The 72,089-nt window shown below is 39.1% G+C and overlaps 3 protein-coding genes across 3 annotated transcripts; 1 reads left to right on the forward strand and 2 right to left on the reverse strand.

Moving 5' to 3' along the window:
- Window positions 1-15,275: 15,275 nt before the first annotated feature.
- kcnk10a (potassium channel, subfamily K, member 10a) lies at window positions 15,276-57,211 on the reverse strand. Its single transcript, XM_065263784.2, has 7 exons — window positions 56,365-57,211; window positions 54,152-54,534; window positions 34,184-34,301; window positions 19,689-19,849; window positions 18,697-18,889; window positions 17,606-17,748; window positions 15,276-17,491 (listed from the first exon to the last, which is right to left on the reverse strand). The coding sequence occupies exons 1-7, from the start codon at window positions 56,417-56,419 to the stop codon at window positions 16,838-16,840; spliced, it is 1,707 nt and encodes a 568-aa protein (XP_065119856.1). The 5' UTR covers window positions 56,420-57,211; the 3' UTR covers window positions 15,276-16,837.
- On the forward strand, window positions 25,099-26,579 carry LOC135745438 (uncharacterized). Its single transcript, XM_065263743.2, has 2 exons — window positions 25,099-25,210; window positions 25,535-26,579. The coding sequence occupies exons 1-2, from the start codon at window positions 25,173-25,175 to the stop codon at window positions 26,577-26,579; spliced, it is 1,083 nt and encodes a 360-aa protein (XP_065119815.2). The 5' UTR covers window positions 25,099-25,172.
- On the reverse strand, window positions 27,445-29,365 carry LOC135745439 (uncharacterized). The gene is made up of 2 exons (XM_065263744.2): window positions 28,597-29,365; window positions 27,445-28,151 (listed from the first exon to the last, which is right to left on the reverse strand). The coding sequence occupies exons 1-2, from the start codon at window positions 29,060-29,062 to the stop codon at window positions 27,445-27,447; spliced, it is 1,173 nt and encodes a 390-aa protein (XP_065119816.1). The 5' UTR covers window positions 29,063-29,365.
- Window positions 57,212-72,089: the final 14,878 nt, after the last annotated feature.

Raw genomic sequence — 72,089 nt, forward strand, 5'->3', positions numbered from 1 at the left:
CCCATCCCACTTGCAAGTTACGCCTACAGTTTGCACCCCAGTATCTTTGTAGATTAACAGAATGCATTAATAACAGAGTGTAAATCATTACAGTATATTTTACAATTCTTTATAAACACTCTTTAGGCACCTTATTTCCTAGGTAGCAAGATATGCAAAAGGCATTGTTTAAGCAGCGAGTTTGTGTCAAAAGCTAGCTCCACAAGCCATACACTCTACTAGAGTTCTCAACGGGTCAAAAATATAAGCAAATGAGTCGGGTCGGGTCGGACCTCGGGCTTAATCTTTTACGCTTCGTGAAAAAAATTATTAATCATCACTGCTGTTCACCGTAAAGAAAGTCTGGTCTGGCTGCTGCATGCATCACAGAGAGGGGCGGGGGATAGCAATAAGCTCCGGCGCGGATCAGCAACGGATCCAGACCGGAGCTGCCGGCTTCAGAGCAGATCCGTTGTGGATCCGCCCCGGAGCTTATTGCTATTACTGCGTGCACGCCTGTTGTCTGGAGAAGAAGAGATGGAGAAAAGTAAACTTGCCGCAGGTGAATTCACCGCTGCTTGCTACTACAGGAGGAAAAGTCGCTGGCTGGGTACATGTTTGAGTTCTTTTTATTTATTATTGTGTCATTTTTATTTAAGGCATATTTATATAGCCTATATTTAAAGTTTATTGTTTCAGTTGTTTGTATTGTTAAAAGGCGTGAACATTAAAGCTTGATTTGAATTGCCGTCTGCTGGTCATGATAATAGCCTACGTGTATAAGAAAAAAAAGGCAGGAGGGGGATCGGCGGGGTCGGGCCGCGGGTCGGGTTCGGACAGATAATTCACGTTGATGTGTCGGGTTACATCGGGTCCGGGCTTTAAAAGCCACGGGCCGGGTCGAGTTGTAATTTTCAGGCTCGTTGAGAACTCTACACTCTACTGCCTGCACCTCTGCAGTTGTTGATTTTAGCGGATCTTTTTGTACATTCTTCTGATGACATGATCCACCTAACACTAAATGTTGGGAACCAAGGTTTCTTCCATGTAGACACAGAACCAAGGCATTTGCACGTAGCCCTGGTTAATCAGAAAAACATTACCCTTGGGAAGAACCCCTTGGTCCTGATCCATCACTGCAGGTTTCCACTGTGCAGCAGGTCCAAAACGTTGGTCAATACAAAGTATTTTTAAATAGTTATTGTAAGAACAATTTTTTGTCGAGCTAGTGTAAACAACATTTGTCAACAAGGGATGCTTTTTACACTTATTTAAATGTAGTGTCTATTTACACAACATTTAAATAATTTGCTTCACACAAAATTATAACAAATAATTATTGGAGTTTAATGTCTTTATAGTATGATTGTTTGTTTTAGTAATAAACAAATATTTGCAGACCTATTGTAACATGGACAAAGGCAGGCAGAGACGGCGGATACAAGTGCAAGTGACTTTAATGTGAACATAAACAAAGTAATATAAAACATTGAATGGTTAAAACAGAAAAACAAGACATGGAACCAAACCCGGTAATCCACATACAACAACTGACACAAGACAACGGAAACACTGGGGTTATATACACATGGGTGAACAGGATAACAAGACACACCTGGGAAACAATCAGCTTAAGAGCACGAGACAGGGGAACACAAAACATGACCGTAACATAGCCCCCCCTCAAAGGAGTGGCTTCCAGATGCTCCACATGAAAAACAACAAAAGAGTCCTGGGCTGCGTTCCACTCCAGTTTTATACATGCACTCGCGGACTTCCCTAAACACTTCCCCTCGGGGGAATCCCTGTCGCCTTTTTGAAGTGCATTCCACTTCGTCAAGTTTATATGGACAGCCCCCTTGCTCCCTCGATTTTGACAGATTACCGATTACTTCATATGTACACTTCAGGCAGCTCCATGTACCACAATGCAACATAATTGTGACGTCACTTCAGCAGCACGCGCTTTGCACAGTTCAAATGATTGAGGGGGAGGTCTCCACTTTTCATGTGATCAAGGGCTTAGGGTGATCCATTTGAACCCACTTCAAGTAGTGAGCAGTTGTACATGGTAAGCAATGACGTACCTCAGAGTGAACGAGACTGAGGGAAGTTAGCGAGGGAAGGTCATAAAAAACAAACTGGAATACAGGGCAGGAGGATGGTGGAGCAGAGGCGGAACCGGGGGAGGGAAGGTGGGCCTCACTAACTTCCCTCAGTCTCGTTTACTCGGATGTACGTCATTGCTTACCATGTACAAGTGCCCACTACTGGCAGAACACTTGAAGTGGGTTCAAATGGAATGCCCTAACTTACAGGTGTACACTACTTTCCACTCCATCATTTGAACTGTGCAAAGCACGAGCTGCTGAAGTGACGTCACAATCGTGTTGCATTGTGGTGTATGGAGCTGCCTGAGGTGTACATATAAAGTAGACTCGCTCCTTCGGTCAAAATCGAGGGAGCGAGGGTCTGTGCATGTAAATTTCCCTAGTCCACTTGACGAATTGGAACGTACTTCAAAATGGGCAGAAACCAGGGCGGAGCTGCGGGCAGAACCAGAGCAAAGTTGGGACCAATAATGCTGCCAGCGGTAATAGGAACCTAGGCAGAGGGAGAGAGCAGAGAGAGTGCCCTCTGGGTCAGGTTAGATAGGGCAGAGAGTTCAGGGAGCTTGGGGACGGCCATCTTGGGCCAGGCAAAGAGTTCTGGTAACTCTGAAACTGCCATTTTGGCAAGGGTAGAGAGTCTATGGGAGTTGTGCATGGCCATTTTGGCATGGGCAGAGAGTCTTTGGAGCTTGGAAGCGACCATGTTGGCTGATCTACAGGACACAGGAAACTCAGGAGTAACCATCTTGGCCTTCACAGGAAACTCAGTGAACTCGGGGTCGAGGACGAGACACTGAGAGAGAGAAACAAAATCCCATTAGCCTAGGGGCCATATATATGTATACACATGTACACACACACACACACACACACACACACACACACACACACACACACACACACACACACACACACAAATAGACAGATAGTAAGGAGAGATTAAATGGGTTCTGCCGGTGGTCGTTGGTCAGGCATCAGCTGGGCATCACGTTGAAGGAAGGATAGTAAATCAGGGATGGTCCGACCTTCACATTTACCGGAACTGGGTCTGTTTGTTTCAGTGTCCTTGGATTGAGGACGAGACAGGGAGAGAAAAACTAAATCCTATTAGCGTAGGGGCCATTCACATGTAGTGCAAGTGTCACACAGTGATGTGGCTTAAATGAGTAGTCCACTTTATAGATGGGGCCCATTGACTTTAAGACCCCATCTTTAAAGTGAACTACTCCTTTAAGTCAGCTCGGTTCCAAGGAGGATAACTATTGCTACTTAAGCGTATTACATATAGTTGAGGATTTTAGCAAATTTGTGTGCCCAGGGCGAGTCTATGTATGGGGCTCCCCATATGATCTTTAGAACGAAAACAGAAACTCGTTTGACCAAGGCCAGAAGCCCCACTGTAATTACTTTAATGTGAACATAAAGAAAGTAATATAAAATAACACTAAAATGGTTAAGGCAGAAACCAAAACAAGGACCACAAACCCAGTAATCCACAAATGACACAAGACAACTGAAACACTGGGGTTTATATAGTTATATACACATGGGGGAACAGGATAACAAGACACACCTGGGAAACAATCACCTCAAGAACCAATGAACAAAAGAACTACAACAGACTACAAACATGGCAAAAAATAACAGTACTTCATAATAAGAGCACGAGACAGGGGAACACAAGACATGACCGTAACACCTATGTATATTAAATGTATGCACCTATTAATCTTCCTTAAAGACTACATTACAATTTATAATGTAAGACTGACCTCTAACCATACTTAAATGGAGTATACAAAACACATAAACATATGACGCAGCACCAGTTCCCTCGGAAGAAAAATAAGTTTTTGCACTCTTAATTAGGTGTTTAAATGTTCTTGAGATATTTGACACTTTAGAGTGTCTCCACAAATTGTGAGAAAATACAATGAATGTATAAAGGCGAATGTGCTATATGAGATAAAACCTTAAATGGTTTATTCTTAAATACAACATTAAAAAACAAGCATCTATAATACATAAGATAAAAATAAACAAACAAATATAAAATATATAACATAACAAAATCAAACAAAATTGTTAAGATTTTTTTGTTGCCACATATTGTTATCAACAATCTGGACAATTTTACTGATAAAATTATTAATTACAGTCCAGCCAGTAAAAGGTCAGATGTTCTAGATTTAATGTGACATTTTAAGTCACAAACTACTAGCAATACATGTGGCATATACAAACCAATTTCACATATTTAACAAAATCGCTACGTTAAAATATGTAAAGTTCTGTGTATTACCCCTCTTTTGATTAAACGGTTGGTGCAATTTTTAAATATAATTACCTAATTATCATTATATTTACCAAACTTGGTACATATATTGCTCTTAACCTGAAAGTTAAATTCATAGGCACCTGTTGGTACATGAAGGGCCCTATTTTAATGATCTAAGCGCATTGTCTAAAGCGCACAGTCTAAAAGGGGCGTGCTGAATCCACTTTTGCTAATTTAACTACTATTGTCTATTTATATTGGCCAATTTGTAAACTGAAAAACTAAACGGAGGAAGAAGAGCCCCTCTTGATTGATGTTAAAAATTGCGTTTTCTCATGTGTACTGAAATTGTTATTTTTGTATTAAAACCTTACAAACAGGAGATAAAGAATTGATGATTGGAGAGCACTCGGACAGCGCAATGAGTGTTTTGAAAAGCATTACTTAAAGTAGCAGTATGTAATAAATGTTTATCAATTAATCATAAACTGGCCCTGATATGTCACTAGACATTTAGAAATCTTTTCCATTTCAAATACTTATATCACTCACAACAGTGGTCTGGCCAGGATATTGTCATTTAAAAGAGTTGCAACCCTTAACTGATGTTTATGTTGTCATGTTGTGTATTGGCCACCAGTTGTGTGATTGCAAGTAACAGTTTTAGCCACAAGTTTTGTGATTGCAATATCAGTTTTGGCCGCAATCCTACATACTGTTTCTTTAAAATAGGTTCTCACCATACCCACAGGTACAAAGTAATCATATAGCAGTGTTTCCCAATCCTGGTCCTCGAGGCCCCCCTGACATAAAGTTTTAGATGTCTCCTTATTTAAAACACCTGATTCAACTTATCAGCCTCCTTCCAAAATGGTAAACATGTCTACCTAACGAGCTGATGAGTTAAATCAGGTGTGTTAAATAAGGAGACATCTAAAACTTTCTGGGAGGGGGGCCTCGAGGACCAGGATTGGGAAACACTGAATACAGTATATCCGTAGGATAGCATTAAAAAACATTTAAAATTAGATGCAATATTTCCATTTGTTTAAAGCAAAACATTCAATTACATACCCGGCTACAGGTGAAGCAGCTCTTTACACCTTCTAACGTCTCAAAATCATTTCTCATTTATGTCCAAGAGACTCAATAATAATCTTTTACATTTTCATCCTTTAATTTTTCATATTTTAAACAGTTTGTGTGTTGCTGCGCATCCATGTGTGTGATAAGCAAACACGCATTGTTGTCTCATTTATAGGCGCATATTACTAACATGCTCACCATTACATACATTACTGCTTGCATTTGTATTTCACATTCATTTCATATCTCTGCTCATCTCTACTCATATCTCAATATGGATTATCTGTACATATGTACGTATGTCACTCAGTCCTTTCAAAAGAACCACCCTCACCCTCTTTTTAAAAAATGCACATGCGCAACACCCTACCTGCTCCCGAGAGGGTACGCCTATTAAACGTGTGCACAAGCTTACATCAACTTTTATTAGTACTAGAAGTGATTTTAAAAGGATTTCTCCAAATAGCATGCCAAATCTTACCTGTCAAGTAGAAACTTCACAACTGAGGTATCAGTGGGAAGCCCAACCTGTGCTTTTAGCCCACACCAGCTTGTGAAACATTCTCCCCAAAACACTCTTGGGGTCTTGTTTCTTTCTTCAGATGCCTTTCTCTTCTTGTCATACAATTCACAGACACTTTTTCTCTTGCACCCTCAAACATTTTGAAAAACACGGGGAGAAAATGAAGTTCAATGAATGGCTAAAACCGTACATCACCACACATATAGAGGGTATGCATTGACGTCACTTTTCCACATGACCACGCCGGAGCACGCCCTGTTGAGTGGCAAACGTTCAACAAAATGGCTGGTTTTCATAGCGGCTGCTGTGAAAATGCCAGTAAAACTGACTATTATCAGCTTAAACTGAATTTAGTTGGACTTGATAGCAGAGGTGGACAATACTTAGTTGCATTAGTTACATTTTCCAAGCATCTGTGCTTTATTAGGGTGTTTGTCTTGGGAAAATTTGTACTTCACTACATTCTAAAGCATAGAATCATACTGTATATTCTTAAATATTGCATATTAAAATGTATTTAATTCTTAATTACATTATAATTGTGTACTTTAACTTGAGTAAAAGTATGTTAATGTACTTAAATATTAAATGTAAAACAAAAACTTGTATTTATGAAATGTAATAGAGTAGAAATTACGATAATATGCTTTGGAATGTGTGTTTTCCAAAGAAAGACACGGATAAAATACAAATACTTGAAAAAATACTTTTAAGTAGAAAGTAAAACCTCTGCTTGATCGTGACCCTAGCAACTTCCCACCTGTTGTCTGTGGACGTTAACATGGACGATCCATTTACTTCCCCATAGGGTGTTTCTGTAAAACGATAGCTCCGACTTCTTGTTAAGTCTGTTAGTACTACCTATCGCACAACAGCTTTTCCCATTTAGACGTGTTTTCCCCATGTTTTCGCTGATTTCACACTGTACACAAACTCTGCAGCTCTCTTTTGCCACTCAGTGGGCATAACCGCAGTCACTTTCATTTCATTTTCATTTTTTATTTATTTAAAAGAGGAGAGTGTACATTCATCAACATTACCATAATGTAAATGTACCCGAGTTAGCTCAAAAGTGCTAATTTTCATCGGCAGTCCTCCAGCCAGGTGTAAAAAGGCAACCTTAAAAAACGATCACATTCATAAAATCACAAAATAAAATTACATAGAACACATTGTAGGTAGCAAGTACAATTCATAGAAAATAATTATAAATTAATAAATACACACAAAATAAACTTGTGCTCACAGGTTTGGCTCTCTATAAGCCATTTTTTTGCATTCTTTTTGAATGAAAAGAATGACAAAGACTCTCTGATGGCTACCGGTACTGTGTTCCATTGCTGTCCTGCCTTTACCGAAAAAACAGCCTGACCAAAAGCTTGTTTTTCTACTGCTCCTCTGGTTACCCTAACCTCACTTGATCTAAAATGTACAAGGTCACATAATGGAGAAGGTGCTAAACCATGTCTGATTTTAAAAAATTATACAGATATTGTTGAACTTGATTAGATTATCCCAAGTAACTGATATTTACTCAGAATTCTAAAGTGATGGTAATGGTGTGGTTTTAAATCCAATATTTTTAAAGCTTGTTTATATAAAGTTTCTAATAGTTTTATTGTTGTAGAATGTGTATTAGACCCGCTTATTAAACAATATGTTATGTGAGATAAAATCATAGAAAAGAAATATAAGTTAGCTCCTTCAGTTGAAAGGGAATCTCGGATAAATCTAAAATTCACTAAACTAAATGTAATTCTATTACTAACTTTTTAATATGAGTCTTAAAATTAATGTTTGAATCTATATATAATCCTAAATATTTAAATTCTGTGACGACCTATAATCCCTCTCAAGATATTAAAATTTTTGGTTTTATGATAATATAATTTTTTTGAAAAGAACATAGCAACTGTTTTAGATATATTCAATTGCAAATAGGATTGCTCAAGCCAGATTGAGATCAGTGACATGGCCTCTGTTAGTTTTGAGGCAACTTCCTTTGTAGATTAGGTTACATATGTTCCCATCCCTTTCAGTCGGTCACTATGACGTCACGTCATGACCAACGAATTGCGAATCCCTACCAAAGCGCAACTGAAGCTGACCCTTCCAGTACCTGTGTAAGCCCTCTGGCTCTCCTTCTTTAGGGAGACAGAAATGTGGTTAGAGCAAAGGCCGGTCACTACTTGTTCCTTAACCCACGATAGTGAACTAGGCGAACTCATCAGGCGGAACTAAGATTGCTGCAAAAAGAGTACCATCTATGGGTCTACCACTAAGGTGATGGTTTTAGAGAGGCACAGAGCGAGCTCCACTAAGGGTAACGTGGTAAAAAGAGGACTTCCCACGGAAATACTCACATAGGAACCCTTAAGGGCAGGGGCGCCGTAAAGGGGGGAAAAGTTAGGACGATTCTAAGGGCCCATGAACTTTTGAGGGCCCCAGCCAAGGACTGTGCCGCACACGCAACCCCCTTAAGCTGAGCCCTCTTAGCTCCGCCCCGTCTTTACTCTGCGTTTTAGCGCCGTCTTCAATCCACGGTCTCACAGTGCGCGTGAACTTCAGAAGAGAACAAGGTGTGTGTATTTACTGCTATTTCCTATGATATCTGCATATGTGCACTTCCTTACTATAAATGCAGTTTACACAATGTGACGCTGGAGCAATACAATGCAGTTTTCTTTCCACTGTAAAGTCTTCGCTCTGTTCACCCCAGTTTAAAAAAACACAAGGGGATTTACGTTCCCTGTTTTGTGTTATGATTCTAATGCGAAGTCAGCCCTTATAAGCTGTTTAAATTAACGTAGCCCGTATAAGCTAATTAACATAAACTAGAAATGTGATCGGTTACACACTGTTTTGTTTTGTAACGCAATATGCAAAGAAAGGATTTTTATGCAGTCTTAAATCGAGTTGGTTGTGATAAAACTGAAATGCAACTAAGGCTAAACTAGTCAAATTATGTATATTAAAGCTTCTCAACTTGCAACAGGGTTAAGAAATCAATGGAAATCTATGTCGTAATCTGCTATAGTTGTCATTCATTTCATTTTAGAGCCCCGTTGATTAAAAAACAGTCTCATTTAATAACAGTATAGCTGTTTTCTTAAATAATAACTCAACCCTAAACCAACTTTTTTTAGTTAATGATCTGTAAGAATGGGGTTTTATTAGTGCTGTTCATTGATTTTAGTAAGTTTTTTGACATTTGGATATAAAGTGTTTCAATACTGGTGTAAAAACGTCTGAGTGCTGCCATCTTCAGGTTGAACGGTGGCTACTGCAGTTGAATTTTCTTATTGAATGTTGGGTCCAAAAAATGCCTCGTAATGTAAGCAGGTTCAAGCCAACCCTATCTCACGGCGAATTCGTAATAATTCAAACGATTTAACCAAGTGGCTAAATCGTATGAAATCATACGAGCTGGCTCGTACGAAATCGTACGATTAGTTCATCGCATTTAACACAGCCCTGTGTTGCAGGGATTTCGTGCTAATTAATACGAATAGATTAAATCGTACTATACCATACGATTTTGTTCATCGCATTCAAGAAGCGTGACCCGTAGCCAGAAAAAAACTCTGGGTGTGCATCTGAAAATCTGCGTGTGTCACAGGCAAGATAAGCAGAAACGCTGGGGAATTCAGGTGCTGTAAATTCGGTGGACAGGACTCATCTCGTTATAGATCAAGATAATTTATAAAGATCTTTAAACGAAGGATTGGAGTATCAGATAGTTGACATGGTAAGCAAGTTAGTTAATATTTTAATTAAAAAAAGGAAAAACGAAATAAAACGAATAGAATACATTATTGTTGTTGCGGTGTGTCACGTGACAATCATGACCCGTCGCCATGGACACAAGGGGTCAGATAAAATATTTTTAACTTACACGTGAAAGGGTTGATTTTAAATATATATATATATTCTAAGTAAACAACAACAGCCCAAGTTTACAAATGTCTGTTAGCGAGGAACCACGAGCCAATGCCAAAGATGATGCCACGCTTCTTGTTGAATGGGCTCTTAACCCAAAGGGGAAAGGAATGCCCTGTTCCTTGTAAGCAAGGGCGATTGTGTCTACAATCCAATGAGACATTCTCTGCTTGGTAACAGCTTTCCCTTTTTTGCTGACCACCGTAACAGACAAAAAGCTGTTCTGAGGTCTGAAAGCTTTGAGTTTGATCCACATAAAAAACTTAGTGCACGTACAGAATATAACTAAGCCATAGCTGGATCTGCCTCCTCCAAAGGCAGCGCTTGCAAGTTCACCACCTGATCTCTTAAAGGAGTGGTGGGAACTTTAGGGACATAGCCAGGCCGGAGTCTCAGTGTAACACTGGATTCAGCAGGCCCAAACTAAAGGCACGAATCATTGACCGAAAATGCATGAAGGTCCCCTTTCCTCTTAACGGAAGCCAGTGCAAGAAGCGTTAAAGTTTTCATAGAAAGAAACTTAATACTTAGGTATGCAGAGGCTCAAAGGGAGCGTCCTGTAAGGCTTTCAGCACCATGGACAGGTCCCAAGGAGGAATAGAGGGAGGGTGCGAAGGATTCAGCCTTCGTGCACCTCTTGAAAACCTAATAACCAGGTCGTGCTGACCCACTGTTCTACCATCTATCTGTATGTGGTGTCAGATATTGCCGCTATATCTACTTTAATAGTAGATGGTGACAGCCTTTTCTCCAAGCAGTGTTGAAGATATAAAAGAACAACTCTGATCGTGCATTCTCGGGGGTCTTCTCGTTGAGAAGTACACCAGTCAAAAACAGGTTGCATTTCAGCGTGTAAGCCTGTCTCGTAGACAATGCAATGGTATTAGATACCGCTTGGGGTAAACCACCTAGAACCTCCGCACCCCGTCCTGTGACCACACATGGAGGTTCCACAGATCGGGACGCAGGTGCCATAATGTGAATCTGCTAGGGGGGGCTGTTGCGAGGAGCGTGAGTTCCGGAAACCAACTATTGGTGGTCTAGTACGGTGCAATTAGAAGAATGCACTCCTCGTCCTCCCTGACTTTGCACAATGACCCCGCAGCCAGCTGTGTTCCAATGGATCCCCACCGAGTGTTCCCTTGGTTAATTAATAAAACAGGCGACAATGGGTTGTCTCTGGATATGCAAACAGATCTATCTGTGCTCTGATGAAACGTTTCCAAATCAGCTGAACTGACTAGTGGTGGAGTTGCACTTGCCGGGGCGCACTGCTCATGAATGGCATGAAGAGACCTCCGATTCTTCTGACTCCAAAGGAGGAGCGAGATAGGACAGGTGACCAGAGCGCAAACCACCTTGGCGATTCATATATGCAACAGTCGCAATGTTGTCAGTGCGAACTAATTCATCTTTGCCCCGCAACTCGTTGCTGAAACAGACAAGAGCAAGCTATATAGCCCACAACTCAAGGCAATTTATATGCCAGTGAACGTGGGGTGGTATGTCGGTGTAATATTAATTCGATGTAGAGCGCTGAACCTTGCTCTCCTTGGGACTCGGTCGTGAAGCCAATGCTGAAGCGGTCTCATATGGAGAAGACCGAGCAAAGTCACAGCCGCTGCTGCTGCCATATGCCCCGGGTGCCTCTGAAATTGTTTCAGTGGGACCGCCGTCTTGCCTTTGAACTTATTCAAGCAAGTCAGAATTGACTGGATGCGCGCCTTTGTTAGACATGCTGTGAGATCGACCGAGACCAATTTCATACAGAGAAAAGAGATCCTCTGCACGGGGCAAAGTTTGCTCTTTTCCCAATTGACCTGAAGACCGAGATGGGCGAGGTGTTTGAGCACACAATTGTGTGAGTGAAAAGTCTCGTATGAGACTGTTCTAGTACGAGCCGAAAGTGATAGCCCCCCCTTCCGATGCTACGGCAGATACCGAATCCTTGGGAGGCCCAATAGAGGTAGAGAGTGACGTAGAACAAGCACCCTCCATCTCCATCGGAACCTCAACTGGTTGCTGCGGGCCGCTGGATGAACCAGCTGACCGGTTCAGCATCGTAATGCGGAGGTCGTCTCTCCGGAGCTTCACAGCCGCCTTCTTATGGGCGATCAGCAACTAAGCGTAGCGATCACGAAGAAACGGCACCTGACCCCGCAGATTCGCAAGCGGAGCATGTGCCTCCCACGAAAGCCGCCTCAGCGTGCTCTATGCCAAGACACAGCGATCGTGTCCATCACAGGGACCCATGTACTTGCCACATCCAGGAGTCGAAAATGGATGGAAAGACATCTTTAAAAAGACGCTTAACGCCAGTGATGCAGAGAACGGCAGTCTTTAAAAAGACCCAAGATCAACTGCAAGCTCTTTTAGGGGATACACTCTTTTAGCTGTGTACAAGCTGATGAAGCACACAGGGGAGGAAACGCACACACTCAACTTAAAGTGAGTAAAAAGGGAAAGGGGGTGGAAACAGCGAGCCCCCGCTGTGGTGCCTTCACCCAACCAACTCGATGCGCAGAGTTCTATTCCTTAGTAGAGCAGAAGAGATTTGCTTTTCGTGAGCAGATTGCTGCCATATAATATAGAATTTATAAAAATCCCCACATTTACACGTGAATGTTTGTTAAATACATACATGAATGTGTTTTTATTTATATATACATTATAATTACACACAAACTCATATATTATGCAAAAATTACTTTTATTTTGTATGAGATTAATCTAGATTAATCTATGCACAGCACAAAAAAATTAATTCAATGTTGTATTTATAATATAACAAATTTCAAATACAAACAAATTATATGTGGGTCATTATTTTAAAAAAAATATGTGGCTCATAAAACCTTCAATCAGAAATACATCACAATGCTGAATTCTTGTTAATGGGGACTTTAAACTGTGAACCCTTAACATTTTTAAATGTATACATTTCAGAGTGATATCTGTGGAATAATGGTGAAGGTCAAAGTTAAGAGAAAACACAATAAAAAACAACATTTCTGATTTTTATTCAACTGTGTTTATTTCCAAAAGGCACTCACTACATTGAACGTAATGGTTGCACAATATATACTGCAGACAGCAATTTACTAGCATGTGCATCCCAATAGAGCTCAAACATGGACATTTCAGTTTCAAAAAGCATGTTTGTGGTACAATCACTACCATAAGCATGGTAACATTAACACAATAGCATGCTTATAGGGATCCATGTCTCTAACATGTTTTAAATGCTTTAAAATGTTTTACATTTAACCTTTTATTACAAATAAAAAGCCCATCGTTGAATTCACTCTAGACTGCTGCAAAAAGAAGAAAGTAGCTAACAACAAGCACCTTGCTGCAGCTGTAGATGTTTGTATGTGCGCTTTTGAGTTGGTGAAAATAAGGTACTTGTAAGGTGTTCTGCCTCAGGGAGTTTTTATTTAATACAGTCAACAAGACAACAAACACATCAGATGATGCAACATTTCTTCAACACAAACACACAAACAAATATGTTATATGCTCCTGGGTGAGAAGCAAAAACAACCCTTTCAATATCTATCACTGCGCCAACTCCAAATGTTCTGTCTGTAGGGAAGAGGGCAATAATCGTAACACAAAGAAACCAATTTGTAAAGTTTTGCTTTAAATATACAGATATTTAATATAAACAAAGGCTTTCTGGTTAAAAAAAATAAATAAATGACATTTTCATTTGTAAATGAAGCACCCCAATTCTAATTATACCCAGAATTAGTGTGTGCACACCAAAAGCGAATATATACATATACAGTCTTGTTCAAAATAATAGCAGTACAATGTGACTAACCAGAATAATCAAGGTTTTTAGTATATTTTTTTTATTGCTACGTGGCAAACAAGTTACCAGTAGGTTCAGTAGATTCTCAGAAAACAAATGAGACCCAGCATTCATGATATGCACGCTCTTAAGGCTGTGCAATTGGGCAATTAGTTGAAAGGGGTGTGTTCAAAAAAATAGCAGTGTGGCATTCAATCACTGAGGTCATCAATTTTGTGAAGAAACAGGTGTGAATCAGGTGGCCCCTATTTAAGGATGAAGCCAACACTTGTTGAACATGCATTTGAAAGCTGAGGAAAATGGGTCGTTCAAGACATTGTTCAGAAGAACAGCGTACTTTGATTAAAAAGTTGATTGGAGAGGGGAAAACCTATAAAGAGGTGCAAAAAATGATAGGCTGTTCAGCTAAAATGATCTCCAATGCCTTAAAATGGAGAGCAAAACCAGAGAGACGTGGAAGAAAACGGAAGACAACCATCAAAATGGATAGAAGAATAACCAGAATGGCAAAGGCTCAGCCAATGATAACCTCCAGGATGATCAAAGACAGTCTGGAGTTACCTGTAAGTACTGTGACAGTTAGAAGACGTCTGTGTGAAGCTAATCTATTTTCGAGAATCCCGCAAAGTCCCTCTGTTAAAAAAAAGGCATGTGCAGAAGAGGTTACAATTTGCCAAAGAACACATCAACTGGCCTAAAGAGAAATGGAGGAACATTTTGTGGACTGATGAGAGTAAAATTGTTCTTTTTGGGTCCAAGGGCCACAGGCAGTTTGTGAGACGACCCCCAAACTCTGAATTCAAGCCACAGTACACAGTGAAGCATGGAGGTGCAAGCATCATGAAATGGGCATGTTTCTCCTACAATGGTGTTGGGCCTATTTATCGCATACCAGGGATCATGGATCAGTTTGCATATGTTAAAATACTTGAAGAGGTCATGTTGCCCTATGCTGAAGAGGACATGCCCTTGAAATGGTTGTTTCAACAAGACAATGACCCAAAACACACTAGTAAACGGGCAAAGTCTTGGTTCCAAACCAACAAAATTAATGTTATGGAGTGGCCAGCCCAATCTCCAGACCTTAATCCAATTGAGAACTTGTGGGGTGATATCAAAAATGCTGTTTCTAAAGCAAAACCAAGCAAATGTGAATGAATTGTGGAATGTTGTTAAAGAATCATGGAGTGGAATAACAGCTGAGAGGTGCCACAAGTTGGTTGACTCCATGCCACACAGATGTCAAGCAGTTTTAAAAAACTGTGGTCATACAACTAAATATTAGTTTAGTGATTCACAGGATTGCTAAATCCCAGAAAAACAAATGTTTGTACAAAATAGTTTTGAGTTTGTACAGTCAAAGGTAGACACTGCTATTTTTTTGAACACACCCCTTTCAACTAATACCCCAATTGCACAGCCTTAAGAGCGTGCATATCATGAATGCTGGGTCTTGTTTGTTTTCTGAGAATCTACTGAACCTACTGGTAACTTGTTTGCCATGTAGCAATAAAAAATATAATAAAAACCTTGATTATTCTGGTTAGTCACATTGTACTGCTATTATTTTGAACAAGACTGTATATATATATATAGTCAATATTAACAAATATGTCAATAGACACAAATTCTTGACCGGTAATGCAAATGCCGCAATGCTGAATTACAGCGAACATACAATACTTGCTTTTGTCATGTCATCTGTTAAAAAAATTCAACTCCGGCATGAAATTTACACGATGCCATTGCGCAAGCCAATAAGTAAAGAGTCCATGTCCGGTTTACATTTGTGTGAGTTATGTGAAAAATCAATAATATCCTGAAAGTAATCTAGAGCAAATAAAAAGCAATGCGCATATTCGCTATGCTTTTGGGATGCACACACCTTTGGGATAAACCCAAGTATCTCATATATATCGCAAAGGTTGTCCTTCCTACACATAATCATAGAATGTCTAGCAGCATTTATTCTTTGGACAGATGTGTTAAAAACAACACAATCAGTGTTAGTTTAGGGACAACACGCCTAATGCGATATTCCAGAATACACACATTTCTGTGTTATTATTGGAACAACACATTTTGTGCTACTTTTAACACAAAATGACGCATAATTTGTTAAAATGACACATACTGTGTTAAATAGCATAACACAAAAAAATTGCAAAAATGAACACATTCTTTCTTATAGCGTTTGATTAATTTGACAAAAAATGAATATGCTACCCTGGTTATTTAAGTCTAATGATGTAAAATGGTGGAGGGGTTACAATACTATGAAATTATTACCATCAGGCAACTAGTGGTAAGGCAACAGGAAATGTCAAGACTCTTCAGAATATCTGAACAAAAGTCAGTAAAATTCAGTATATGAACAAAAATTCAGTGGTTTTAAATTCTGCTAGACATTCCATGCATTACTTTGTCTTTCTACCTTATGGCTTTTCTTCCATCCCAAATTATGAAAACTATATTTTTTAAACAGCCTCAGATATTTCATGAAAAAGCGGCAATTTGTTTGTTGTAACACAGTGTGCCAAACAATTTAACTACTACAGTAGGACAACAAGACCTGAGATTTTAACTTCATTAATCTATCACATAACTGTGCACTTACTTATTTTACAGAAAAGTATAGCTTCGTGCATATACTATGTCAATATTTAAATATTCAAGGTTTTCTCATTTTTAATATCAGTGAGTCATTAGGTACTGTAAGTTTCTTCACATGGAACGAATGGGACTGAATGTCAGACACTGCTTTTAAAACAGTTAAGTTTTGCAGGCAAATTATCTTAAGTATATAGCTGAGCCGGGCAGGAATTATTCCAAGCTGCAGCACTGTCAGTCTTTTGCAAAAAAACTTTCAACATATGTGATTCTTTCCTACTCGACTTCATACAACCATTTTTATAATTAATAGAAACTGAAGATGTAAACCAGCTGCCTGAAAGATTTCCAGGTGCTAATGTTGCCAAATTACTATAATCAAGTTTTCAGGACACAGTGAACAGTTAAATGAACAGCAGAACACGGTAAGGGCTACACAAGGCACTTTTGGTATTAGTATTTTAACCACCATTTCAGTGTGTACTTTGCTTACTCTAGGGTTCCATCTGCAAATGAAACTCCTTGTCTTCAAGTTTTTTCTCATTTTCCTCATCTTTGGAACGTGGTGGCAGAGGAATGAATCCATTTTGTTTATTAGGGCTTTCCACAAATAGAGGCAAGCTGGTTAGACTGATGTTCACCTCTTTATCAAGCTCATCATCCTCTACCTCCTTCTCTTCATCCATCGTAGGATTATTACAACTAAAGGAGTCTAAAGCTTTTCGACCATCGTCTGGGATGTTTTTCTTCAACTCTTTGTTCTTATTCCTCTTGGTTAGTTTTGTGACAGAACTGAGACGGTTGAAGATGTTATCCTCAGAGTACGCCTGGCTTGGGTCACTTAGTCGATGTTCGTTCTGCTCAACTCGTAGACGAAGGTTGTTTAGCTTGGTATCAATGCTCTCCTGGGAGGATGTCTTGAAATTTGTGGCATCCAAGCTGTTGAAAGCAGCTCGACGTTCAGGTGACAGCATGTCAAGCGAATGGGCCCGCTGGTCGAAACCCAGCTGCCTGCGCTCCATACTACGAATAGTGGCGGCCCTCTGTAGTTTATCATGGACTTCCACGCTGAGACGACGCCTGGTTTCTCGAAGCTCTGCTCGAACATTGGCCTTCCACTCAGCAGCGTGGGCCTTAATTTCCCCCACCTTAGGCAAAAAGACAACACTTTATAAATCTGGGTGCCTTTAGTTATCCAGGCAAAAATGCAAGAGAAAACGTTTTTTTCTCGAATACTCAAGGTACACAGCAAAAGGTCTTACCTCCTCTTTTGTTTTCTTAGAAAGTACCCTCAGCCAGTCTCCGATCATGCTTAAAACAGCAGCAAAGTAAGCCAGTCCAACCAGGATCCAAAACCACACAAGAGGTCTGTACCATTTACGGTAATCTATTCGTCTGTTTCCCCCTGAAAGAGACAATGACACTTTTATTTCCAAGCTGGTGTAACAATAATCCACGGATAGGTGAGCAGAACGGACCCAAATAATAATACGAGAACATAGATTTTACTTGACATCATTTTACAAACCTCACCTACCAATTGACAACAGAAACAAAGCTAGACAAAGGACAATTGGAAACACTGTGGTATTTACCCAAGACAATCAAGCGTTACTAGACACACCTGGACACAATTAGGGCAGGGAAACATGACAAGACTACGGCTGCATCTTAATCAGCTCCCTTGCTGCTGAGGTCGTGAATCAGTAGGTGTGAGCAGGACACAAACTAATGCAGGCCTAATTGTAACATGACTACTTTACAGATTTATTCAGGGCCAAGCAATCTGTGCATTTGTTTTATTCTCTTACTGTCAGAAGCTGATCTCCAGTGAATTTGTGAAAAGTTTTGATGTGTTTTGGATAAGATATTGAACAAAGAGTGTTTTGGAGGCATACTGTAAAAGTACATTTCTTCATCTTCAAATTTCTGAGTTGAATGTGTAAGTCACCAAATCCAACTGTATATTATTTGATTCACTGTCTTGTTACCTAAAACATAACAGCATTTTGAAACTCCTACTAACTAATAGCTGGGATTGAAAACATTTTTACTCAGCGGGTTTAATTGGTGCACTTTTACAAGCTATAAAATGAATATAAAGACTCACTGACCTAAGATTGGAATAAAAAATCCTAGACTTGGAATAAAAGTTTAGGTGAGATCTTTTCACCCAGTTATGCCCAAGTCATAGGCAGCTATTGTCTGGCAATTGCCAGTCATGCAAGAACAGCCCCAATCAGACTATTGTTCAGAGCCTTTCAAGACCTTCTGACTTGAGACAGTGTACATAACTCCAACAATACTCATATTTACCTGAGCCTATCTAGTATAAATTTAATTCTGTATGTACCTGCAACATAATCTCCAATGCCAACTGTAGTCAGGGTGATAACCACAAAATAGATGGCCTCTAGCCCAGACCATCCTTCAATGTGTTTAAAGATGACAGCTGGTATGGTGACGAAGAGGATGCACCCAGCCAGGATAAACAGCAATGTAGAGGCTACTCGAATCTTAGTCTGGCTTATCTGATTGTGTTTGTGCTGCAGGGGTAAAACAGAAACAAAGCAACATGATTCAGTAAATTAAGCAAAATAGTATGAGAGTCATTCTTAGTCATGCATGCAGCACAACATCACTGCTAGCAGCAGCCACATTCTGCATGAAAAGACACTTTGTGACTTAGTCAAGGTCGCGTGTGTTCATTAGCTCTCCGCAGGGCGTAATGATGATCTGAAGCAGACTGATTAGGTCTAATAAAGTGTCATCTAAACCGGTAAGATCACAAGGTAGGACCAACCTATCACAACCCAATGCTCCAATATCCCTTTCTAATGCCTTCCAGGAAGTCATGGACAGAATTACAATTTGATAAACATCTAATCTGATATGCTTACTTTGACATGCAAGTATTTTAATACTAGAATCTTTAACATCAAAAAGAAGCCTAAATCACAGTGGAGTGGAGCTGTATGGTCCCAGTAAATTATTTAAGATCACGTACATCTGCTGCATCCTCCACAATGGGAAAATGTAAAATGGGCTGTGCATATTGTGACAAATTAGACAACATGATCAGTGGTCACAATTTTCCTAGAAGCATCACTGCAGTGTCCAGTATTTTCAGTAAGTGTACTCAAGAAATGTCTAATTAAACATATTTTAATTTCTATTAGCATGAAAATAAGGCTGCCAGTCTGTTCAATGGTTGCTACTTGTGTATGTTTTGATGTTGATCTAAGCACATATTATATTACAAATACATATTCCAAAAAGCTCATATATATGGTGTATACTCTCACACACACAAAAACCCAGTTGTGTTCTCCTCTTTTAACTTACCCTAAACATCTTCTCCACTTTGGCAATGCTTTTGACAAAAATAGTCCCCAGTTGATCACCAACACCAGCCAGCAGAAAACCAAAGAGTGGGATACCAAATATTGCATAGAGGATACAAAAAATCTTCCCACCCTCTGTGCTTGGAGCGATGTTGCCATAACCTTAAAATAGACAAGAAATTGATGGTTTATTTTTAGATCTAAAATATGGAATATAAAGTTAATATTTTTAAGTTATAAGAATGCATGTAGTACGAAAAATGTATTGCAATAAAGCTTAAAAACTCTTACAATAACACACTAATTTACAATTCAGTACCATTTTTTGTTTTTGAACTTGTATTTTTATTTTTGAACCACAACTTAACATACACTGCAGTGTATCATGTTAGTCCATCATATTTAAACAATATAAGCCACAGTTCAATTGATAATTGTATATCAAACAAAATATACTTAAAAAAAACAAATACACCTAGTACAAGGGAGGGGGAGGATAAAAAAATATTAGTAACATAAGCAATCACAGGGGCCCACCTTTTCTGAAGAGTTTTCTGAAGCATTAAGGGAACAGCGGATGAGGTTTGTTTTACCAGGGCAGCAATGGAGTTGCAAGTGTGTTTGTTTGTTCTAGGCATTTCAGTGATGAATGTTTTATAAACAAGGTCCAGTTCGACGCTAAATTCAATGATAGTGCAGCCCCAGCAATAAAAGACCCAGTCATGTGGTCGTAACTGCATCCGTAAAATAAAATTGAATCAAATGTCTGCGTTTTGCTGGCAATCAGTGCATTAAAGCATATACTGTAATGTAAACAATTGTATTGTATTGTGTGCTTGGGTCTTGCTCCTCCAACGTTTTGCCTTCAAGAGCTTGGCTCTTCAAAAAAAAGCAGTTTAGCTGTATCTGTCTTCTATAAATCTGATAAAACTAAAGACTCTTTGGAGATATGAAGGATGCAGTCCTAGTCTATAGGTACCCACAGTTATTCTGATCCTGAGAGTATATATATATTTTTATTTGCTCAAATAAAAACCATTGTGAAATAATCGGAAACCAGTAGACAGTGCACCAGTTAATAAGATATAATAATATTGTATATCATAGAAACCGATGTCTGGTGCTCACAAAATATATGATTTTTCTTGAATATTCTGTTGAATAAATTAATTGTTAAGTTTGAAAGTCTTTAGGCAAAATAAACAGGGGCGGTTCTAGAGGCGAGGCCACAGGGGCCCTGGTCCCTGCTGAAATCTGATTGGCCCCTGATTGGCCCCCGTTCTATCAATCATCGACGAGAAGAGCAACCGGAGAAATAAGTCACAATGATTACAGCTGCAATTCCACCCCGAAACAATTGGCGGCACTCGCGGCAGTAATGTGTTGATGCAACTTGGGAGAAGAAGCAGAGGTCTTGGCGCTTATGCTTTAAACTGACTGCGAAATGTGCGATCGGCTTTGGCTTGAGCGATACCAGAACATTCTCATACATTATGCCAGTAGGCGGGAGAAAGAATCCATGTCTGCGTCCGAAACCGCATACTGTATAGTAGGTACTGAATTAGATGAAGTACCTACTTACTTGGCGTTAAAACAGTAGGTACTGTATAGTATGAATCCTGGTAGTATGAATGAGATTCGGACGTACTACATCCGGCATGTTGCTACATCACGTGACATACGTCTTCATCGCGTCATGTCATTTCAGCGCGAAAACAGCCGCATGCCTCTTCTTCTTCGTTGGATAACTCCTCTCCCAGGGCATCATGGGATAGTGAAGCGTCCATCGTATGCACACTGCAAAATCTAACCGGAAGTAGTAGGTCATCTGGGTACTTTTCGCATACTGTTTTTCAAATACTATGTATTCGGACATACTACTCGCCTCGCCTACTGCTTTTCGCGTACTATATAGTATGAAGTAGGCGGTTTTGGACGCAGCACATATATCCAACTTGAAGTCATTTCTTGGTGAGTCACAAATCCTCGTGTTGGCTGTCATGAAAATATGAAAGGATATTTAGCTGCTGGTCTCACTTATTTTAGGTTTGTTAACTTAATTGCGGAAGGAGCGCTTGAAAGCACTGTCGAAGTAAACCAATAAATTTGTTAACATGGCTAAAAAGTTTAGTGGCTTACATGTTTTTGCTAAGATAGCGCTAGCAAAGTTTCTTAGTTAACTTATTTATTTTAATTAGTCAGTTAAGTATGCAATCAGAAAGATATTAATTTATTTTAGAAAATATGACACGTTGATGTAGATTAAACTATTCAACAGTATATCAAATTAATCAACCTTAGAAATATACGCAACATAAACAGAATGATATTAACACAAAACATAACTTTAATACTAAAACAGTGACAAGAAAAAGTTTTCTAATAAATACACACTTTTATTTAATAAAGGTTTTAATTGTTTACTTTAGAATATCCAGCCTTTATATGCAGCCGTTGTATGCGTGCAATAAATCTTGGGATAGCCTTGGCTGTTAAGGGTCCAATCATTGACTTAACAGTGCGGAGAAATAAGGACGCATTTTGAGGCTTTATTCTAAGCACCCTTTATAATTAAAACAAAGGAAATAGAAGGTCAGAAAAGGGTTGCCTGGAATAAGTTTTCCAAAGTGGTAAATAAGGATGACATCAGTGCAGGCTACGTAATTTGTGCGTTTAATTTAGGCTATTTATTTATTTTTGTCCCTGTGCGCCGATCTGAGATGGAGTTCACTGCTGATATTCTGAGAGCTTTAGTCTCGCAGCTGTCATCAGCAGCGCCTTGCATCGCCCAATCAACGGATGGCGGGCGGGTGCGGTTTTGAAAATTGGTCAAAAACGTTGGTGCGGATGGATGGCGGACGGATGATGAGTTTTGTGATGCGGTTGCGGATGAAATAATAGCCCATCCGTGCATCTCTAATACGTACATGTTTAAATACCTCTTTGTTTGTTCTGAATTTGCTGTGCTCTGCTGCACTTTACCTTATTTAAGTGTACTGTATGAGATGTTTAAGCTGGGATGTATAATATATCCACACCGTTATTGTATTATATTTGCTTGATTAATCGCTGTGCTGTAATTCTGTGAGTGAGTGACTGACTGACTGAGTGAATGACTGACTGAGTGAGTGACCGAGTGATGCATTGTGTCCTTTATGCACAGTATAAATAAATGAAAAAAATAATTAAGAACTTTACTGGCTCATTTTTTATTAGAGCGTTTGATAAAGGAATGACTGCCAAAATGTATTCGCACCATACTGAATAAATTATTTTGTGTGCTTGAATGTACCCTGTACTTGGCCCCTGAATGTAACATGTGGCCCCTTAATGGCCCCTGTTACAGAAAAATCCTAGAATGGCCACTGAAAATAAACAAAATCAAATAAAAGCGCTACAGTATATAAAATAAATTAAAAAGTTAGATTGCTTAAATGCACATCACAGTTTCTACAACTCAACATATGTTTACTGGTTAATTTTATTGTTTCTCCATCAGATATACAAGGTTTACGGTTTATTATAGGAAAACAAAGCATACAGGTATGGTCCCTATGGGTCAAATTTGTGGCGTGCACAGACCTCCTCAGGGGCAGGGGCTGACGGACTTAAAGGGGCATAATTTTTTTTACGTCAAATAACAATCAAATGTATTCATTACTTTGGTGTTTTTATTCTTTCTTTCCTTGGCATTATTTAAATAATGTTGTAACAAATGAATAATACATCAAACTAAAATAGGCAAGTTAGGAAAATATTATTTACTTTCGCAAGAATTTTGAGAAAGAAGTTTTGAGGACTTATGTGTATATGTATAAAAGTGTTAGCTATCATTAAATCAGCAAGTTAACCGGTCTATCACAGTGTTTTAATTGCTTATTTCTTTGATTAAATGTCTCACTTACAAAAAAAGAAACAATAAGCTTAACCATTTGAAATTATTCCTAAAACCTATTTTTCATAGCTAAAACACACCACTTTGTTAGTTTAGCACACGACAAACACGACAAAACACGACAAATAGTGGGATTAATATTTTTGCTCCAAACTAACTTTATAGCAGATCAAGTGTTTTGAGCTGATGTGGCTTCAGATCGCAAAATGAAACAGATAATACACGCTTTCTTTTTGGTATTCTGCACAGTGCTAAAGTGTTGCATTATAATAAATAAATATACTGCATTATGAAAATACCCAACATGACCGGAACAACACAGATATACCATATATAATCCTAATTAAGTTTATTGTCTTCTTGTTTTATCCATCAGAACATCTTTATTTGCATGTTATTGGCAGCAGGGTAGATAAATGCCCTTAAAAGTGTAAATTCTGAATCGGACCGCAGCGTTCTTCGTGTGTCAATTCTAAAGTGTCTCTGCGCGATGGTGCACGAGGGCGCCCTCAGGCGTCACGTATGAATGAACAGACTCGTGTAAAGGTCAGTTCAACAGTGGCTCATATCACCGCGTTTGGAATAAAAATTGAATAAATTTTACTCTTTTCTTTAGAAATTAGAAGTAAACATATAAAATCAATCAATGTGTTTCCAAACATGCATGCCTTTGAACCAGAAGCCCCGAAGATGTTGTTTTGTGAAGTGCTTTCATGACGACCCCGGGTCATATTTCATTTTACAGGTATGGAGTCCGATTTTCATTTTCATAACTTGTGACACAAATTAAGACATTACTGTCTCTATTATTTTTTTTATATAATATAAAGGTCAAATACAAACGCTTGAGCCTTAGACCTTTCTAATGATGTATTGTTTGTTGTGTTAAGTACAATCTTTTACATTAAATAGGTAAACAGCAAGAATCAGGCTGCGCTCGCGATGATATTTGATCAGTAAGAGCTTTTAACTACATGTTAACATGAACCTAATAACTGCACTTATACAGCATTCATGTAAAGCATTACCATGAAATCAATGATAAGTTCCATCCTTACAATTTAGAGATGGACATGGTCTTAGGGTGTTTTCACATATATAGTTCGGTTCGTTTGGTCCGGACCAAAAGCAAAAAATGATACATTTTAGCTTTTTTAGCAGTTTTGGTTCCTTTTCACACCATACTGATCATTATGTTCCGCACCAGTTGAAACGAACCAAAATGCAGTCATGTTATAACATCCACATTACTCATTGGCCACATGTATTTGAACGTATTTCCTAAACTGCTTCTCGATTGGTCAGAATAAACGTGCGGGAAATTCCAACGAAACTCCGGAAGTAAACAAAAAGAGGAAAATACCTATGGAAAATACAGCAGACACCATGGAGAGACGACTGCGCGCTGTAATTATGTTCGTGGTTGTAATCTACTACATCGCTTGTATACAGCACTCTATGCAAACTCTTCATTTTCAGAATGAAGCGCGTCTGCAGCTTGAAAAAAAAATTTTAATGCACTGCAAACGGCGAAGACGCATCGCAAGACACTTCAGGAGGCGGCGAGCATTACTTTTGCAAAACTGTGACATGCTCATCTTCCGCAAATATTGCCAACGACCGATGAGGTAATGTTATGTGTTGTCTTTTTTTTAAATTGTTTTCTGTAAGCTTCTGTAAAGCCTCCAAGGTCTCATTATTAGCATTCTCACTGTGTTATCAACCCCTTGCTTGCCATTAAACCGTTTGTTATCTGTCCACTGTGCCAATGCATTTAGTACTTTTATTGAGAGTGACAAACTTATTAAAAGTGTAAAATATTAATAGCAAAATGAGATCGACCTATTATCAGTTTACATATGATAATAATAATAATGAAAATTAAGATATCTTTTCTTAAAAATTATCATAATAACATCTAATGTCACAAATTTCATCTTTTTTAAACCCAGGAGCATTTGGACACGTGCACGTAATGATAGTTGGTGGCCCCACATCAATGCAACCTGGACAGATGATGATTGGCTGAAAAACTTCAGAATGCGAAGAGGCAGTTTCAGACTACTGTGTGACACTCTCCGGCCCTGGCTGACCCGACAGAACACGAAATACAGAGAGGCTGTGCCAGTAGAGACTCGTGTTGCGATTTGTATTTGGAGGTTAGCCACAAACCTGGAGTATAGGTCTATCTCACAACTGTTTGGTGTTGGGTTATCAACTTGTTGCACTATCACCCAAGAGGTTGTGACTGCCATAAATGTTGTAATAAAGCCTCTGTACATCAAGCATCCCTCCGCAGCTGAGTTCAGGCAGATAATACAGGGTTTTCGAGACAAATGGAGATTCCCTCAGGTGGCAGGTGCAATAGATGGAACCCATATCAAGATCAAAGCTCCACCTGACAACTCCTCTTGTTATTACAACCGGAAGGGAGACTATTCTATCGTTCTGCAAGGTGTGGTGGACCATAGAATGAGATTTTGGGACATTAATGTTGGGCGACCAGGCAAGATACATGATGCCCGTGTTTTCTCCCTCTCTTCACTATATGAGCGTGGCAGTGCAGGCAATCTTTTACCTCATTGGACTGAAACGTTTGAGGGGGTTGATGTTCCTCTTTTCCTTTTGGGTGATTCGGCTTACCCTCTACTAACTTGGCTCATGAAAGCTTACCCAGAAGGAGGAGCAGTAACACAAGAGCAGCTTAACTTTAACTACAGATTAAGCCAAGCCCGTATGACAGTTGAGCGTGCCTTTGGGTGCCTGAAAGGACGCTGGCGTTGCCTTCTTAAAGAAAATGATGCACACATAACTTTTATAAGCCGCATTGTTTCCGCTTGCTGCGTGCTGCATAATTTCTGTGAGGTACAGAAGGAGGAATTTCTGGAGGGAGAAACAGTTGCAGAGGAAGAGGGACCTGTACCTGATGAACAGGGGCCTGCACAGCAGCAACATGACATAAGAGATGCACTGTGTAGCTACTTTGCTACAATGTGAATAACCAAAGCCTGTAAATAGTTTTGTTTTCAGTATTCACAATAATAAAGAATAGTAGAAATGTGTAATCCCACTTAATGATCTGTCTTTTTTTTAAAGAAAAGTGCTAGTATTGGAACCACCTTATATTGTCTGATTTAAAATGGATTAAAAGAAAACATTTTTGATGTAAATAGTTTTATTTTCTGTTTAATTTGTAACAAATGTACAGTTGACACATTTTAACAAACATTCTTTTCTCCATGTACTATGAATAATTGTGATAAAGTGCTGTGTCGTATAGATAATAAGAAATTACAATAAAACATTTTTAGGTAACATATTGCTTGTGATTTGATTTTAACCTCCATTTACCATGTAAAAGGCAATACACAAACACAGTAAGCAAAGGTACTATGTTATTATTTCAGTGAATAAGTGGTGCCCTTTAGGGTCTCATTGAGGTTTAACTGACTGCTAACAATAGGCACTGGATTAGCTTTTACACTTGTAAACATACACAAAAAATTTTTTTTTTAAAAAAATAACATTCTTAACTCTAAAACTGCCTGTTTAACTTCAGATGAATGTAACTTTGCCATAACTGTTTGCTGAAAACATTAAGAAATATGCCAAACATTACGTGCAATATGTGTAATTTCAAAAAAATATATTTTTTTACTATATTATCCTTGTGTATCCCACAAGTTGAAACAAAATGAGGTAGCATATTTCTCAGAAATGTAAACGCAGAAAGTAGTACTTTTTGCTTATTCAGAACACTGAACGGAAACCATGACCATTACCTAGCAATTAAAATGAAAAAAAATAAACATTAACTGAACATTATAGGCAAATCCTTTCCTATATTAAAAAAAAACAACAGCTACAAGTTGTAGTAGTGTGCACTATGTATAATTGAAGAAGTGCTAGGATGCTCATCTTGGGTGGATGGAGATTCTGATTGCCGATGCTGATGTGGATGATTCACTGGCAGCAGGGCAGTAGGCTGGGTTGGCTGAAACTGCTGGGACAAGGACCAAGCACTAGGGATTGATGTTGGTGGGATTGTCGTGGTCCAGGCTGGTAATTGTAAGGAATGAGATTGAGGCTGACTAGGCATTGCTGCAGGATGAGGTTGAGGCTGAGGCTGACCAGGCATTGTTGAAGCATGAAGATGAGGCTGACCAGGATTTAACGCACTTGTAAGAGTGCCCATTAGTTGGAGAAACATTTGGTTAGTGGCCTGTTGCTGTGCCTGCATTACCTGGAATCTTCTCTCCTCGGCTTCCTGTTGTGCCTTAAGTATTCTCTCAAAACAGGCAGCCTCTTGAGCCACTTGGCTTTCTTCAGCTCTTTGCAAATCTGTCAGCATCCTTTTGTTGTCCATCATATATGACTGGACTTCATCATCAGTTTTACAAGACTTTTTCTTTCTTTTTCGAGCTTTGGCTCCAGGAATGGGCAGTCTCCCTCCTCTGATGCTTTCTTCATTGACATTGCTCTCTGTGCTTGGATCATCAGACACTCCTTCATCAGCAGCAGCAGTGATTGAGATATCAGTATGGGATGATACATTGCTTGAATCTCCCACTGTTTGGAAATACACAATTTCTCAGTGTTAGTCATATCATTTTAATGCGGATGAAAATATATATTTCAATGCACAGTGCAAAGTGTGTGTGTGTGTCTAACCGTTCCTCAAAAGGAAGGCTACATCTATCTGGAGGTCGCATATGCAGGCTGTTTCGTCATCAAACCTGGTTTATTTAAGTTAACTGAGCAACAAACAACAATTTACGATTAACTAAGAATAATAGTCACCTTTATAATTGTTAATATTCTGAAATAAGAAAGTCTTGATGACGTACACAGCCTACAAATGCGACATACAGAGGATGCAGCCTTCTGTTTGAGAAACGTACGATATAACATGATTACTTTAATGTGAAGTAAATTGATGTCATTTTGGCATAGCGAATGCATATTACAATAGATAACTAGTTAAACCATAACTTTCGAAAAGTGGTAAACTCACCGTCAATATCTGTGTCAGATGCGGTAGCCCGGTCACCTGTGTTGGCATCATTGGAAGAGGACGAAGTTGAATTTTCATGGGACTCAACAACATCCACTGGATCAACGTCCGGTTTTGTCCCAAGTATTTTGTCCAGATCATCGTACCAGGGGAACTTGTCTTTCTCGTTACCCGAGCTGCCTGTTTTATTAAGTGCATCTCGCACTTGGATGTACTGCTGGCGGAGTTTTTTCGCCTTAATCCGGCACTGCTCCACAGACCTATGAAATCCCCTATCCCTGAGCTGTTTGCTAAATAAAGAGAAAACCGCGCTGTTCTTATGAGTTTTTGAAAGTTGTGATCTAATATGTTCATCAGACCAAATTTCTATGAGGTTTCGCACCTCCTCGCAACTCCAAGTCTGTCCGCGACCTGCCATTGTTGTGCTAATACTGCTAATGTAAACTGTCAACAAGCACTTCCTCATCCCATAATGCACAGCGCCGCTGAGTACGGCAGCTGGTTTAGTTCAAAATGCGCAATAATTTTTGCAGTTAGGTCTGTTCGGTCTCGGATCGTGTTCTCACCACAAACGAACCGCTCCAGAGTTCGTTTGAAAGCGTACCGAGACCACCTCTGCAAGCTGGTCTCGGTCCGTTTGTTTGGTCCGCTTTTGGTGCGCACCAGAGTTCGATTGCTGCATTCTCACCTGCCCAAACGAACTGCACCAACTGAGCAATCGAACTCTGGTACGATTCAATCGAACTAAACAAGGCAGGTGTGAAAACCCCCTTAGATTTCATTGCACTAGATGAATTTCTCCAAACTAATAACACGAGGATGTAATGTAACATTGGCCTTCGATGATAACATTACAGAAAGTATGAGAACATTTTCAGAAAGCAGCTGAAATCTAGTTTTACGAATTGGTTAAGCATAACTCACATGCTGTCGCAAACCTTACAGTAGCAGCATGTAGGATAAATGTCTATTTTCCCTATTAGCTTACCTGCTGCCCTGCTGCTCGTGACACTCGTGTAGCTAATAGGGACTTTAAAGGGACACTTCACCCATTTGCATTAAGCTTTGTATAGTTAGAACCCCAGTCATGTTTTTGAATGGTCATGCATCATTTCCTCAGTTGCCGCTGAGACAGGAGAAATACAGATTTCAGTGCTGCACTTCCTTCTTTCAATGATGTAAAAATCATCATTTTGCATCATTGAAAGAAGGAAGTGCAATATCTTTGTTGAGGGGGTGAGACTACAAACACCCATTTTCTCTGTCAAATAGGCACCAAATTCTAAATGTATGTTACATTTCAACTACAAATATGACACATTTTTAATAAAGATTAATGTTTTCACGGGTGAAATGCTCCTTTAAGCAACAGCTGGGAATGGAACGGCTACGGCGACCGGAACTATGCTGTCAGACCGCCGTAGCCAAGAACGTAAAAATCACTAAGCAACCGTAAACAGGACAGCGCAACGCGGTATTAATTCATTTATTAAGATACAAAAATATGTCATTTAAAAAAACAAGAGAAGGATTGCTTTTGGCATTAAATGACAATCTTCTGTCAGAAGAAGAGTTTTTACTATTGTATGATGTAAATAAATCTTAAAACCTAGATTTAAGCAATACTGAAAATGTTGAATACTTAAAAATCTTTAAAATTTGCTTAAATTTCAAACATTTGAACACATATTATATAAAAGACTTTTGGTACAATCATAAACTGATGCAATTACAATGTCATATGCCATAAAACATAACATTTATTTACATATTCTCTCACGTTGTAGCGACTACGGCAAATCAGCTGTTCTCCCGTAGTAGACCGTTACAGTAGAACGTCGCAAAGTAGCAGTTAAATTCGCGCATGCGCAAACCAACGTCAGAATGCCGTTGCCGTTCCACCAGAGGCTGTTGCTTAAAGTCCCTATTTTTGAAGACTCGCGGCTACCGCTACGTAGTGCGTGCTGCAAAGGAAACTCCGCCTACCGCCCCACCTCCGCCAAAGGATAAAACTTTATATTATTTTTTGTATTATTAATGTTAGTGGCAGTTGTATATAGACACGTATTTTTATTCATAATAATATTTATAAAAAAAAAAACATTATTATTTACTATTAGTGGAGAGGGGCACATTACATTTTAAGACAAAAGGGGCAGGGGCTTGAGCCCCTGCGGCCCCTTCCCTGTGCACGCCACTGGGTCAAAATGTGTATAGTGAGAGCATGTTCAACTGAAGTGTAAAAAACAATCTTATTTATGCCCTTGTCCATTGCCTGTTGGATGGGTGAGCCAATAAGAAATGACATTAAGAGTTCTGTCAGCATCTAGCTACAACATGTATTGCACAACAGCTCCAGGTAATCAATCAAAAGCTGACAAGTAACAAAGTGAGCAGCTTATGGACTCAATTGAAAAGCAGGGTAAGTGGTAAAAATATTGCCTCCTTTTTCACTCCTGACTTTGTCTTTTTAGAAAATGCACATGCATTTGATGTGTTTTATGTGATTACATAAAAGATTTCCACTAATTTCACCAAGACTAGAAAGAATGTTTACAACATAAATAAATGAATCGTTCAGAAAGCATTACTAGTTCCATTTTGTTTGACAGCCCGAAGCAGGACCAGTTTCATACATGAATTAGGTCTTGCTAAATTGATTGAATTTGATTTGTGGTAATAAGTGGTTGGTGTTCTGGCATATTGATGACAAGTGTTACCATAAATCTATGATACAAGACAAGAGGATGCTTTGTATTTTGCTCAGGTTAAAAATATAATCTGGTTTGGAGAAGAGACTTAATTAAACTTACATAACACTAGTGTTTCTGCTCATCTAATGTAAATCTTGAGTACCTAGAGTAGTATTGCATCCTTTAAAGCAGTGTTTCTCAAACTTTTTCAGCCCAAGGACCACTTCATCTTCCAATATGAGGACCACCTAACAGAATCTGACTCTAACACGCCCCCAAAAAAACAACAAAATAAAAAGGATAAGCTAAATTTAAGTTTAATATGCAACTGTTTTAAGTCAAAAACAAATTTTTTAAACACAAATGCAATGCTATGTTCAGAAATTATTATATGAATTTTATTTCATTTGAAAAAGTAAATGTAAAATGAGTTGCAGCTTAATATGTCATTCCAAAGAGCCATTAATTTAAAACTGAGGTGGTGGGTATGTGAAGTTTATGGTTGTATCTATGGTAACAATATAATGCTGAAAAAAAATTCCCCATAATGTCCAAAATCACTGAAATTACAGGGATTTTACACATGAAACAAAAACTAGTACATTACAAAACTAATAGATCTGTGGATTTTAGCTGCTTTCAGTTTATGCTTGACATTAAGCTTTATTCTACATTTAAATAGGTAAATAAGATCCATATCACACTCATTGAGAATTTAACTCATTTACTCACTTCAGTGCACACATATCAAAAAAGATCAAAAACATGGAACATAACATTGTTTTATGCAGTTTTTTGTCAAAGCTAATTATTACAGTAGCCCTATTTCAACAACAACAGCCATCTTAATAATTGGCAAACATTAGGCTAGCTTCTAATAAGACAGAATATGTTTTTAGATTTCGCAAGAGCAGTGAAATCAGGTGTATGTTTGTCAGCACGATATGCATACAGTGGTGCAAATGAACTGTTACTCGTTTAAATTGCATTATTGTGTGAGAACGATGCTTTGAATTTTGGAAAAACGGCAGTTTCATTTATTAAGACATGTAACGTAAATGTCATTGTTGATAAGCAAGTCATAATTGAGCAGACTTATCAGACAACAATTGTCGGAAAAGGCAGTGTTTTAAAGCTGGAAATACAACAAATAAAGTTAAAACAGCCATAGAGTCCGGTCTCTTAACTCACCACAGTCAGCTATCGCGTCTTGAGACGCGTGCGCAAGCGGGGGAGGCGATCGCGTTGAACTTGTGGACCAAACCAAAGCGCGAATATAAACACGTGATACAGCTGCTCGCACCAGTCACGTGACTCGCGCTCTGCAGCTCATGCTGTATGAAACAGACGCCCGCGCATCAACTCGTAACTGTAGGGCCCGTTGTCTAACTTACTAAATTTATTCAAGAGATGTCTTTTTTACAGACTACATAAAGGGACGGATCAAATTACCTTGGGGGCCGGGTCTGACCCGCGGGCCGCCAATTGAATAGCCCTGGTATAAACACTTGCCTAATTTAGGTCATCTTTTGGCGGACCACTAGGGGGGTTTGGCGGACCACTAGTGGTCCGCGGACCACACTTTGAGAATTACTGCTTTAAAGGGATAGTTCACCCAAAAATGAAAATTCTGTCATCATTTACTCACTTTCATGTGGTTACAAACCCGCATAAATTTCTTTGTTCATTTCTCAAAATATCTTTCTCTGTGTTCATCAGAACAAAGAAATGTATGCAGGTTTGTAACAACATGACAGTGAGTAAATTATGACAGAATTTTTATTTTTGGGTGAACTATCCCTTTAAATCTCTAAAAAGTCTTTAGTTTTCAGATTTATAAAATACAGATCAGCTCTAGTGAATGTTTCTGGAAAAGCATGAAATCCAAGAGGCATCTAGCGGGAGAAGCGAGTCAAAACACAAAACATTATCCCCCTATCTCTGGATAACTTATCATTTACTACATGTTTGTGTCATTATTTAATATGCACTTACGTGCCATTTTCCAAAATAACAGACATTTGATGCATTTTTACTTACTTGACATGACCTTGGTTGGGACTTTTTAACGAAATCCAGCATTAAAGAAATGTGTTTATCCTCTTCCCTGGACCAACAAATTATATCTATTGTTTCCATAAGCTGACTTACTTGGAAAGCTGAACAAGGCTTTCTTCTTGCGTCCAAAAACATACGTAGAGTGTTTTCAGACCTGATTCTTTGTTTCGGAAACTGGTGTCTCCCTTGGTTTGGTTCGTTTAGGCATATGTGAACACTGCAATCGCGCTCGTATCGGCCACCAAAATAACAGCCAAGACTGCCTGAACGAGGTGGTCTCAGCCCGATTGCTAAATTAACACTGGAGCAGTTCGATATAACTGTGAAAGCCATCTGACCCAGACCAACGAATTGGCTTCTTATTGCTTTTTAAACCATGAACATATCTGACAGTTCTTTGGTGATGAATTCTGAAGTCAACACCATTCAAAGCGCACCTGTTCCTTATAAAATGTCTTCTAATTGCTCTTCTCTGCAATAGGTACTACTCGAAGAAACAGCAATGCTAATGAGCGTCCTCGTCATTCTCGCTCTCACTCTGATTAACATGTAGACGTGCTTTTTGGGGGAAGTGCCCATGAAAGGAATATGGAGTCACCGATACATAAGGCATGTTTGAAAAAAACTTTCAGAAACTTGTAGGAAAAGAAAACATGAGTTTGGGCCAGAAAAACACACTCAACTGCTTTTTGACCCTTTGCTTGTTTAGCATGAGGATTACAACTCTTAAACTGTGTTAATATCTTAAGAATGCACAAAATATCTTTAAACCCCTCTTTAAATGGTAACTTTGTATAATGTATGTAATATTTAGAGATTTTAGGTATTTAAGTTACCTATTGTTGTGATCACAGTTCCAGCAAAAAAGAAAGAACTTCCCAGATCCCAGTGACTAGAGTTGTATGATGTGTCTCCAATAGGACTCACTCCAGCATTAACTGCATCCACAGAGTGCTAAGAAAAGATGACACACAAACAGTTTGGCATATTAAACAATAAGCAATGGTTAATTAATGTCTTTTTTACCCTTTTTCAAGAACTTGAATTATTTGGATTATTAACCCATGGATTGCTGTTCAAAAAACATTATTTACATTTTTGCAATAAATTTAACCTTTACACCTCTATTTTCAGCCTGTCTCAAATGCTTTGTTACTTTCAGACTTCTTTCTGAACTGCTTTGATTAAACAAGTTCGCCCAGTCTGTTGTGACTGGTTACTTGTTTAGAGCATGTGAATTGTCCTGCGCTTACCACGTTGAGCTTATGAGGAAGCACCTGCTGTAGCTTTTCAGCTGTTAGCATCACCCTTAGACGTCATACCCACGGCTAAACATCTAATGTTTACATCAACTGCACTAATCGGAAACACTTTGGTCAACAAGCCAACACCTCATTTGTTGAATTCTACAGAAAGTCTGACAGTTTCGTGTAAGGCCAGACTGGAAACAAAGCAAATATATTGAAGTAAGAAAATGCATACGCTTAAAATTTTACTATGGGAGATGCAGCAATTACAATTTTTTAGATATATTGGTAATATATTTTCTTTAGAAGACATTTATTGACCTAGTTGAACCCTGTGCAATAGCATTACAATGCCAAGTAGAGCTACGATATTGATTACTGTAACTCAGAATGTGTTTAGCCCTAGAAAGAAGGATTTTGACGCCCAAGGAGAAACCCCTATTGGCACCCTCCCCCAAAACAAGATCATGCAATTATATATGCTATATTACATACAAAAACACAAATCATGTAAAGATTATGTGATCATGTAACACTCAAATCTTAATCCTGCCGATCGGTATTGGTAATCCTGCCGAGTTTGCCTGCAATCACCTGCAGTCCCTGCCACATCCGCTGCGAATCACGAGTATAATTATATATATATCAGTATAATCCTGCTCCATTTTCTTTCTGTATCAGCTTTAATAGCTCTCCGAACCTCATTTCTGGACCTTTTAAATTGTCCTTCATCAAAATTTACAAAGTACAAAATTATTTGTTCCAAAATAGCACTCTTTAAGTAAATTAATCAATAGCACACTTTAAGTATACTGGACATTAGTGTGACCGCAAGTATACTGAAGTATATCAAAATTAAATATATTTAGTATGCTATACTATTTTTTCACCAGGGAGAACATTGTTGTTGTCATATATTTGAAAAATTTGAAACATTCTGTTTTCAGTTTTTTGACATGGGGGTAAAAATTTGACTGTAGTTGTTATTTTATGTTTATGTGGAATCCAATACAATAGATTTACCAAAAAATAACAGATATACTATAAAGGAAACTTATATAAAAAACTAGTACTTTAGTAGTTTACTGAGAGTGCTTTAAATAAAGACTTGCAAGTGTTCTGTTAGTGTACTCTTATAGTAAGCTAGTAGGTTACTAATTGTGTGCTGCAGGCGTACTTGCAAGCATTCTTTTACTACACTTTATGGACAGTTGAGCAACTAGAAGCCTGTATTAGACAAGAATGGGACAACATCCAGCTGCTTCTTATATGTACATTTAACAACTTCGGCCTCTTATTGCTACATGCCCAACTTTTTTGGAATCTGTAGCTCTCATAAAATCCAAACTGAGCCAATATTTGGAATTACATTTCAAAATCCAAGTGTGCTAAAATATAAAAAGCTAAACCTCTGTTGGATTGTGGAGTTTCTTTATATGTGGACTTACCATTCCAGGCATGTTTTGTGGGCTACACTTCAATTGTATATACACTGGAGGACACTTTGAACACTTGGACTTTTAGCACACTTGGACTTTTAGATTGTTTTAGGTTTGGTTTTGATATTCCTTTCTTTAAAAAGTCTTGAGTTTTAGTGTGTTCTTTTAAGTACCTTGTCTTTGTAAATACATTTATTTAAGCTGATTACACTTGTTTGTCTCATCATTTTAACTCGTTTAATCTCACACAGTAAAATCGGACCCCTTTTATTTATTTTGTGACTCAACCAATAGGGCTGATTGTTACAACTGATTGTAAGTTATCTCTCTTTAAGAAGTGGGCTTGACCGGCATTGTGAAACGGTTTCCTTCATTTCAGTTTTAACATGCTTTCTAAAATGGGTCTCTGGTATATACATAAGTACATATTTACTTCATCCTGTGTCCATTAACTGAATTGTCTATTGGAAATTGACATGAAAGAGTAAACTAATATATCTTGCCTGAAAAATATATTGCAGTGGCAATCTAATAAAAATAAAAATCTATTTTATTGATAAATTGAGGATGCACTGACAAAAGCCACAACATGTAAAAATAACAATGATCATTTTCATTTGTTTCTTTTTTTTCTCACAAATGTACACCTCTAATTACAACAAAATTTGTAAATAAACATACTCCTGTGTAAATCAAACAACTTTGACCAACAACTTTAGGCATCCTATACAGGAGCAGTATAAATGAAATGAGCATTAATGTGCCTTTGATGTATCATTAATGGAGAGAAAGTGAGAAGACAAGTCACAGACAGGTCACTCAGCCCTACAGGGGTTTTAGTAACAGATGGAAATCTCATACTGAAAACAACAGGAAGCAACTCAGGTGTGAGAAATGAGTTTGTGGGCAGCTGAAGGGCAGGTACACAAGGGCAGAGTCTAGACAGGATGCATAACACTGATGAGTAAGTTTTAGTCAAAATCATTTCACACATTAGGAATAAACGAGACAAGGAATACAAGTTTTCCCGATTTTTAACTGTTTCCACCATAATTATTATTTTCATCTAAGCGAATCTGTTTGACCTCCCTTCCTGTTGATGTTCGAAGTGTTGTCAAACAAAACGGAGCGTAGCTAACTCCTCCCCTACCCTCCCTTAAGTGCTTTCTGAACAAGTCATGTCGCTTAGAGCACCTTTAACATGACAATAGTGCTCAGCCCTACTCTCAATGTGCCTGTTACACCCCAAGCAGTGCACAATGCATCTCACGTGCCACCGATCAGTGACCCCGGATTTGCTCTATACTATACTGCATTGCACTATACACGCACAGGCAGTAGCAGTAGGCTATATGTGATTAGCCATCGCCATCCCCATTAAGTCTGGCTACGTTTAACCTTATGAGCTTGTCATACGCAGTGGAATATCTCACTACAAACACAGGTATCTGACTCCCTGTGTGCAAGTGTTTCATTATTAAGGTAATGTTTCTCCTTCTCGCTCGTGTTCTGCATCCAATCCTGCCCAAAGCAGCGAACTGCTGCAGACCCAAACTTGGTTTTCTATGGCTGCTAGCAGATCACTCCTCTAGATTATACACACACGTCTGCGTTGCACACTGTGTGGTACAGTGAAGGAGTTTGCAACATCTCTGTACAGCTGTTGACATCCTGCACACAGTATATACCTGTCACCCGACACACGTGCGGCGGGCCAGTACTACCTGTTTTAGCGTATAAAGAGTTGTATCTCCTCGCTTGGTGCTGCTGAGCTCTCCACTCTTACATTGCTGTAAGAGCATCTCTTTATGCTTCAGAGATGTGCTGTGGGCAGTCTTTCTCTGTACCGCAGAGGCTATGGGGTTGGATTCGTGCAACATGATCTCACAAAATTCCGTGGGATAGTCACGGAATTTTGTGCTCATTTTTCCGTGGCATTCTCACGGATCTCCGCATTTTTCCGTGGCCCTGCTACGTACTGTCTTTTTCCGTGGCATTCTCACGAATTGGTTACTCAACTGCTTTTTCCTATTTTCAAACCATTTTCGCTTCGGTTTAGGGTAAGATTTGGTGTTTGCGTTAGTATATCACTTTAACTATTGGTTTATACTATTTTTTCTGATTTATTATTTTATATTTTCTAAACTTTAAACAATTGACGCCTGGCATTGGGGTTAGAGTTGGATTTGGGTAGGGATGTCATTTCCTACACATCCTCATGCCCATGGCGTCAATATTTGAAGCACTTGACCATGCGTCAATATGTTACGCCGAGGGTATACCTTTCGCGTCATTTTTTGACGAACTGGGGACTTCAATACTATTACGTCCGTTGCATTCTCTTTCCTATTTTCTTACAATTTTCGCGTCGGTTTAGGGTTAGATTACGCATATTAAACAGTGTACGCGAAATTAAACAGTTTAAACAGTTGTCACCTGGCGTTGGGGTTAGAGTTAGGTTTGGGTAGGGATGTCATTATGTAAATCTAACCCTAAACCGACGCGAAAATGGTAAGAAAATAGGAAAGAGAATGCAACGGACGTAATAGTATTGAAGTCCCCAGTTCGTCAAAAAATGACGCGAAAGGTATACCCTCGGCGTAACATATTGACGCATGGTCAAGTGCGTCAAATATTGACGCCACGGGCATGAGGATGGGTTGGTCATTTCATGTAAATCTAACCCTAAACCGAAGTGAAAATGGTAAGAAAATAGAACAAAACATTTGAGTAACCAATCCGTGAGAATGCCACGGAAAAAGACAGTCCTAGCAGGGCCACGGAAAAATGCGGAGATCCGTGAGAATGCCACGGAAAAATGAGCACAAAATTCCGTGACTATGCCACGGAAATTCGTGAGATCAGGTTGGATTCGTAACACGAGTGTTGTGACCTGCCGAGCTCATTCTGTGAGCTTATTTCCGCTCCACCTAAGCAGTCAGCTGCTGGGATCCAACTGGGTTCACTGGATCATTAGGTGCTAAGGGAGGGCCGCCAGGGGCGGTTCTAGAGGCGGGGCCACAGGGGCCCTGGCCCCTGCTGAAATCTGATTGTCCTCTGATTGGCCCCCGTTCCATCAATCATCAACAAGAAGAGCAACCGGAGAAATAAGTCACAATGACTACAGCTGCAATTCCACCCCAAAACAATTGGCGGCACTCACGGCAGTAATGTGTTGATGCAACTTGGGAGAAAAAGCAGAGGTCTTGGCGCTTATGCTTGAAACTGACTGTGAAATGTGCTATCGGCTTTGGCTTGAGCGATACCAGAACATTCTCATACGTTATGCCAGTAGGCGGGAGAAAGAATCCATATATCCAACTTGAAGTCATTTCTTGGTGAGTCACAAATCCTCGTGTTGGCTGTCATGAAAATATGAAAGGATATTTAGCTCCTGGTCTCACTTATTTTAGGTTTGTTAACTTAATTGCGGAAGGAGCACTTGAAAGCACTGTCGAAGTAAACCAATAAATTTGTTAACATGGCTAAAAAGTTTAGTGGCTTACATGTTTTTGCTAAGATAGCGCTAGCAAAGTTTCTTAGTTAACTTATTTATTTTAATTAGTCAGTTAAGTATGCAATCAGAAAGATATTAATTTATTTTAGAAAATATGACACGTTGATGTAGATTAAACTATTCAACAGTATATCAAATTAATCAACCTTAGAAATATACGCAACATAAACAGAATGATATTAACACAAAACATAACTTTAATACTAAAACAGTGACAAGAAAAAGTTTTCTAATAAATACACACTTTTATTCAATAAAGGTTTTAATTGTTTACTTTAGAATATCCAGCCTTTATATGCAGCCATTGTATGCGTGCAATAAATCTTGGGATAGCCTCGGCTGTTAAGGATCCATTCGTTCTAGACTTAACAGCGCGTAGAAATAAGGACGCATTTTGAGGCTTTATTCTAAGCACCCTTTATAATTAAAACAAAGGAAATAGAAGGTCAGAAAAGGGTTGCCTGGAATAAGTTTTCCAAAGTGGTAAATGAGGATGACATCAGTGCAGGCTACGTAATTTGTGCGTTTAATTTAGGCTATTTATTTATTTTTGTCCCTGTGCGCCGATCGGAGATGGAGTTCACTGCTGATATTCTGAGAGCTTTAGTCTCGCGGCTGTCATCAGCAGCGCCTTGCATCGCCCAATCAACGGATGGCGGGCGGGTGCGGTTTGAAAATTGGTCAAAAACGTTGGTGCGGATGGATGGCGGACGGATGATGAGTTTTGTGATGCGGTTGCGGATGAAATAATATTCCATCCGTGCATCTCTAATACGTACATGTTTAAATACCTCTTTGTTTGTTCTGAATTTGCTGTGCTCTGCTGCACTTTACCTTATTTAAGTGTACTGTATGAGATGTTTAAGCTGGGAGGTAAAATATACCACACTGTTATTGTATTATATTTGATTGATTAATTGCTGTGCTGTAATTCTGTGAGTGAATGACTGACTGACTGAGTGAATGACTGACTGAGTGAGTGACCGAGTGATGCATTGTGTCCTTTATGCACAGTATAAATAAATGAAAAAAATAATTAAGAACTTTACTGGCTCATTTTTTATTAGAGCGTTTGATAAAGGAATGACTGCCAAAATGTATTCGCACCATACTGAACAAATTATTTTGTGTGCTTGAATGTACCCTGTACTTGGCCCCTGAATGTAACATGTGGCCCCTTAATGGCCCCTGTTACAGAAAAAACTGAGGGCAGCACATTACCACCGCACTAGGATAGGGGTGTGTTTCTAATTTGGCAGTCATACTATCCAAAGCTTATTCAGTTTGTAGTACATTGCCAGAACCACTGTATTACTTCTGCTGTCGAGGTACAGAGCCGCTTTTTTGCTTTATCCTTGTTCTATCACTCTATCTTGGCCATCGTGCACTCAAGAAAAGCAAAAGTACACAATTTTTATGTAATTAGGTATTTAATCAATTTTAATACACAATATAAAAGGAATACACAGTATGATTCTATGCTTTAGAATGTAGTGAAAAGTTTTTAGTAAAGTACATTTTTTCCCAAGACAAAAACTCTGACAAAGCACAGATGCTTGGAAAATGTACTTAAAATACTAAGTAGTGTAACTTTAAAGTAGTGTCTGCCTCTGAACCACAGCTGAAGGCTTTTGTAAACAAAATAGTGATTTTCAGAGATGTGGCGAATAGAAATAAATAAAAGAAAATGTAGAAGATTTATTTTCCTATACTAGCAAACACAGATGGATAATGTCCAAACTGTTTTGCACGTTACCACAGGCAGTAGTGTACATTCTCTGTCTAGTATACAGCTCTAGCAACTGTCTTGGCATTTATTCAAAGTCATTACCTCCAGTTACATAACTGCCAGACTGCAATACATATGCACAGCTCACAGCTTGCATGGTGCAAAAGCAACAGCTTATTCATGCACCACCATCCTGCATCATCAATGCTTTGCAGCTTTTACATCTCTGTAACCGTCACTCCTACCTGAACAAACAATGTTCTTCTCTACTGGAGACAGTCAGGCTAGGTCGTTTTGTTATGTTGCTTTCAAATGCTGCTGGTTTTAGATTAAATTAGGGTGTCAGGTTATTGATTAAATTATGGGTGAGATTATGACAGCCTTGTGATGGTGAATTTCATGTTTTGCTCTGCCCATTCTTCTTAGAAGCACATTCTCCTCATTACAAGTTATCACAGAGAGCCTTTGTTTGTGTAAAAAAGTCTCTCTGACACTCCAACAAATGCTTTTAGTCTTGAGTGTTTTTTACCTTCAGTCTATTATTGCTGCTCTTCTTTTAGAGAAGCTTCTGTTTCTTTTGACTTCTGGGAGTCTTGGATTTAACTCTGAAGAACATCATGAGATGTTTGTTCTTTACCAGCACCAACAAAACCATTGGAATTAATAATACAAACGTTGGGTAGTTGGATAGTGCTTCTGTATAGCTCAGTAATAGTGCATTGCTTTAGCAGTGCAAATGTGTCATGTATGGAACGTTTTTGCGGACAATATTAAAAAGGAATTGCAAATGGTATTTGCAATTGCGTTTCCTACTTGTGGGTGTAAAAACCGTGACTTAATTCAAACGCAAATGCAAACTGTTTGCATTTCCGTTTACGCGAACGCACAATATATGCCAAATTTCAAATGTAAAATCAAAGTCCATTTGCAATTGAATTTCGCGTTATGACCCTGCCATATTTCAATCTCAATTGCAATTCATAATTTGCTATTTCACTTCCTCTAGCATCGCGTACGGATCTTGCCAAAACTCAAATGAAATCGCAATCCTCTTTGCATTTGCGTTTCCAATGCCTGTACTTAAACTTGTCAATCACAGTCTTGGGGGTGGGGTTATATTATAGGGCGTGTTTGGAAGCAACTCACTCACAGTCGACCACGCTTCACTGCGCTTAAACGGCCACAAGGGGGAGCACAATAAAAGCTAAAATGATAACGCAGAAAAATGTTTATACATTAAATTATATAATACCTTTGTTATATTTCAGCAATTAACCAAATAAGCTTAAGCACTGTTTATTAGCTTGCATAAACTTGCATTAACTTGCTAGTAAAGAAAGATGCCATTTTAAAGCATTTTAATAAAAAAAGAGCTCATTCTGTGTTAATCAGATGTGATATGAGCTAGTGAAGTATCAAGTAAATGTGGGTACATTAATTCATGCTAATAACATTTTATTTTAATAGTGATTGGTTATGGAAGGACGGGGATGACTGGCTTCTAATGCGTTTTAACTGAGAACAAAAATAACCCGCTTCTTGCGTTCTCTTTCAATAAATAAATATTCTTTCTTCAGGGTTCTGGAGCATCAGTCCACATATATTTCTCTCACCCTCTCCAGAAATAACGCATTTGCAGCTTTTATCCTGTTTCCCCACGACGATTAATGACGAGAAACATCTCATGCTGCACCTGACCCATACGAAAATTAACCATGGTTACAGTAAAAAAAAAAAACATGGTTTTGACAGCCATGGTTTTCAAAAATTATAGTTAAACTATGCTAGTGTAGTAAAACCATGGTTTTGCTGATAGTAATCAATACACCAAAAACCATGGTTACTACACTTTTACCACAATAAAACCATGGTTAATTTTCGTAAGGGAAACTTTGGGACCGCTCGTCTTCCGACTCGCTGTCACTCATTGCTGACTCCGTTGAGCCACCGACCACTCTTTGTTTTGTCAGACAGATTAACATTTTTATATTGTTTTTCTAAAAATACCAAGGTTACAAAATCTTTGTTAACCTTTTGAAGAAAATTAGGTTATATGATATTTTGATACATAATAGACTGCATTAATTGTATAATACATTTAGTCAATAAGTCAGCTAAATGTTCACATATTATTTTTCTGATCGTAATATCATTTAGCATACTTCATTAACTGATTTATAAAATAATACCTTTTCTAATAAAACACAAGTGTTTTAAATAATACACTTATGATACACGTCTAATAATACACTTATAGCGTTTGACATGAGATAATGTCAAAACATTCTGCCATATTATTACTGACAAAATCAATTGAAGGTCAATAATCAATTAATTAAGATGCGTTCCTTTAATTCATAAAGCTCACACTTTTGAAATGGTGCTTATCTGGTTAATAATTGCTGCAATATAACTGAGGTAATATATAATTTTAATGTATAAAAAATTTTCTGCGTTATCATTTTAGCTTTTCTTGTGCTCCCCCTGGTGGCCGTTTAAGCGCAGTGAAGCGTGGTCGACTGTGAGTGACGTCGCTTCCAAACACACCCTATAATATAACCCCACCTCCAACACTGTGATTGACAAGTTTAAGTACAGGCATTGGAAACGCAAATGCAAAGAGGATTGCAATTTCATTTGAGTTTTGGCAAGATCCGTACGCGATGCTAGAGGAAGTGAAATAGGAAATTATGAATTGCAATTGAGATTGAAATATGGCAGGGTCATAACTCAAAAGACATAGGAAACTCAATTGCAAATGGACTTTGATTTTACATTTGAAATTTGGCACATATTGTACGTTCGCGTAAACGGAAATGCAAAGAGTTTGCATTTGCGTTTGAATTAAGTCACAGTTTTTACACCCACAAGTAGGAAACGCAATTGCAAATACCATTTGCAATTCCTTTTTAATATTGTCCGGAATATTATTCCATAGTCATGGGTTTGAATCCAGACAACACAAATATTGATAAAAAGATTCAAGTAAATTATGACAATTTTAAACTATTTGGGTAAATGTAAAAAAGGTATTTTCAGGTTAAAGTTACACTGTGTATGATCTACTCCCATCTAGCGCTGAAATTCTATATGACAACCAACTGAATATTACTTTCTAGCCCCTTTTTGAAACTGTGAAGGGTCTTCTTTAATATAAGTACATTCACAATAACAACAGATCTTTGTGTTTTTGTCAAATAAAGAAAATGAAAAGCGTGCGCATTCAGACATGTCTGTCTCCGCCAGCTGTCTCTTAAAACACATTACAAAATTGAAACTTCAATTGAAACTTCACAAATACTTATCACACAAACATGATACACATATCCAACGAAAGCCTCAAATGTCTACTTTTAAACAAACTAATTATAATCGAAAACAAATATTGGCTGTTTATATAATCTGCATTGAATTATATAAAAAGAGTACAGTTTTTCCTGGCTGAGCTGATTATCTCTAATGCGGTCACGCCCACAGGGGGTACACGCTGTTCACATGGTAATGACTACACGCTGACCAGTTCAAACATTTGACAAAGCATAAAGTTTTATTAGATTAAAAGACTACTGCGTTTATACACAAATTATAAACATTAAACACGTACACACGTAACGAAGATCTGCAATCATGTCTGGACATTGAGGAAGTGTAAAGAAGCGTTCATCACGTTTCAGAAGAACAATGGATGACGCACTGGAGGAGGAACCACAACTTATTCCTGAAGTAAGTCATTTATCCTCATTTATATATTTGCTATCATGTAATATGCTTATGGTTTGTGCAGTTCAGCATGCATAAACGAGCTCAGCAGACTGCTGCTGGCTTCGGATTGAGAAACAGCAATTGTTTACAAACGAGGACGCATGTAGTATTAACTTACGTAATGGCGGATAATTCTCTACAGGCCATGCAGTTTAGACACAGCAATTTACTATCATGTATACTTTAACTTTCAGTAAGGCTGCACTACAGGATATTTTAAGTGTGTGCTTTAATATGATTCCATACATTGCGCTTTACAAGCGTCACCATTTTTTACGAGCACCGCACTGTCTACGCATAAGGAGACGCGAGTACTCACGAACATGGACGCCATATGTGATGTGTTATTAAAGATCATACATGCTCACACAAACACATTAATAAATTGTTAAAATCAGAAGCTAGATGATCAGTCGATGGGCATCTGAAAACAGTCATGTGAAAACATATTTTTATACAACTAATCACTGCAGATGTTTATCTGAGATGTTCTGAATTTATTTTATGTTGATGATAATGAAGAGAAGCGGTCGAAAGTGGACAGAAGAGACGATTTGAAATACCAGTCATACCAGCTGAAAAATATCATCAATATCATCAAAATATCATCTATATTATTTCGCCTTCGTCAGTAAAAATGCGCTACATATGATCAAAGTGAAATATACATTATTTTATATTTGTTTAAAATTCCACCTGATATTGATAGACCACAGCAAAAAATATCTCTGTCTAAAATATTATCGTTAAAAATTATATTTTTCTGAAAAATTGTACTCTCGCCCCTGCTCTCCCCTACTTTTACTTAGTATATTGATACCTAGTCCCTTTTCAATCAATCAATAAATTCATAGTATGCCTACGTAACCAAAAACCAAATGCAACAAACCAAACTATTTACTTTTTATTTGAACATAATTTTCTTCTCTCTATCTTCTTCACCACAGTTTTATGCAGACTCAGTTGATGTGGACTCATGTAAATATTGAAGTCAGAAATATGTTATGAGAATAAAGCAATTTAGTAAAGTAATTTAAGCACTTGCAGGTAGTTTCTCTGAAGGATTGTCATCTGAGAGGATTCCTATCCTGTCCTGTGCAATGAACATAAATACAAGAAACTTTTTCACTTTATGCTCTTTTGATTTAAACTTAAAATGTAAAATTCACATACTGTACATGCTTCATTTACCACATTCTTGGAAACTGCAAACCTGTTTGTGTATTATCTACAACTCCACCAAAGAGGAGAAACACCATCTTACAATGAAAAGAGAATGAAACGTTCCTTTATCAGTAAAGAAAGTTTGCATTGGCTGTGGGTTTTAGTTTATATTTAACCCTAGAGACACAATCCTGCAAGGTCATCATATGAAGATGTAGGACCACCACCTTTTTTATTCTGCTTTTTTTTTGGTTTTCTCTAAAAAAGAGATTGAACGTAATTTAGGGGCATCAAAGTTTAATTGCAATCATTGCTTTTAAATTAATATCAATCTTTGCCATGATCCTACTCAGTCAATATTAAATATATAAAAAATATATTTTCACAGAATGTGTTTCTTCTAAGGATATGTATTCCCTTTATATGCAGTGCATGAATGTGCAATGATCTCAGATAACTTAATACAGCTATACTAATCATTAACAGCAGGTGTGTTCACCCCAATAAACAATCCCTGTCTCTGCCTCTGGTTGGTGGAATTCACTGCATTTAAACCAAAAATATTTAATATTAACAAGGTGCTTTACTGGTATTGATATGAATGGGGAAGATTGCAACAGTCAGAATGGCCTCTTTAGTTCTGCCACCAGTAAAAAAAAAGTGTCATTTGGAATCCTCTGGGAGAGGAACTTTGTGAATGAACAGAATTGACAAGTCTCGCTTGTCTTGTTTTTAACAAGACCTGGAGGGTTGCAAATATGGCAGCCCAGTGATGCAACTTCTTTAAAAGGACTTTGGTTACCCTTACTGAGCAGCAGTGTTAATGTTCATCTTGAACATTTTTACAATGCAAAAGAGCGGTTGTGTCATTGACTGTATTGTTTGAGATAAAAACATATTTTAAAATTTCACACCGGCTGCATGGCGTGTTCGTTTTTATTTTTAGGCTCCCATGTTAGCAGGTTTGACCGTGCACACCGCCTGCATGACACGCACGTCTCAGGCGCGGCTCGAGCCACGCCGAAAACGCGTGCATGCTAGGAATAGGACCTATACGCCTATTTTTCACGCCACACGCAAGCGTCTTGGAAGCGTTTCCAGGCAAAATATATGTCACCTATAGCAACAGCAGCGTGTCAGCACCGCGTCAGGCACGCTTCTTGTATGTACAGACACAGAAAACGCAACGCAGCCGCCACGCAAATGACACGCAACAGATACCCCACGCAGCCGTTGTGAATCGGCCGTAAGTGTGTATTAGTAAATGTTAACGATATGCACAAGGTACAAACCCCAAAGTAAATGATGACACAAGTTATCGTCTCCAACGTAAATCTCTTTTCTTGCACTAAAACACACACAAAGATTGTAGGCAACAATTTACTTTCTGGGCCTGTTGACGTGGACAAAACAGTCATTATCATATTTCTGCCTGCTTTAGACTCTTTGGACCCCCTGTAAGTTAACTCCAGTAAGCATTGCATTATGAGCGAATATTTCATACATGGTAAGGATCGTCACATTTCTGCCTGACATCAAAGGTATTCAGGCCAATCACAACGTACAGATTAGCTGGCCAATCAGGGACACAGCGCTTTTCAGAATGGTGAGCTTTCAAAAAGACAAGGATTTCTTGAACTAAAAAAAAAAAAAAAAAAAAAATGTATGGTAAGTGGAAAAAAATGTGTTTTTTGAACCATAAACCACGCAAACACATTGTACTATACCAAACATACAAAATAACATTGTTTTTTAACAATGAAATAGGTGCCATTAAACAATGAATCTGATCTTTTCACAGATTGCCAAAAGCTACATTAAAAAGAAACAAATACAGTTCATCATTGCAATTCACAAAACAACTAAAATCCACGCATTACAACATGTGTTTGCAGTTTCCATTTTTTTCAGGTTTGTTAAAAGTGTTATATGTTGTGTAGGACGAACCCAAATGCAGACAGTAGGGGTGTAACGATATTACGAACCGAACCGAACGATCGCGATACACCACACACGATACGAATCGCGAACCTCCCGTGTCGTGTCGCGGTACTCTCACGCCTCCTGCTGCCCATTGTTGAGGTTAATGTCACTTATCTCTGACTAAGTAATCTATTTATTAAAAAAAAAAGTTACTGTTTTCCAAGTGCATGTCATGTCACGTGACTTGGGAGTGAGCGCAGGTCACAGGATGGCTGCTCAGCCTGAGATTGCAGATCCCCAGGACACATTTAAGTCTCTTGTGTGGGAACATTTTGGGTTTCCAGTGGAGTACAGGAATGGAATTCGTGTCGTAGACAAATCATCACAATCTGTCGTAACTGTGTGCGTGTGCTTGCGTTCGCGTGTGTGTGTCAGATCGGGTTAACCGAAGTGAAATAGAAGAGCACAAGATCATTCTCCAGAACAAAAGTAAAAATGTAACAAGACGTCGTCTGTCTGAGGTAAAAACAGAGGGTTTACACGTTTGTTGCTATTTTAATCGCAACAGAGATTTGATTTGTTAATTTTTGCCTGTTCAGCACAAGTTCGCGTGTTTAATCGCTTCCGCTGTCACTGTGAGAAAAAAAAACATGAATTCATCTGTTTCATGATGTTAAACATGTAAAGTGATGCATGGTGTCTGTTTATCTGTTCTCTTCTTCACAAATAATTAAACACATTTTAACTTGAATGCCTTTTTTGTAAGTGTCCATAATTAGAACATGTAAACAAAAACAATTTTTATAATTAAAGCATGAAATGACGAATAATAAGTGATGGCAGAATTTTTAAAAGTGAAAGTCTAACGCGACCTCTGGTGTGTGTGTGTGTGTGTGTGTGTGTGCGTGTGTGTGATGATTAGCTTGTTTAGTTCATTACTGATAATAAACCCACATTATACTCAGATTTACAGATTCATAGTACATTTATTTCATGCATTAGTTGACTTCAACAGTAACATTTTCAGCATTTTAGCTAAGGAATGATATTCATCACCTGATAAACAGCTAATTACAGTCCTGCATTACTAAAGTTAAAGTTTGATTTTAAGTTTCTTTGCCAAAGTTAATAAAGAAAACCTCAAGTTGTTGTTTTTGTTGTTGTTATTAAGTTAAGTTAATCTACTGTTCCTTAGCATTGCTGGTAAAATGACAGGAACCCTACATCCACAGCAAACCGAACCGAATCGGACCGAACCGTGGCTTCAAAACCGTAAACCAATCCGAACCGTACAATTGGCGTATCGTTTCACCCCTAGCAGACGGAGATAACTCTCATATGACTTTTATTATGAACAAAACAGAAAACAAAACCCACGAGGGGGCAAAACTATATAAACAAGATACTAAAACAGAGGAAGTGTACACTAAACAAGACTAGACTATAACTACACTTAACAGGGTGACACTACACAATGAACTTGACAATAAACACTACTTGACTAGACTTACTCTAACAACGTACTCACAGGTATTTGGAACACAATGAACAAGCACAGGACAATGAAGACAAGAGGATTAAATAGGGTAACAAATCAAGAGGGGAACAGGTGATATAAATAAAACAATAATGAGACGAGACAGGGGGCGCTGCGTCCGGCAGCGGAGACGAGACAGGGGGCGCTGCGTCCGGCAGCGGAGACGAGACAGGGGGCGCTGCGTCCGGCAGCGGAGACGAGACAGGGGGCGCTGCGTCCGGCAGCGGAGACGAGACAGGGGGCGCTGCGTCCGGCAGCGGAGACGAGACAGTGTCAGGGACAGGGGGCGCTGCGTCCGGCAGCGGAGACGAGACAGGGACAGTGTCAGTGACAGGGGGCGCTGCGTCCGGCAGCGGAGACGAGACAGGGACAGTGTCAGTGACAGGGGGCGCTGCGTCCGGCAGCGGAGACGAGACAGGGACAGTGTCAGTGACAGGGGGCGCTGCGTCCGGCAGCGGAGACGAGACAGGGACAGTGTCAGTGACAGGGGGCGCTGCGTCCGGCAGCGGAGGCTGCGCAGACGGCAGGGGCTGCAGCGGAGGCTGCGCAGACGGCAGGGGTGGCAAGACAGGGGAGGCTGCGGCTGGCTGGAGAGCCGAGACAGGGTGTTCTGTGGCTAGCAGTGACGCCGATGCTCCCTTTCTCCGCTTCTTCCTCCGTGGCCGTGGAGACGAGAGAGAGGCAGTAGAGATGGGCACTGCGGAGGAAGCGACAGGCTCCGTGGAGGATCCTTCGGATGTCGACTCCCACGAAATCCTCCTCTCGCGTTTCCTTTGGAGGTCGACAGGCTGGGTAGAGCTCTTGGAAGCAGAGGTGGTGAGAGCAGGGTCCACAGGCGTAGCAACAGCCAGGACTCGACCCTCCGGGATGGAAGGAAGAGGGGCATGACTGGAAAATCCAATAGGATCCCTGGACTCCCGGTTCATTAAGAACTCCAACGTGTCGGAGAAGCCCAGGGGTTTAACAATCTGCTGCTCATACTTGGTGAGGGGCTCATCCAGGCAACTGTTAAAAATGAGCTTTAGCTCTGGCTTGCGAAACCCAGAGCAGCTCGCTGCTCTCAGGAAGTCGAAGGCAAAGTCCTTGACATCTCTGCCCCTCTGGCGAAAACCAAATAATACATGAGCCTGGTGGGCTCTTCTGAAAGAAAGGTTGGAGTCCATAGTCTGCTGGGTTCAGTTACGGCTTGTGCATTCTGTTATATGGTGTGTAGGATGAACCCAAATGCAGACAGAAATAACTCAAATAGGACTTTTATTATGAACAAAACAGAAAACAAAATCCACGAGGGGGCAAAACTATGTAAACAAGATACTAAAACAGAGGAAGTGTACACTAAACAAGACTAGACTATAACTACACTTAACACTAAACAGGGTGACACTACACAATGATCTTGACAATAAACACTACTTGACTAGACTTACTCTAACAACGTACTCACAGGTATTTGGAACACAATGCACAAGCACAGGACAATGAAGACAAGAGGATTAAATAGGGTAACAAATCAAGAGGGGAACAGGTGATATAAATAAAACAATAATGAGGAGGCTAACAAGGGACCGGGGTAAAAGAGACAAGACACAGGGAACACGTGGTCTAGTAAACCAATACTGAGACCACGTGAACCCACACAAAACATGGGTCTGTCATGATTCTGCCACAAGACTAGATTAAACAAAGGACAATATGGCAGAATCATGACAAAAAGTTTGAATTTCTACTTGGTTATATCTTGTATTGGCTAATCATTGATTAAATTAAGCATTTTGTATTCTGTGTTTTTGTAATCAACATGCCTGACCAAGTGACAACTACATAACCCCAGTGGCTCCTCTAATCCAGTTGTTTTTGCAAATTCCAGCACTCTATTTCGGCAGCCTATAATTTAATCAGATAATTGTTTGTTTTACTCCTGTTTTGCAGTTTGCACTACAAACACAACCACGTTTTTGGATGTTTGCCACCCAGTCAGCCTGAGGGAGTGTGTTCTGGTGAACAGTAAAATCAATGCATTCTCTATATCTTATATGTCCAAAGACCAGAGCTTTTGAAAGCCTGTGAACACGTCCACTGTACTTTCTGCTCAGAGTAGTGATTCTGGATTGGAAATTGATTTGCCTCCTATAACATAATAACATATTATTGCTTCCCATTGTTTAGATACAATAGTCCATTATTGGTTGTAAAAAATAAATAAAGAAGTAGGGGAGAGCGGGGCGCAACCTTACGCTTTTTGGCTTTGGTTCTATCATTCAAAAAATATTTAGGTTAGATTAATATTTTTTTATACAACCAACATACACATGTCTGCTACAAACTAGGGGTGTCAACAATAATCGATTCGGCAATGCATCGCAATGCGGGCATGCACGATTCAGCATCGATGCAGCAAAGTGCCATAATCGATTATGTATGTCACTGTTTATTTTCTGGCCTCGAGTGGACAATAAAGTTGTTTCAATTACTTCTGGGGGCATAACAACAACAATCAAGATGGCTGAGGCGGAGAGAGATGACAGTGATAGACGGGTAAATAAAAACGCACCCTTTTCCATGGAAAGTGGACATATGGGCACATTTCGGATTATGCGAAGTTAATGGGCAACTAGACAAGACTTACGCTATGTGTAAATTTTCGTCTCAGGTATATAATTGTCATTGTCTTAAAGCTGCTAAGCTTCCGTTTTTGTTGAGAATAGTTGCACTTGCCTTGTTGTGTACAGTAGAATTCTGATGCATCGCAATGCATCGTAGAATCGAATTGAATTGAATCGTTACCTGATGAATCGTAATTGAATCGAATTGTGAGGACAGTGCCAATGCACAACCCTACTACATACACTTAAAGTTTGTTTGTGGGACCTACAGTTATCGTACAATTACACCGAAAGTGACAGGAGTGCAAATGTTACCCCATAGGTGGGGTTAATTGTAACAAACACTGGGTTTGTTGTAACACCTGCTAGAAAATTTGGTTAAAAGACAAAAAATTCAATACAATTCTGTCTATATATTAAAGGTGGATAATGTTTATATATCTACCTATAATAGATATCCACATATTCATCCTTCCATGATCCATCATCTAACCATCATTGTATTAAGCATCAATGAAATAGATTTCTTTTTTTGAAAGGGCTGCACAATTAAGACAAAAAAATCATAATTATGAGTTATTTCCCCTGATATTGTTTTAACAATTATCATTTTTATACTATTTACTTCCATGTCTCCAAAACACTCTTTGTTCAATATCTTAACCAAAACACATCAAAACGTTTCACAAATTCACAGGATATCATCTTCTGACAGTAATAAAAATGACCAAAAGCACAGATTGCTTGGCCCTGTATAAATATGTAAAGTAGCTGTGTAACAATTAACCCCATGTTAATTTGTGCCCCGCACACCCCTACATTGCCAGTTCAGTTTTATATGAATGTAAATTATGTCTGTCAGGGTCTGTTTTGAAATACCACTGCCTACCATTGTAAAACATCAAAAGGTTGTTTAGAAAGATTACAGTAATATGGGCCAAGGTCTTGTAGGGATTATTATATGGTATATTTTTCACTACTTTTTTATGGGTATTATAGACCTAGAGCAGGGGTCTCCAACCTGGCTCCTGGTGAGCTCTAAACTACAGCCTCAATCAAACACATCCAAAGCAGCTAATTCTAAAAAAATGTACATAGATAAGCATTAGGTAAGCGCAGAATTTGTAATAGGCATAAGAATACACAACGCCAAAAAATGTAAACATTTTAATTATGCTAAACGTAATTTAATGTATTATTGATTTATAATTAATATTTTTCACCTTTTGTCCACCATCTTTGAAGGTCACTGACAGAGCAGAGTCAATATCAAGCAGGTGACTGCACTAAGGCGTCACATTGTCTTTTTACGAGAAGCTGTGAGCACTGGTCCCTAAAAACTCCTGCACTTGCAAAATCACTTTCACTTTCAATCATGATCAGAGCATAACCCTTGTAAACTAAGCTAAATAGAGATTGCAGAATTTGTAAGCATTTCTTATAAGGACATTTTCTGTTTTTGTAGAGTTTTTTTGATTCCGTAATTAACTGAACCATAAAAAAATATTCTGAAAAGGGTGTTTACATATACATATATGTACATCTACACTTGTCCTCTGCTGAAAGCATTTCTGAAAGGTCCTGTTACATAATAACAGTTTCAGAATGAATGACATTTGCACAGAGCTAAAAGATTACTATTTATCAAATACTTCAACTCTACTCCAAGTGGCTTTCCATCAAAAGTCTGCTCTAACTTCTTTTACATTTACATCCATCTGTTGCTCTATTTAGCATTGTCAAACCACAACCCCTCCATTCTACTGCATGAGTGAAGCTCATGTTTCAGATAGATCAATAAAAGGTCTATTATTACACTAGATCTGAGATCCCACTAGATCCCACACTGACAGAGCTCTACAACAGAGAAGCAACTGTTTTACCTTGATGAGCTCTTCCAGCTCATCGGGGGTCACACAGGGATGTTTCTGCAAGAAAGCTGCTTTCTTCAAAGTAATGGTATCTTTCTGGTTGCTCTCGAAGGGTTGCTCTAGTGCTCTGAACACCAGACCCCCGGCAACGAGATACGCAACCACCACCACAAACACAGCTAAAACCGTCTTCCACTTCATGACGGTGAGCAGAGCTGAGCCATCCGCTACCGCTTCCATGCTGGCCACCATACTTGTGGGTCGTGAGACAGACAGGCGAGGTAAGGAGCACCCCATGGGGTTCTGCATGGTGGCCACGCTTGCTTGCACCAGGCTGGACTGCAACATCCCTGGCTGAACTTTCTTTGGTGGTACCAGGTTGGTCTGCACTGGCACTATTGACAAGAGAGAAGACAACATAGTTGTAACTTTTCCGTATATCATGTCATATACTGTACATAATTTACTCAAAAGATATTGAAAATGGTTAAACCTCCTAAGACCCGGGACTTGCTTAGTCTTTTTTTTTCAGATTTCTACCAGCCATTTTGGGGTTAGGAAGAACCAATAAATAATATTTTTCTAAGAACATGAAGCAGTGTATCTGTCCATGTTTGTTCACAACAGGTTCCAGTTACACAGAATTAAGTATTATGGTGCAAACATAAAATAATTGATGTCCACATATGTGGACATCCATGTCTTAGGAGGTTAAATGACTGAGACATGCCCATTTATGGGTCATTGACTTCAATCAAGTCCGGATCTTTTATCATGTAATCTCTGTTTTAAGTTTTGCACTTGTTCTGTTGTTTTTTTTTTACTTCAACTAAAGATGATTAGAAATGAACGTAACCACATTATGATGAGTGAGAATATCTTTCACAGGTAATGGATTCAGATGGAGCCTCCGATTATTGCTGCATACACACACACACACACACACACACACACGCACGCACGCACGCACGCACGCACGCACACACACACACACACACACGCCCGCACAGTGCGCACACACACATTTGTGGGCTCTCTGAAATCCCATTACAGTAGAAAGCAGCAGTATAGGGTGGAGCAATGTGAGCCTACACTAGATAAAAAACCCATAATAACTAAAATTCAAACAAATATTCTGGAAATCTGAATTTAATTTGATGAAGACTTTCAAAAAGTCAATTAGTTTGACATTGCTTTTAAATCTTTATAAAAAAACGAATTACTACCCAGATAGCACAAGGAGATGTCTATTGATGTCTGCATTTGACAATACAAGCAGATGTTTATAAACTAGGCTATTATTTACCTGAGTTTAATTCACACATTTTTATCATTTTAGTTACACTAAATAACGAAGTTTAATTATATTAATATAATATATATTGATATTAATACATGTTACATATTTCTAAACCGTGTGGTTATGCGAATGCGATAGGAGGTGTTGTGATCAGTTGCAAACACCCACTTAATGTAGCAAAACATAAAACAAGTAATAGACTGGTAGCTACATAAACCGAACTATTTATTACTTGGACAAAGAACCTGCTTAGATAAACGCCACGATCTTTCGTTTGGGAGTTAAGTTCAACTGTTCCTGCGTCTTATACGTAACGCGTGTCTCCCTTATTTAATTATGCATCGCGCGTATCACTGCAAAGCTCTCGTATCTGTTGGTAATGCTGCTAAGTTTTGGAAACCTTTATACTCACATAAAGTCTCTACGACTTTGGTCGTACTCGCTAAACTAAACTGCACAAAAACCCACACATTTAAAAGGTTTGACATGTCGTGACTGCTTATGTTTCGGGAAACACATGCCTTTCCTGCATCAGGCGTTGCTGGGTTTGGCTATGAAACGCGTGGACATGAATCATAATTGGGATGACCACTGGTAATGCATTCTTGTCAAGGTATATCTATCATTACAATGAACAGGTGCATTAAATTGTTTTTACCAAGTGCTTGTCACATACTAAACCACCCACTGGTACCCCAGTTCCACAACTGTTTGGAATATTTTGGAATATTAGTCGCATACGACTAAGTGCTTTTATAATTGAATTAATTCGGTTTTACCATTTAGATCGCTGTAGAACGTGAAAATATTCAACTATTATACACAACAATTGCCTGACATTTCATGCATATCACAACGTCTGTCTATGATGCAACAACATCTCAATGCCAATTAACATACAGAACATTTTATTAAATGAACCTACCTGGTGGAGGGTTCCAGTTCCCTGGTTTTGTTGGGTTTTCCGTTGGAAATTTCATTTTGAGCTGCGATTTAATTCATAAAATAACACGTCTGATTAACAGTAGGCTAAAAACGTATCAATGTGTCTGTTTAATTACGAAGCAAATTTCCTTTGATGCCTTGTTTTTAAACGAGACAGTGAGGTAAATGAGCGCAAACATGACAACATCATATTCATGCGTGTTGGTTTTGCGGTTTACGAGTCGAGAAATTAAGATTATTCGGGAGTAGCATGATTCTGCCTCTGCTTCCTTATGCTTCCGAAGAGTCCCAGATTACTCCGCCTTTTGCCAGTTGCACCATTTTCCACGCATTAGACCCTATTGTGTGAGGAGTAAACAGTGAAAGTGCAGCAGACGTCCGCGCGCTGTTGAAGGCATTGTCGGAGCGCTTCACGTCTCACTATATCTTCTAGAAGCTTTTTAACCGCCACAGTATGAAGACTTCGCCAACAGGGCTCCAGCTATAGCTCGGCTTTCCTTGAATCTCACCGCACTGATGCGCAAAGTGTTGAGAAAACCGATTTTATGATATCCTAAGTTCAGCTATTCAATTACGCAGCCTCGTCTCCGGTGAACTGTCAAGATTCTTTGGTACAGACACCGACAGTTAGAAATGCATCTGCTTTTGGGATTGATTTTGAGAATTTGTTTCATGCAAGAAAATGAACGGCAAACGCATATTAGACAGCTGGCGAGAAATGCTGCAAGCAAGCATAATCGAATTCGTCTGCAGTACATCATAGAAGCTACCCAGTGCATGAAGTCATCAGTTTGCATAACGAATAGGCTATTCAGTTTTCAAGGTTTTTCGACGAGCTGTTTTTATCATATATATATATATAGCCTACGTAAGCACACCAAACTACCGCTTTATGACAGTATGTTATTATGATCCCAATTTTGAAAAAAGGAGATGCCTGGACTAAAAGCTGGACTATGCATGTATTACTCATACAGCACTTACGCCCTCTAGAACATCAACCATATTATGGGATCTTTTTTAAAAACTGTAAAAATCTTATGCAGTCACAGCTCGTCATAAAACAATGAGCACTGAAAATGCATTATGTAAGCTGGTTACATATCATAAACCTATTGGCAAATACATCAAACTACTGTCACTTTATGACAATATAAACTAAGCCACAAAGTCATTATGATATCAGTTTTGACAAAATGAGATGCAAGTTTAAAGCTTATATGTCATTATTAGGACAGCCCTTACGCCCACTTAAATTGCAAACATTTATCATAATAACATGGGATCATCTTCAAACACTGAAGGGATCTTTTAAAAACTTTCAAAAATCAGTTTTTAGTTTTTGTTGTCCCCCTAACTTCAGTGTTCATCTTGTGTTAGTATTTTGGACTAATATAACATAGGCTTATATATTGCTGTATTATAGTACCAGAATTTCTCAAAAAAAAATATTTTTTTAAAAATGTAAATTTATTTACCTTTGCTGGCCACGCTAATTGCTTGTTAACAGAAATTACTAATCAGCCAATCATGTGGCAGCCACTCAATTTAGACATCTAGGCCATTTCTCAATACCAAGTACAGCAAGTTTGGACTTGCGTCCTTCATAGTTCGGACTTGCAAGTTCAGACTCGGAAGAACGAACTCCCGAGGACGGGAGGACGCGAGTCAGGTTATATTGCAAATGGAACAGCAGAGCACTTGAGGTCGTCATTCAGTCTAACCAATACGTGCAGTGCTGGCTATTCTTATTTTAATGTATTTTTAACTAAATGAAATGCACGAAATGCAAAAACTCTAATATGTGGTTAAGGCAACACGTGAATACGCTGATTAGCTTTAATGTATTTATTACAAAATGAAGTATAATATAAAACACATTTATTTATCTATTTTATTATAAAACCATTTATTTTAATACTACAAACTATTGTACAACATGAAATAAACACAAGAAAAACATCCTGTTAAAGTAAGCGCAGTCATTTTCTACAGTGTTATGCTGCGTTTACACCAGCCGCAGTAGAGGCGGCAAAAGTTGGACGTTTGAACATTTGAGTTAATTCGCACGTGAAAGCCGCGCGTGAAATTATAGTAATTCGAGAAATTCACGCGGAAATTCACATCATGGGAGGGGCTTCTTTGCTCGCTTTCTGTAATCACATCACTCCTACAGCAAGGTACTGATTGGTTAATGCGGCGCGGAAATCCGCCGAAGTTCAGATTTTTCAACTCGCGCATTTCCCGCGGCAACGCTCAATTCGCGCGGAACGCACCATCCACGCCACGCCTTCCGCTTCATTCGTGCCGTGCTTAACGCATGTACCGCACCGCAGGATAATAATCCGCGTGTAATCGCGTCTTTGCATTGACTTAACATTTAAATTGATGAGACAAAAAATGCCAGTTATATATATCCAAAGGGAATACTTTGTTTTACCATCAGACACTGGAGTGTGTGCAGCTGTACTAAGATTGCTGCAAATTGTAGATGGACTTGCCGAGAGGAGTCTGCCCTCGTCAGAGTATAAGCCGCTGACCACCCGCTGATTTACCGGAAGTCACATATCCGAAAGGCAATTTTAATATTGGCGCTATGCTTACTAACTGACCACATATTTAAAGTTTATTCAACTATATTCTCGACTGAACAGCTCTTAAAACTAGTGATAGGGAAATGAAGCTTCAAATGAAGCACCAATACTTCTCTTACTGTTTCGCACCATGATTTGAAGCCTCAACGAGTGTCGAAAACAGCACCATCTTTTGGTTGATAAAATATATAGCAGTTGCTTCTGGCAAAAGCTCCGTCAATGAAGCAACAAGCTGTTGAAATTCAGATGAATATTAATATTATGTATACAAATAAACTTAGACAACATGTGTCAGATTGGTCAATATAAAATGTATTTACTCATTAAAGGGTGGCAATAAATTCCAGTAAGAGTTCATATGATTCAATACTATATTGTACAGAATAATGTTCACACACACATAATAACACACGCGCACACAAGTATAAGTAAATACAATACTATATATACAGTATTATGTGGGACCAAAATGTGAATAAGGCAAATAACTCATAAAAACCTTGAGGGTTCGAACCTTCTGACACGCAAATCGAAGCGCGCACGTGACTGAGCAGAAAGTGAAGCTTTGTTTGTCATTGGTCACGTGATTTCAACGTTAACAACACAAGATTCGAATCAAAGCTTCATCTGGCAGGCCCACTTTTGCTCGACACAAGCTCCGAAGCCTCGCTTCAAATGTAACATCACTACTTAAAACCACAATTTATGACACAGAAAAAGTAATATTTCGAATATTATGCAACCTTAAGCATTATGGCCGTAGATATGAAATGCATTCTGGGAAACTTGGCTGTCAGAAGCCTGCTTCATGCATCTTGAATAAAATGGGCGGAGCAAGAACACATCTGGGGATGTTATGTTAACTTGACTTGATGCAAACTTGGATTTGGAACAGTACGTTGGCCGCGACTGATGACGTTTTACAAGTACACAAATAAGAACGCATATTGAGAAACGGCCAGGGGCGTAACTATCGGTAAGCAGGGTAAGCGTTGCTTACGGGCCCGGACCAATCAGGGGCCCACCCGATCTGGAAGAATATCACATATTCGTTGCTATCCGCTGTTCCCAGGCTTTCTCACGGGTTTTCAACGGGGCCGTCCGGGGCTAAGCCCCGGCACCAGTGTTGCCAGGGTTGCGGTTTTCCCGCACAATTGGGCTAGTTTGAAAATACAGTTGCGGGAAAAAATTCGGCCGCGAAAATTTTTATCTGTAGACTTATACAATGAACATTCTTTAGTTTCCTAATGAGCATTAATCCCATAAGCAATATCTGTCAACCCAAGGATCGCTGCAACGTCAGGAAGTCAGTGGAAAAGTGAGTAGAGGGGCGCGTTTTGCTCTTAATATCACGTCAGAAACAAGAAATTACCTTATGTGAGAAGTTACATCTATACTGAGAGGATGTCTACAGACCTTGTGAACCCCTCTTTGAATGATTTTTTCAAGTTAAATTTTTTTTTAAATACAGAGATAGTTAAAAGGGCAGAGTTTATAAACTGTCTCAAAGTGGCACGGTTAGGTACACTCTAAAAACAAACGGTGCTATATAGCACCAAAACTGGTTCTTTGCTCGTAATCATAGAAGAACCGTTTTTAGTGCCATATAGCACCGGTGAAGCACCAGTGAAGCACCTGTGTAGAACCATATAGCGGCCATATAGCACCACATATGGTTCTACATAGCACTAAATGGTTCTACACAGGTGCTTCACTGGTGCTTCACCGGTGCTATGGCACTAAAAACGGTTCTTCTATGATTACGAGCAAAGAACCAGTTTTGGTGCTATATAGCACCGTTTGTTTTTAGAGTGTACATTTAGATGTTCTTAAGATAATCTTTAGAAGTACTAAAGTACTGTTTTTTTTTTTGTATGAACAGAACAGAATAGTGTCTGAAAATAGAGCACTTTAAGTGCATTAAGAAAAAAATCATCTGGAAAGTACATTAAAAGCAATAGAAATGGTTATTTTACAGACTTTTGTTGTAATCCCGCAGTTTTCAACTTTGATTGGACAAATGTAAAAATTGGGCTAGTTTTCATTCCTCCGGGCGGGTTTTAAGTTGTCATTGGGCTGGAAATTTTTCTTGGATCTGGCAACCCTGCCCGGCACATAGGCTGAAGGTCTCGCTCTGCTCTTGCCAGTGTACCAGCTGCGCTTGTGCACGTGCACTCGCTGCGCTGGTTCGTGTGCACTGAAGTGAAGGGAATAATGCGTTTCCATTCATTATAGGGCATACTCACCAACGCAAGTTTAACGATTTGCGCGAACAGATTACATACAAAGTCAATGCAAAGACGCAACCAGGTGCGTTCTCACAGGGCGATGCAAATGACGCGAATTGGGCGGCGCAATTGCCGCGAAAACACGCGCTTTCCCCTTTAAACGCGTCTTCGCGCAAGTTATGCAACTCAAGCGAAAAAACTCAGAACTGCAAGAACGCGCTCTCACACAGGATCATTTGACATTGTAGAGGAGAGAGAGAGCGAGCGAGAGAGGCAAGAATGGTGCCCACGTCGAGAAAACTTAATAGAAGACTAGAAACGTGTAAAGATTTAAAGTATTTGTCACTCATTTAATTACAGTATGTTAACTGGATAACACTGGATAAAACTCATTGTATAGGCATAGTTTAATAAAATAATGTATTTTGATTACACAAATCAAACCTAAGTATATGATTGTTTTAGCTGCTGACCAGCATAGGGAATCTCTATGGCTAATTTATAAGACATGTAAGAGTCTTTTTGGGTATCTTATGCCTAGAATTATTCAAGAAGGTTAATTCTTTTAACTTCCTTTAAGGTAAAGTTTGATCAATTGTGCATAATGACATGTGGAACAAATGGATATAGGGTGTCAAACTCATAGATTTGCATCATTTAATATTCAGATGCTCTTTTTAAAATATTTGGGGTCAACCTCTGGCACAGGGATTTGGGGTCAAATCCTATCAGAGCTCCAGAATGTCATTGAAACACACCAGTGGCTTTGCTGTCATCAGTATTAAACATGTTACCCATCGAAGTACCCCTCCCCGCAGAGCCCCCCCACATAACAAATCCCAATTTAACCCCTGAATGTAAGTGAGCATCTTTTTTATGTATTTAGACCTAGGTGTATGTGTGTGTGTAGTCATAGCAGTGAGTAACAAAATGTTATAGTGTGCTGTCACCAGCAGTGTTGTTTCATATGTTATGGTGCGCTGTCACAGATGTTATGTTTTTGTTGTGGTGCGCGTAGGTTATTTCTGATTTTGTCAGTCATCTCATGTCTCTATGATCCTGTCCTGTCCCATTCATTGTAGCCTGCTTGTGGACACTGCGTCATCACGTGCTGTAGTAAAGGGCCCGCCTTGATAATCCTGCTTAGGGGCCCGGTGTTGGCTCGTTACGCTACTGGAAATGGCCCTAGTCATGGTGAAGAAAGGGGATTACTGTAGGTGACTTTATATGTGGCATGGTGGTTTGTTGGAGTCAGACTGGTATTTTACTAGCCTGTGTGGCAGCTGATCTTAGCCCCGCCCACAACATCTTGAGGACGGGAAGATCGGTCTGGGGTTTCTCCGTTGAGGAGCTACTATGCTAGACCTAGAGCTGGTCAAACCCATCAAATTGTCAGGGCGGGCTTTATACGATGATGCACAGATGATCAACAGTAACATAATCAACCACGTCCCCAAAGAGCGCGTGTTTTAAATCTATTTACAGCAAAATGGCTGCCGCTGTAGAATTCAGATGTGTGGATTCTGACATTGAGTCTGTTTAAAAAGATATCGACCCACATTGATTTTAAAAGAGGAACAGAGAAACGCGATCAAGGCATTTGTTGATCGGAAAGATATTTTTGCCGTCCTTCCTACAGGATTCAGCAAAAGTTGGTTGCACTTATGGAGGACCAAGTTAAATAAGCAACTGAAATGGGTATCACGGCGATGCAACTTGGCGTGCATGACGAGATGGATATAATTAGCGGTCGTTGCCAGCTTCTTTTCGGAACCCCGGAATCGTGGCTGCTGAATAAGAAGTGGAGGGACTAGGCTCCAATATTTTTCAAGCCAACGTAATGGGTATTGTCGTGGATGAAGTTCACCTAATATACAAATGGTAAGAGATAGTCTGACTGTATGACTTAGTAAATACTTAATGTTGTGATATAAATTAAATGTTGTAAACAAAGTAGGTGTTGATGTACGTTCGCTAACTCAGACTTAGTATAATCATAATGTTAGTTTCATTGTAGCAAAATAATCAGGCTGCAAAAGAAGTCATTTCAACATACGTCACACACTCCATTGCTCTGATTGGTCATAGGTCTATCCAATTGAGTGCAGAGGCATTTTTCGGTTGATACCCGTCCCATAATGATAGCCTAATGCAGTGGTATCAGACTCAAATTCTGACTAGAATTGAGTATGACAACACCAGGCTAGTATTTTACATTTTTGTAAAATTTGCCTTTGCCCCTGTGACTTTGGGATTGGGTTTTCGTTTTTTTATAATCAGACATTTTTGCATGATTAAAGGTTCTCTAAGTGAATCTGCGAGACGTTAGTTATTGTTGACGTTTGAAACTGTTTTCAAACAGATGAAGCGTAGCTAACTCCTCCCCCTCCCTTCCGTGCTTTCATGAACGCGCCCAACCCCCACCCCCAAATCCTTTTTGTCGTTTATTGGCTGGAATACTTTGTTTTGTTTTGTGATGCTAGGTTTGGCCACTTGTTGATATTTCCGATTGTGAAGCCTGGGCTGTCTACAGAGATCGCGTTTTTTTACAGTTTGATCAGCGGACAGGCAGCAAGCAGATAGTGAGGAGATGTTTCCGGTATGTAACAAAAAATGTTTTATGGTCTAAAACGCTTCAATTCGCTTAGAGCGCCTTTAAGTTCATATGAATTCATATACGAATTAGCCAATCGTAACATTTTAATGGGGTCAGGCTGGGTTAAACGTAGAAACGAAAGATCACCTGCTGCTGTGAAATGTGTGAAATGTACCATACATTATTGTTGCTCTTCTATGCCCTGCCTCCCTGAAACGTATTGATTTTGTTCAAAGCTCATCATTCTGGAAAGTGCAATGTCCTCCGATTGGCCAGCTAACCAGAATGTTGTGATTGGCCTGAATACCTCTGACATCAGCTGGAAATGTGACGCTCCTTAGCATGTTTGGAAGATTAGCTCACAATGCAGTACTGACAGGAGTTAATATCGTCTGTACCACCTTACCAATACGAGCCGAATCTGATCCAGAAAATGCAGATGATAAAGCTGATCGGTCAACTTTGTCAGTGCGGCTTGAGCAGGACATAACAGATTGGTAAGGTTAGGATTACTAAAACATTAAAACCATGTCTGCATTTGTTATCGTAGAAACGACAAACAACGAGTGCTACTCTGCACTGCTCAAAACTTGTGTTTGAATCATGGTTTAGTCATGACTGCAGTAGTAAATTATTTAAATGTGAAAACATTGACTACTTACAGGCTGTATTTCAGAAGCCGGCAGAATTATGATAATGACTGCCATGTCCAAATCAACAGGCCGAGGAAGTAAAGTGTTGCTTACAAACTGTGTGTTTGTTGTAGTCCAAGAAAAGAGATTAATTTGGATAACTCAAATAATTTTTTTGCTTTGGGATTTGTACCTTTTGCATATCGTTAACATGTACTAATACACACTTACACACCAAAGGAAATATAAAATCGTGAATCGGAAATTGGTGCTCTTTGGGGTGGACACAGATTAGCTTAAACCAGGACTAGGTCTTAGTTTAATTAGGAAAAGTAACTAGTTTTAACAAACATGCCTTACAAAAAACATTACTTGTGTGCATTTTGAGGCTAAACAAAGGGCACTGGTGTATTTTAAGATATGTCAGTGCAAGTTGTTTTCAGTTTGGACAGCTCTTTCATTTATTTTGGTATTTGACTAGTCTAATCCTTGTTCGGGAAACTGACCCTAAGTATAACTTTTTGAAAACTTACAAACATAAGTCTTATATCTAAAACTTGCCATGATTATTTGGCATAAATAGAAGTAGTAAGTACACATAATTTGATGAGGCTGTCATGTTTTACAGTGTACAGTTTACACAGGCTCAACAAAATTGGACAACAGACGATTGGAAAAAACGTTGCCTGGTTTGATGAGTCTTGATTTTAGCTGCAACATTCACATGGTAAGGTCAGAATTGGGCATAAACAACGTGAAAGCATGGATCCATCCTGCCTTGTATCAACGGATCGGGCTGGTGTTGGTGGTGTAATGAAATGGGGATATTTTCTTGGCACCTTAGTACTAATTGACCATTGTTTTAATAACATGGCCTACCTGAGTATTGTTGCTGACCATGTCCATCCCTTTATGACAACGATGTACCCATGTTCTGATGGCGACTTCCAGCAGGACAATGCACCATGTAACAAAGCTCAAATCTATTCAGACTGGTTTCTTGAATATGACAATGAGTTCACTGTTCTCCAATGGCCTCCACAGTCACCAGATTATGATCCAATAGATCACCTTTGGGATTTGATGGAATGGGAGGATCGCATCATAGATGTACAGCCGACAAATTTGCAGCAACTTCGTAATGGTACCATGTGAATATGGATCAAAATCTTGGAGGAATGTTTACCACAACTTTTTAAAATAATGACATCAAGAATTAAGGCAGTTCAAAAGGCAAAAGGAGTCCAACCTGATACTAGCAAGGTAAACCTAATAAAGTGGCCGGTGAGAGAATATATATTATAAATTACTAATTTAATAATCAAATTTACCTGCTCATTGACAAGTGATTGACAGTTACATACTAACTCACATAAAGTTAATGTTATTTTTAGTTCCCATAATTGTAATGTTGCCAGTTTAAGGAACTAATTCAGGGCATTTAGGGCACTTCACACATTTTCTCTGCATTTTCTCTGATCATTTTCAGACGAAACTAGACAAGTGTAAATACATCTGGTTGATGAAACCATGTACATATGTCAGCGCATAACTCCTCCCAAATGTTGAAACGTAACAACGCCACCCAGAAGTTGTCCGGAAAAGAGAAAAACAAACTAAGACGCCACACACTTGTTGCTTTATGGAGTGACGACAATGGGTAAAAAAGCTTCCTAGCTAGAACCAATAAAAGAGTCCAACGACAAACTTGAATGACATTAAACAAAGAAATAAAACTTTGCAAGAGAGCTTTGTAACACATTTCTGCATCATGGACTTGTACGTTAAATCACCGCGGCGTCACTCTCCTGCTGCTCTGTACTGGGCGCTCCAGTTCATGCCGAGCAAGGAGTCGCGCGTCCCCTGCCCAACATACAGTACAACATACAGTAAGTATGCAGTAGACTTTCCCATCTACCTCTGGCCAGGGCAGGCAAACATTCTACATACATTGCTAGTATTTTGGGGGGTTCTCAAAGTGAGCTCCAGGGACCCTTGGTGGTCCTCAGTGCTTAGCCAGGGGGTCCATGAAATAATTTGAAATAAATTATATAATTGTGTTGTATTATTAAGAAGGGGATGTTAACATCTAAGAACAATGTTTGTAACTTGAGTTAGAAAGTAGAATTATGCATGCTAGAGTTTTAAGGGGGTCCTTGGAAATGTTTCTTTCCTGTACCTGGCCACAAAACCCTTGTTTTAAATTTAGAACAAGCCATTAGTGCCGGAACCATTGTATGTGGGTGGGACAAGACCCATTCATTTTTACCATCTCTAATTCAGCACATATCAGTCAAATCCAGTGTTCGAAATATGTCAAGGCCTAGCTAAGATAAGAAAAAATGTATAGCTTATAATGCACTTTAAGTCACTTTGGATAAAAGCTGCTGCTAAATATATAAATATAAATGTAAAAATATTGTCAAATTAAGAAATATCTTTAATTAAGCTTTACTTAATGTATTTAGCATATATTTAAAATATATTTTTGACCAGAGAATTTTTTTTTTTGCCGCATGGGTAACCATTTTATCCCTGAAATTAGTGTGAAATAATAGTTTGAGATTCATTTTTGAAAAGCCCTTAAGCCAATCCTATATCTAACAATCTGTGTTTGGCACACTTGAGAGTTTACATTTATATCAGACAGAAATCTTTTGGATTTGTTTATTGCGAAATTGGGACAAATAATGAACAGTATCGCTTTGTGGAAGCGCAGCATGAGAATTTTAAATTCATTAAATTAATTTATGACCACAAATGTGTTAGTTAAAATACCAGAGGATCAAATTATTTATGAGGAGGTGAATCCTTTTCCTTCAAGGTTCTTATAGATTGGTCTCCCAGGATTCAGACAAAACTAGACTTAGGGAATTATCTCTTTAACAGAGCACATTTCACCGGATTTCACTGAAAAAGTTGATTAGGCTGCATTAGTGAGTTTAACCAAAACCAAAAACATACATTTGTCATATAATATATAGTATATGTGTTTATATAAACAGGTTCTGCACAAACAACCTATAGCTCCCTTTCCTTCCAGATGGTAGGGCCCCTGCAATGTGCTGTCAGTAATGACCATATTATCTGCACCAGCTAGGGAATCTCCAACAAACATGGCTTGCCACTTTGTGACTGTCCCAGTCAAGGCTCGAAGTGATTCATGTCTTAGGGGGGTCCCCATCATTAGGAGTTTTTTTTTTTTTGTTAAGCGACACAACCAGCAAAAGCACCTAAATGGCAACAGATAAAAAAGATGACTTCATACTCAAATTCATTGAAATGTTTCAGTAGAAAATAAACAGACAGCTTTCAAACTCACCAGGGGTCTCACTGCCTGTTTCAGAACTGAAAGAATATTTCACAATGTCTAGAAAGCAGTGATAAAGCAGTCAGTAACTTAACAAGAACTTTAAGGACCTATAATACTACTTTGTTCATTAGGATCACAGTCTCTCTGTTAATGGCCAAATGTGTAATCACAATCAATTGTGGAATCCTTTAAAAACTTCACTAAGGTAAAATGCATTTCTCTCTCTCTGTGACTTTGAACATGGCATGGTTGTTGGTGCCAGACGGCTGGTCTGAGTATTTCAGAAACTGCTGATCTATTGGGATTTTCAAGCACAACCATCTCTAGGGTTTACAGAGAATGGTCAGAAAAAGAGAAAATATCCAGTATGCGGCAGTTCTGTCGGCACAAATGCCTTGTTGATGCCAAAGGTCAGAGGAGAATGGGCCGACTGGTTCGAGCTGATAGAAGAGCAACAGTAACTCAAATAACCACTCGTTACAACCGAGGTATGCAGAAGAGCATCTCTGAACGCACAACATGCCGAACCTTGAGGCGGATAGGCTACAGGCAGCAGCAGAAGACCATACCGGGTGCCACTCCTGACAGCTAAGAACAGGAAACTGAGGTTACAATTCACACAGGCTCACCAAAATTTGACAATAGAAGATTGGAAAAACGTTGCCTGGTCTGATGAGTCTTGATTTCTGCTGTGGCATTTGGATGGAAGGGTCAGAACTTGACGTCAACAACATGAAAGCATGGATCCATCCTGCCTTGTATCAATGGTTCAAGCTGGTGGTGGTGTAATGGTGTGGGGAATGTTTTATTGGCACACTTTGGGCCCATTAGTACCAATTGAGCATCGTGTCAACACCACAACCTTCCTGAGAATTGTTGCTGACCATGTCCATCCCTTTAATGACCACAGTGTACCCATCTTGTGATGGCTACTTCCAGCAGGATAAATAATCTCAGACTGGTTTCTTGAACATGACAATGAGTTCACTGTACTCAAATGGCCTCCACAGTTACCAGTTCTCAACCCAATGGAGCACCTTTGAGATGTTTTTATATATATAATTTGCAGGCTATGATATACCCAGGACTCAATGATGAAATTGACTTTTTTTTTTTAAAAGAGTTCTATTTATTGGTGTCTAGTGTAATTGCCATCTAGTGGTCTTTTCTTGCAATGTTTTACATATGGGAATTCATTACCTTTGTGATGTCATTCAGGTGTTTGTGATTAGCTGACTTTTTAAGTGAAGATTGTTTGTTTGATCAGTGTACCCTGAAGAAGGCTATCTGCCCTAGAAGTTACTGCCCTGTTATATGTTTTTAATGTTATAGCCAAATTTAAATAAAGGCTTTTTACCTTTTGATATATGAAGAGTGCCTTGGATTCCCCTTTTTTTCACGTTTTGTATACCCTACACCAAAGAGCACCTAACTAATTTTTCCCAAACAAAAATTTTTTCAGCTATTTTTGAGCACTTTGGATTTTTTCTGATTTCACCTTTGAGATGTGTTGGAATGGGAGATTCGCATCATGGATGTGCAGCCAACAAATCTGCAGCAACTGCAAGATGCTATCATGTCTGTATGGATCAAAAATATCTGAGGAATGTTTCCAGTACCTTGTTGAATCTATGCCACGAATGATTAAGGCAGTTCTGAAGGCAAAAGGGGCTTCAACCCGGTACTAGTAAGGTGTACCTAATCAAGTGTCCGGTGAGTGTATTTAACATGATGTGCTTATGTCACGGGGTGACTTCTGAGGGCGGAACTAAAATGATGAAGATTGGTTCCGCCGGGACCGAAAAATGCAAACACCGGCACTTCCGGGAACTCCGGGAGGGAAAATCAGGCTTTATTAGGCACAGGTGTGTTAAGCGAGTGTGGCGATCATGGATTGGACAACAGAGAGAAGAGGGGGAGTATATAAAGAGCATCAGGTGTTGCAAACGGGGCAGTTTTATTCCAGCCGATCCGGTGAGAGGAGTTGAGTGTTTCGGGGAGCGCAGCATTGAGAAGGCGGAGAAATAACGTTGACTGGGCGAAGAAGGATCTAGGGGCACACGAGATTGGGCTGAGTATCAGACAATTTAAATGATGATTGGGAAACAACGCACGTAAACAAGTGATATGTTCTGAGTGTTTGCAATAGGAATACTCACCGGAAGCGCCACCGAAGGAGGATTTCCGGCGTTGGGCAACCGAAGGAAAGAGGATTTAGCCGACGTCTGGAAGGAGAAAGAGACAAAGGGAGAGTATTAGCGTTGCTTGTGAGTACTTTTGAATATTTGTGAAAACAACAGCTTATTGGAGAATAAACCACTCAGCGAGTATTGTGAGTTCTAGCCTCGCAGGTGAACGGCCCCACCGTGGAAGCAAGCTGTAGAAGAGACAGTGGTGTCAAGACGGCGACGGCTGTATCTCGATCCTCCATCAAAATCAGCGGCCAGCGGATTCCCAGGACAAACCCCAGTCAGCCGTGGTTATGACCTTATTTCACTAAAGTGTGTGGAGTGCAGTGGGTGAGTCTGTGTCCTTGCCGTGAGTGTGTACACTTGAAAGGTTTGCTATGCTATGCTGTGCTTGTGTCGTCAGTGATCACCTCTAGGCTGAAGTGAGTCTTGGGAGAGTAAGTGGACGCTGTGACTGGTGGAGAACATCTCTATTCATATGCCCTTCATGACCCCCTTGTATGGATATCCGGTAACTGTGGCCTGCATCGACATTCTGTATTGACATTCCGGGTTGACATCGTGAAATTTCCTGGCCTTAAAGAGGCGGTGGTGAACTAACAAGGCAAGTAATACTTCTGTGAGTAAACTGGAAAATATTTGTAAGGAGGAAATTATTCACACAGCTAATCTCGTCTGATGTGGAGCCCTTCAAGGTTCGCCCCTGTCTAGATCTCTGGCCCTTTCAGTCGGAAGAGAGGAGAGGGAAGCGTTCGGCCCACCGCAGCAGCCTCCAGCTTAGCTCTGTCGGAGTCTCAGAGCAGGCCAATGCCAAGATACTAACCACCGCTTAAGGTCTGAGAATTCTTTTAATTCCCTGCTTCCGCAGTCTTATTAATCACGAGTCCACCAGCCAGGATAAAATTATTCTACGTAAGCCCCAGTCACCTGCAAAGTACTTACCTTTGCCCATAGCTAAGAGCTACCAGATTGTGTTGTGCGCCACTAAAGTGAAAGTAAAGCCCCCGTCGCCTGTGAAGTGCTCACCTTTGCCCATAGCAAGAGCTACCAGACTGCGTTGTATGCCACCAAAGTGAAAGTAAAGCCCCCGTCACCTGTGAAGTACTTACCTTTGCCCATAGCTAAGAGCTACCAGATTGTGTTGTGTGCCCTCTCTACCATTCAAACTACTCACCCTCTGTTCTCTATACGCCCAGGAAAAGGCGGGAGCCCCGGAATCTGTATCCTGCAAATAGAACACATCAGAAACCAGTGAATAAACCGTTAATGTCGCAAGGATAGGAGAAGAGGTAGAAAAGGACCCACCTGAGACTCTATCTGCAACCGAGTCACGGAGACTCGAGACTGCTCTCCACCCTGTTGGATTTTAGTTTCCCCTTTCCCACATTCTTTTAAGTAAATTAAAAAAGTTTGTTTTAATTATACCTACGTTCTCTCCAGTGTGTCTGGTCATTGGGGTGTCTTTGGGAACTCCTCGAGGTGGAAACTAGGAATGGGCGTGACTCGCAACATCTGTGGTCCGCTCCAACTTGTGACACTTACTTCTAATGAAAATGTATAACTATACAAAAACAAAATAAAATAATTTGTTTTGTTTTTGTATAATAATAAATTTTCATTAGAAGTAAGCACATCATGTTATTTTCACTTTCAGATTAAAAATCTGAAAATGTCAAGCTTAAGGGGTTTAAGAGACATTTACAGGAATCAAACTGCAATTTATTGCAATACATGTGTTAGTGTTGGTGGTTTTAGTTTTGGTTTGTTAGTCTAAGCAGCCTAAATGACTGTAATCATATTAACAACATATGCATATCAAATGTGCTGTAAGATGTAAATTAGTGATACTAACTGTAAAGGGAATTGTCTTTCAGTAATTGGTATATTGATAAAAGATGACTAATAACAGTATATTTTCTGTCACATTTAGCCTATAAGTATGACATATGACAGGTATCATATTATTTTTATTAATATTCTAAATATTAACTTTTGAATGATAATGTACATTAAATATTTTGTAATAATACCATAAATATAAAGAAAATGTATCCTACATTTAGCATTATTGATTAAGAACATACTGGAAAGTGACTAAAAGGTTGTGATCCTTTGACAAGCTGTGTGAACAAATAACACTAAACCAGGAAGTG

This window comes from Paramisgurnus dabryanus, chromosome 12, assembly GCF_030506205.2.
Source record: "Paramisgurnus dabryanus chromosome 12, PD_genome_1.1, whole genome shotgun sequence".
Classification (NCBI taxonomy): domain Eukaryota; kingdom Metazoa; phylum Chordata; class Actinopteri; order Cypriniformes; family Cobitidae; genus Paramisgurnus; species Paramisgurnus dabryanus.

Coding starts and splice junctions, on each gene's coding strand:
- LOC135745438 (XM_065263743.2), top strand. CDS start 25,173: ATGCTCATCTTCCGCAAATATTGCCAACGACCGATGAG. Junction 25,211..25,534: donor TATTGCCAACGACCGATGAG/GTAATGTTATGT, acceptor TTTTAAACCCAG/GAGCATTTGGACACGTGCAC.
- LOC135745439 (XM_065263744.2), bottom strand. CDS start 29,062: ATGAGGAAGTGCTTGTTGACAGTTTACATTAGCAGTATTAGCACAACA. Junction 28,152..28,596: donor ATCTGACACAGATATTGACG/GTGAGTTTACCA, acceptor ATTTCCAAACAG/TGGGAGATTCAAGCAATGTA.
- kcnk10a (XM_065263784.2), bottom strand. CDS start 56,419: ATGAAATTTCCAACGGAAAACCCAACAAAACCAGGGAACTGGAACCCT. Junction 19,850..34,183: donor AACTGTGATCACAACAATAG/GTAACTTAAATA, acceptor GTCTATTTTAAG/GTTATGGCAACATCGCTCCA. Junction 17,492..17,605: donor CTAAGAAAACAAAAGAGGAG/GTAAGACCTTTT, acceptor TTTTTGCCTAAG/GTGGGGGAAATTAAGGCCCA.